The sequence below is a fragment of the Mercenaria mercenaria genome, chromosome 1 (genome assembly GCF_021730395.1).
Source record: "Mercenaria mercenaria strain notata chromosome 1, MADL_Memer_1, whole genome shotgun sequence".
Classification (NCBI taxonomy): domain Eukaryota; kingdom Metazoa; phylum Mollusca; class Bivalvia; order Venerida; family Veneridae; genus Mercenaria; species Mercenaria mercenaria.
In genome coordinates, this window is record NC_069361.1 from 43452405 (window position 1) to 43524493 (window position 72089).

At 36.2% G+C, this 72089-nt stretch overlaps 3 protein-coding genes across 7 annotated transcripts; all 3 read left to right on the plus strand.

Moving 5' to 3' along the window:
• Positions 1–332: 332 nt before the first annotated feature.
• LOC128557688 (CCA tRNA nucleotidyltransferase 1, mitochondrial-like) lies at positions 333–29315 on the plus strand. 5 transcript variants are annotated; one of them, XM_053545654.1, is made up of 10 exons: positions 4075–4098; positions 6085–6528; positions 7354–7483; positions 8291–8417; positions 9552–9637; positions 11425–11532; positions 11840–11952; positions 16195–16584; positions 23609–23732; positions 27320–27457. In XM_053545654.1, exons 1-9 carry the CDS (start codon positions 4090–4092, stop codon positions 23684–23686), a joined length of 1485 nt encoding a protein of 494 aa, XP_053401629.1. In that variant the 5' UTR covers positions 4075–4089; the 3' UTR covers positions 23687–23732; positions 27320–27457. The 5 variants fall into 5 exon arrangements, with proteins under 5 accessions (XP_053401627.1, XP_053401629.1, XP_053401623.1 ...); XM_053545652.1 differs by lacking the exons at positions 4075–4098; positions 23609–23732 and adding an exon at positions 333–402 and having other exon boundaries at positions 27320–29315; XM_053545648.1 differs by lacking the exon at positions 23609–23732 and having other exon boundaries at positions 27320–29315.
• Positions 29316–36427: 7112 nt separating this feature from the next.
• Positions 36428–42580, plus strand: LOC128555196 (uncharacterized). Its single transcript, XM_053536807.1, has 3 exons — positions 36428–36468; positions 36760–36806; positions 40071–42580. The coding sequence occupies exon 3, from the start codon at positions 40077–40079 to the stop codon at positions 42015–42017; it is 1941 nt and encodes a 646-aa protein (XP_053392782.1). The 5' UTR covers positions 36428–36468; positions 36760–36806; positions 40071–40076; the 3' UTR covers positions 42018–42580.
• A 20101-nt stretch (positions 42581–62681) lies between these two features.
• LOC128557694 (uncharacterized) lies at positions 62682–67453 on the plus strand. Its single transcript, XM_053545667.1, has 2 exons — positions 62682–63033; positions 65311–67453. Exon 2 carries the CDS (start codon positions 65660–65662, stop codon positions 67367–67369), a length of 1710 nt encoding a protein of 569 aa, XP_053401642.1. The 5' UTR covers positions 62682–63033; positions 65311–65659; the 3' UTR covers positions 67370–67453.
• The last annotated feature ends 4636 nt before the right edge of the window (positions 67454–72089 follow it).

Genomic DNA, 72089 nt, shown 5'->3' on the forward strand with positions numbered 1-72089 from the left:
ATGACCATAAATGTTGAAAGGTTCAGCAGTTTTCAGAAAATAATGTTGATTGTAGCTTATATAGAGGTTTAACTTGAAGTAAGGACATAAAATATACACCGTACAAGCAGGTAAGAAGTTTTGACAAACTAAAATGCATCATTTATGCATTTAAATAAGGACTTCAATTATTCTTTGCATCAGACATTAAACTTAATACTCATAAATTTTATTTACTCATGACATTAGTGTCAGGAAAACTTAAACAATTTGGGCCGAATAAGCCAAGTTAATTTGGTCCGAATCAGCCATGGTCCGAGTCAGCCTGTTGTTACGCGTACACTCGGCAAAGACGATAACAATAACCACTCGTGTAATTCGATTATAATGTAGCGTGTGATGCAAACTTGTGAAAAATAAAAGGTAAAAAGTCATATAAACGGAAACTTTTACATGTTTTTGGACATGTTTTTAAGATGTTATCCAATGGTTTTATAATAAGTATCTACTCAGTTCAGTAATTCAGTGATTATGTGGATTTGTAGATTTGTCATATGATTTCGCGACGCAATATCAGTCCGATGTATCGTTACTCAGGCTGGTAACATTGCCCGATCGGGCTTTCGACATAAAAACTAATATTTCTTGAAAAATGATGAAGATATTTCTTTCAAACTTGGTCCATTTATTAAGCATAACATATGATGCATATTATGATAGAAATAACTTTGTTGCCTTCAGTTTTGCTAGAATTACTTCCCCTTTTCAAATATCTATGATGCATAATTTTTGAAGTCCAAAAAAATTATGTTTTAATGCAATGTTTAAAACAAAAAAGGGTTCAACGGCTTTCTATTGTTCCAAACCTGTGCTCCAATACCTTTATTCTATATATTTAGCGTTAATACCTTGTTTATAGTGCAGATGTATGAACAATTTTTTTACATCTAATGCGTACTTTCCTATAATGTTGTAAGTGAAAGCACAGTAAAATGTATATGTGTACATTCATGTACTAGCGCAATAAATTAGAGCATTAGAAAGCCATTGGAACTTTTTTTGTTTTAAACTTAACATTAGAACATTTTTGTTTTGGACTTCAAAAATTATGCATCATAAAAATCTGAAAAGCGGAAATAATTCTACCAAAACTGAAGGCAACCAAGTTATTTATATTTTAATTTGTATCATATATAATGCTTAATAAATGGACCAAGTTTGAAAGAAATATCTTCTTTATTTTTCAAGAAATATTAGTTTTTATGTCGAAAGCCCGATCGGGCAATGTTACCAGTCTGTTTCTTTGAGAAACCGGACCAGTAATGTATAAACTCTGATCAAATCAAAGAACTAAAAATACACAGAATGGCAACTGGGGATAATCCCGTGTCATCTCGTGTTATGTTAGAGCGTTATCTTATTTCAAAGCGTTTGCCGACTTGATCAATCGTGATCAAATCAACAGACGCTTACTGAAGTATAAAATTGGCGGTACGCCCAGCGCGTAATAAACCAAATCGAGTCCTTTTTTCAAACGAAAACTGTTGATTTCTTAGACTTCCAATCATAAATTCATTCCTTCCCCGTGTAGGAAATACTAATAACATTAAAAAAGCACCATTATCATTATAAACAATCGATCCGAAAGTAACCTTATTTAAAAGCGTTTGCCGACTTGATCAATCGTGATCAGCAGACACTTACAACGAGATCTCATTCAGTTGTCACGGGATGTTGGCGAGATTTGCCCTATATGCCTTTCAAGTTGCCGATCTATTTATTTTTATAGCTCTTCGATCAAATTGAGCAATTTTTAATGACTTGTATAAATTGATTGTAAAGGATGACGTACTCACCTGTGTTGAAAAAATATGACCATACAGATAAAATCCAGTACTGTTTTCATCCTAATGAATCCAAAATGAAAGGAAGTGTCTAGGCATCAAGTAATCAGACGCCTAGGTACCGGACGCCTAGCTTGTGTTCTAGCCGTCCTGTTACCCGGTACCGACGTTTAGATGTCAGACGGGTAGGGCTGTCATCGATAGAAACGATATCGATGTATCAACGATATTTTTTTGTCGATCGATTATCGATTCCCATTTTCAAAAATCGATATTTTACAGAGAGAAAAAACTATCCAGATAAACAGTCAGACCCTCAAAAACAATTAAGCTTACAAAGTTGTAAATTTAGATAAATGCAAAAGAGAAGTGAAGGCAAAATAAAAATAAAAGATTTCATTAATTTTTATTTGTTTCTTCTATTTTCATAAATACAAATACAACACAATCAAACAGTAATATGAAAAGTAGGCAATAAAACTAAAAATAGCATTTACAGGAAGGTATATAGTATGCATATGAACAAATAGGTTGTTAATCTAACTTGATAATCGATATATCGATGTATCATCGATATTTGTCTTCTGATATATCGGTATCGTCGATATGCCTAAGACCCAATCAATGACAGCCCTACAGACGGGGCAATCTAATTCTAAACATCATAACTAAACTACGAAGCAGATGTTAGCGTTATGCACTCATGCTATTTTGTAGAGAGGGTCAGAGTCCCCAGCCAACATAGTGAACACTGGGACATTGCATCATGAATTCAATCATGTTTATGGCATGTTGTATACATAGAATAAAAGGAACAAATGTTCTAAATGATGTTAACGTTTAATAAAAAATTCCATTTTGGGGTAAGAACCTTGCTATTTTTCCCAATTTGAATAAAAACACCATTATAATTCCCAATTCAGCTGGTACCGGACTGGTACCGGACCTTTTCCCAAAATGGCAAAAAAATCGCTGATCAATAATGGAGGAACAAATAGAAGAGGATGATTGTGTCATTGTCATGTTGTTAGAGTGTTTAGTTACATGTACATATACTGGGGAGACAGTGCACAAAGTTCACAGACATCCAGGCCACACCACGAGGAGGTGCTCATGATGGCCCAACTTTTTTTAAATTAATTAAATTACACTGTCAAAATATTAACATGAAATATTTTGTAAGTAACTTTTTCAACTATAATGATTTCATTCCAAAGTTTGAAAATGAATTACTAGGTAAAAATCTTGTTTTTCACAATGGTTTCGTGGTTAAATTCATGTTCTTATTAAAAATCTGATTAGTACTAATGTTTGAAAATGGTTTCGAAAAATACCTTGTTATTTTCTTACTTTTATTCTTTAATTAATTTTGAATTCTTGATGATAATAATAATAACAATAAAAAGGTGTATATTAAAGCGGTATCAATTTGTTTTGTACACAAAAATAAATTATGGTATTACAAATACTGTATCATTACCATCATGTATCCATGACTTTGTGTTGTATGAAACATCACAGTGTTGATGTAAAGAATCTTTACTAGAAAACAATTTATCCTGTGTTCAAAGACATGTATAAATGTTATATTTTTCAATTTTTGTTATGCATTCAAATGCCCATCTAATGGATCGGCTACAGTGAAGTTTTGAGATGTGATGAGCATAAACTTACCAAGACTAGAGTTACATTGTTGCTAATCCATATGATTATCATAAGATGGTGTCCAAATTTCTTTCAGATACCATAGATTTATTTTTTCATTTATGTCTCAGACATGCACACATTATTAAAAAAAAAATATAATAACATTGGAATACAAGTTTTTGAATTATTATTTTGCATATGATGGATATGGGTTGCTTGATAAACCATCAAGTTTGTAGCACATATGTAACAAACGCTCTCAATGAACAAGATGACAACAACATAATTATCTCCTTCTGTTCCTTTCACCATTATTGATTTCAGCAAACTTTCTGTTTTATTGGCTAAAAAAAATGCAGTAATCAACTCGAGACTATCAAAAAATACTTTGGTATGTATTCACACAAAATTTTGTTTGCAGATAAGTATTGAATAATTGATATCTTAAGTAAATAATATGTAAAACTGTATTAAATCATTACTTATTCATTAAGAAATCGATTACCGGATGGCTAGAAAATCACCTGAGGTTTTGCTACACATTCGGTTATCGGATGACTAGAACGCAGGTTAGGCGTCCTGTTACCGGACGGCTAGACACTTCCAAAATGAAAAAAAAATGAACATGGTAACTTGAGGTTTTTGTTTCTAAACTATGTTAAAAATGCCAAATAAAGAAAAAAAAGCATGCAGTATTCGGGAATGGTAACCTGGGGCTGTCACAGCAGTAAAATTTTTTTTATTGCTATGAAACTTGAAACACTTGTTCACCATCAGTAGCTGACCCGGTACGGCAAGAAACATAACTCCATCCTGCTTTTTGCAAGAATTATGGACACTTTTGGCCGTAGAAAATATCAGATTTCTTGGTTAAGTTTTATGTTTAGGTAAATTTTTCTCCTAAACTATCAAAGCTATTGCTTTGAAACTTGCAGCACTTGTTCACCATCATAAGCTGAACTTGTACAGCAAGAAACATAACTCCATCCTGCTTTTTGCAAGAATTATGGCTCCTTTTGGACATAGAATGTCAGATTTCTTGGTTAAGTTTTGTGTTTAGGTCAGCCTTTCTCCTAAACTATCAAAGCTTATATTGCTTTAAAACTTGCAGCACTTGTTCACCATCCTAAACTGGCCCTGTACAGCAAGAAACAGAAATCTGTCCTGCTTTTTGCAAGAATTATGGTCCCTTTTGGACTTAGAAAATATCAGATTTATTGGCTAAGTTTTATGTTTAGCCTTTAGGGTAACTTTTCCCCTAAACTATCAAAGCTATTGCTTTGAAACTTGCAACAGTTGTTTACCATCATAAGCTGACTCTGTACAGCAAGAAACATAACTCCATCCTACTTTTTGCAAGAATTATGGCCCCTTTTGGACTTAGAAAATCATGGGTAGGACAATATTTCTGTTATACATTGACAAAAAAATCAGATGAGCATCTGTACCTGCAAGGCGGTGCTTTTGTTTTTAGCTCATCTGATTTTTTGAAAAAAAATGATGAGTTATTGTCATCACTTGAGCAGTTGTCGGCATCGGCGTCTGCGTCGGCATTGCCTGGTTAAGTTTTATGTTTAGGTCAGCTTTTCTCCTAAACTATCAAAGCTATTGCTTCGAAACTTGGAATACTTGTTCACCATCATAAGCTGACCCTGTATAGCAAGAAACATAACTCCATCTTGCTTTTTGCAAGATTTATGGCCCCTTTTGTACTTAGAAAATATCAGATTTCTTGGTTAAGTTTTATGTTTAGGTCAACTTTTCTCCTAAACTATCAAAGCTTTTGCTTTGAAACTTGGAATACTTGTTCACCATCATAAGCAGACCCTGTACATCAAGAAACATAACTCCATCTTGCTTTTTGAAAGAATTATTGCCCCTTTTGGACTTAGAAAATCAGTTTTCTTGGTTAAGTTTTATGTTTAGGTCAGCTTTTATCCTAAACTATCAAAGCTATTCCTTTAAAACTTGCAACACTTGTTCACCATCATAAGCTGACCCTGTACAGCAAGAAACATAACTCCATCCTGCTTTTTGCAAGATTTATGGCCCCTTTTGGACTTAGAAAATATCAGATTTCTTGGTTAAGTTTTATGTTTAGGTCAACTTTTTCTCTTAAACTATCAAAGCTATTGCTTTAAAACTTGCAACTCTTGTTCACCATCATAAGCTGACCCTGTACAGCAAGCAACATAACTCCATCCTGCTTTTTGCAATAATTATTGCCCCTTTTGGACTTAGAAAAATCATTTTCTTGGTTGAATATTATGTTTAAGTCAACTTTTCTCATAAACTATCAAAGCTATTGCTTTAAAACTTGCAACAGTTTTTCACCATCATAAGTGGACACTGTACATCAAGAAACATAACTCTATCCTGTTTTTTGCAAGAGTGATGGCCCTTTTTAGGCTTAGAAAATCATGGGTAGGACAATATTTCTATTATACAAAAAAAAATCAGATGAGCGTCAGCACCCGCAAGGCGGTGCTCTTGTTTTGTCATACGATCTGGAGGTCAGTGCCTTTAAGTTACAATTTCTTGACAATTAGTTGGATAGAATTAAGATACTGATTATGATTACTATGATTACCCCATGTCTGCTGTATTTTTCCAGGTAGTAAGAGAACAAATGCTCAGACCATTGGTCAAAAGATTTATCCAGAAATCTGTCCAACCAATATGCTCTAACAGATTAAACAAGAACATCGTTGTCATTAGAAAACCACTTCACAGATATATATCATCACGTAACATCCGATATCCAAAAATGACTGGTGGAAATCTGATCACAATGAAACTTGATTCGCCAGAATTTCAAGCGCTTTTCACCCCGGAGTTGAATCAGCTGATCACACTGTTTGAAAAAAATAACTTTGAAATTCGTATTGCGGGCGGTGCTGTGCGAGATCTGTTGATGGAAAAACAGTTACATGATGTGGATTTTGCTACAACTGCGACACCAGAGCAGATGAAGGAAATGTTTGAATTAGCAGGAATTAGAATGATCAATGCCAAAGGTGAAGGTCATGGTACGATTACAGCTAGGATCAATGATAAGGTAATTGATAGAAAAATGTATGTATTTCTGAAATTTTGTTTCATGAACATTTCTTCCTATAAATTGATTTAACATGTTTAAAGATGATGATCTGGAAAGGTTATTGCAAAATTAAAACATGGCTGTATGCTCATTGAAGGTTTCATGGTTTTGGAACAGGCCTTAAGCTAGGGCTTTTTACAAAAAATTTTAAAATATCCAGATTGTTGGGAAAAATATACATGATTGTAATCAAATGGTCAGAATTGGGAAAATGACAATTAATTTTAAACTTCTATGTAGTTTGAACTCGAAAAATTCAGGTGGGAGAGAAAAGCTATTAATATAAATTTTGCACCTAATTCACATAAGGAATAATTGATTGTTCTACAATAGTAATAAAAATCAGATAGCTGTCTTTGTTTGCTCTGGAAATGTTAACTTCTGATGTAAAAATTTTAGATTTCAATCAAATTGGGAATGTTTGGTGTCAAACTGAACAAAAATCTTTTGTTTTTTGCCATTAGGAAGGAATACTTTGTAATATAGTCAGACAAGTTGTAATAAAGAATGAAACTGTTTTAGAGATGTCATGGTACATGTACATGGATACTGTGATCATTTGCTTCTACTGCCAACTTGATTGGAGTCAGAGAATGATCATATAATACACCAGGGCCTAAACTGAGTTTGGAGACAAGAATATGATTGGTTAATGATGAGTGCTCAGTTTTGAAATTAACCAATAGCAGAGCTTTGTTTCGAGACTTGTACCCATGCCGTTTCAGTATCCTTCATGGAAGATAAATTGAAAGTTATATCCTGTCACCTATTTTAATTCAACAGGAGAACTTTGAGGTGACCACTCTGAGAATTGATATACGGACAGATGGAAGACATGCAGAGGTTGAATTTACAAAGGATTGGCAACTAGATGCAAACAGACGTGATCTCACCATCAATGCAATGTTTCTAGGTACAAATGTTCAGTTTTATAGATCGAAATTTTTGGTAACCATTTAGTCATTCAGCGACTCACATGTTTATTTTAAAGTTATGTTTCAGTTGGATGTTGATGTAGTTTCTGTTGTTTTTATCCAGGCACCTAAGTTTAGATTTCATTGGGGGCCAGATTGGTCAAGGTCACTGTCAGTAAAAATATAAAAAAAATCTTGAGTTTGCTCGATAGCCTGAGTTTGGATTGTCAAATGAATCTCAAATGGACTGGAAACTTGGTCTTAATAGACCATTGTTACTAAAATAGAAACGAGTGCCAGACTGTCGCAAAATACGCCCGTCATTGAACTTAGCCTTATTCAAGGGCCATAATCCAGGAGTGTCTGGGGCGATTTGGGTGGTTATTGAAGTTGGCTGAGATGTTATGCCCACAAACATTGTTAGCAAGTTTGATGAAGATCGGATGAAAATTGTTCGACTTAAAAGAGCAAACATGCTTTGGACACCGCCTGCCTGTCACAGCTACCGGTAGGTGTTCACATAATACGCCCCGCTCTTTCAGAGACGGGCATATAAAAAGTGTATTTTGAACCCTTACCCTGCTAAATTTCTATAATGAACTTGTCCATCTTCCAATTTGGACAGTGCCATTAACTGTTAAAAGGGGTGCTTACCAAAACTGCATTTGGCAAAGGCAGAATCAGTTGTGTCCAGCATGGTAAGGGTTAAATCTGCAGTACATTGTATATAATTTCTTTCTGATTTTAGGTAAAATAAAACATTTTGTGAAACTTTTACTGACAAAATAAATAATTGCTGTATACAGGTTTTGATGGAACAGTGTATGACTACTTTAATGGCATAGAAGATGTGAAGAACCAAAGGGTGAGGTTTGTTGGTAATCCAGAAGACAGAATCCAGGAGGATTATTTGAGGATTCTCAGATACTTCAGGTAATAAGTCTAGAATCAACAAAATAGTTTAGGGTAGTTGTTTAAATGACAGCAAAATCTAGACTGTTTACTGTCTTTACAAATGAATGATACAACTTACCCTGTTGAATATCTGTTGATTTTTAGGGAGTTATTCTACTCACCTTGTTGTCATGTCATCATTTGGTCACACTTGGTTAAAAGTTTTGTTTGCAAGTTCAATTCACGCAACCTGTTGCATGTGTTTGGATTGATCTGTAAAAAGGCTTCCTAGCAACAGATTCTTACTGAAAAAGTCATCAGATCTACTGAATATCAAGTTATAACTCTTGATTGAATTTAATTCAAATTATGGCCCTTTTTCTACTTGAAAAAAATGATTGAAATTTTGCTTTAAACTATGAAGCTGTGTCTCAGTAACAACAGATACTATAAGGTTGTATTAGATTCATACAAATCTTTCCAGTCATCAAATGTACTGAAATAATCAAGTTAGACAATTCTTGGCTGAAATAAGTTCAAATTATGGCCCCTTTTTGACTTAGTGAAATTGATTAAAGATTTGTTAGCAACTTACTTGCAAGCTGTATTTCATTATGTGAAGTATGTATTGGATTAGAACTTCACCTAATATTTCCCAATCATCCAACCTACTGCAACAATCAAGTTATATAACTTTTTGTTGGATTAGATATAAAAATTAGGGCCCTTTTTCTACTCTAAAGATTTGGTTCAAGCTTTGCATGTAACAACTAAGCTGTATCTCAGTAACAGCCACATAATCAGATTGCAATAACAAATGAAACTTCATACAAGACATCCTTTTCATTGAGCATATGAGCCGTGCCATGAGAAAACCCACATAGTGCGCTTGCGACCAGCATGGATCCAGACCAGCCTGCGCATCTGCGCAGTCTGGTCAGGATCCATGCTGTTCCCTAATGGTTTCTCTAATTGCTGTAGGCTTTGAAAGTAACAGCATGGATCCTGACTAGACTGTGCGGATGCGCAGGCTGGTCTGGATCCATGCTGGTCGCAAACGCACTATGTTGGTTTTCTCATGGCGCGGCTCATGTACTTTACTGCCTATACTTGTACATTTTCTTGATTTACTTAGCATTTGAGGTGTAATTACATAGTTTTTGAAATTTACAGATTCTATGGAAGGATTGCCAAGACACCCAATGATCATGATGATGGAACATTGAAGGCAATAAAGGAAAATGCAGAGGGATTGTCAGGTAAAGTGTTCAGTGCCTGCTGGAGAATACGTTTTTAAGGGACACTGTGTCCTCCAGATTTATTATGTCTCCCACACCATTGTGTGGTTGGAGACATATTGATTTACTCCTGTCTGTCTGTCTGTCTCTGTGTTGGTGTGTACATCTGTCACAAATCTTTTCCGCACTCTTTAAGTCGAAAAATCTCTCATCTGATCTTAACCAAACTTGAACAAAATATGTTTGCCATTAAGTCCACGGCCAAGTTCAATAACTAGTCAAATTGGCGCAGGCACTTTGGAATTTTGGCCCTTGAATTACCAAAAATTGCTCAGGTCTTGGGGACATAAAGGACCATATACTACTAATTAATGTGAATAGTAGTATATGGATGCTGTTAATCGTGTCAGGTGATTAGGGAGTTGAGGTCTTGGTGCATGGTTGACTCATATACTACTATTCAGATGATTAGGCAGTTGCGGGAGACATGCGCTTTTCTCAAAAGCAGCTCAAGTTTAAACCTGTTTTATGTAGAAAGACCATTTTCTGCTGTAAAATGTTATATGGTGAGTTGAGGAAGCCATCAAGCTGGCTTACGGAAGGTCAGTGGTTCTACCTACCTTGGCACCTGGGGTCTGCCTTCACCTTGAAAAACTTGAAAGTCACTATATGACCAATAATTGGGTCAGTGTGACATTAAACCCATCAAACAAACAAACTTGTAGAAAGTGCTATGAAATCATTAATATTCGTGGGGATTAATTTTTGTGAATTTTATGGTGCAGTCCGTGAAATTAAATCCTAATAAACTGCTAATGTTAACTTTTTCTTTACCTTATAATTTAAAAACCAGTTGAATTATATCCCAGTGAAATAGCCTATTTAACTGAAGCCAAGAAGTCTTAATAACAATAAATAACATATAGGATATTTTATGTACAAGTTTTTGTTGGATTTCTTAAAAAAATAATATTCTGAGGTTCATTATATTTTGGAAAACAGATTGTTTTTAATCTTTTTTTATTACACAATTTTAACAGCTACTGGACTAATACAGCATTTATCTACTAGCATGATACACCGCAAGCTGTATCATGCTGGTAGATTTACTTAGAATGTTTAAAATATTAGGTAAATGGTAGAAAAACTAAATACATGTACCTTTATAGTTGCAGTCTTTTCCTTCAATATAGTATATTTCTTTTAAAAATATCTCAAAAAAGTGTAAAATTTACACTACAGATGCATTTATAAATGAAAATAAACAAGAACTTTATATTGTTGTCAGCCTTTAAAACACCATGATGTCATTTCTGTAAATGGTCATAAATTTCCTGTCACATGTTTGAATTTGAGCTGCACCATGAGAAAACCAACATAGTGGCTTTGCATCCAGCATGGATCCAGACAGGCCTGCGCATCCGCGCAATCTGGTCAGGCTCCATGCTGTTCGCTAACGGTAGGCCTGCGCATCCGCGCAATCTGGTCAGGCTCCATGCTGTTGGCTAACGGTTTCTCTAATTGCAATAGGCTTTGAAAGCAAGAGCATGGATCCTGACCAGACTGCGTGAATGCTTTCCTCATTGTGCGGCTCATTTTATTGCCAAAAAGCTGAAATGAATGATATAAATGATTCACATGTGCAGTAATACTGAATAATGTAGAGTAGCTGGTAACATTTGGTTAGTAGACTTAAATCAAAAACGAACAAGGAAACAAACAAATTAAAAAATAATTTGTCTCTTAAGAGACATGCAATGAAAGCTATTACATAATGTTTATAACAGACATATTTAACATGTTTTCAGGGATATCTGGAGAGAGAATCTGGGTGGAACTTAAGAAAATAGTTGTAGGCAATTATGCTGGCAGTATTATGAAGAGTATGGTGGAAACGGGTATTTCTAAATATATAGGTACACTTTCTTATATTGTAATTAATCTGTAGTTAGTGTTGGGTGTTTCTTAGGCTAATTCGTCAGAAACATATGGTTAATGCATTAATAATTTTCAAAAAAAAAATGAAAGACAAAAAAGCCTTCTAAAATCTTCTAGATGTTGTTGGAAAGGAGGGGGCAGGGTATAGGGTAGATGGATGGGCAGCTTCAAGATTTTCATTTCTGTTACACCGTTATGAAATGTAGAATGTAAAATGTTTGAAAAATATCTGATGATCTGACATTAAGTTTTGTATGGTGATAGTATTTTTTGTTTTCATTCTAGGATTTGCTGAAGATGCAAATATAGAGGAATTTCAGAAGATTTGTGAGCAGACAGAAGGACAGAAACCAGAACCAATGACAAGGATAGCTGCTCTGCTTGAAAATTCAGAACAGGTATATGTCTGTTACTACTGTTTGTGTAACTCTCTCAGACATATGTCTGTTACTACTGTTTGTGTAACTCTCTCAGATCAGGTATATGTTTGTTACTACTGCTTGTGAAATTCTCTCAGATCAGGTATATGTTTGTTACTACTGCTTGTGTAACTCTCTTAGGTATATGTCTATTACTGTTGTTTGTGTAACTCTTTTAGATCAGGTTCAGACCAGGTATATGTGTGTAACTACTGTTTGTGTAACTCTTTCAGATCTGGTATTTGTCTGTTACTGCTGTTTGTGTAACTCCTTCAGATCAGGTATAATGTCTGTGTTACTCTCTCAGATTAGGTATATTGTCTGTAACTACTGTTCATATAACTCTTTCAGATCTGGTATTGTTTGTTACTGCGTTTGTGTAACTCGTTTAGATCAAGTATATTGTCTGTGTAACTCTCTCAGACCAGGTATATGTCTGTAACTACTGTTTGTGTAACTCTTTCAGATCTGGTATTTGTCTGTTACTGCTGTTTGTGTAACTCCTTCAGATCAGGTATAATGTCTGTGTTACTCTCTCAGATTAGGTATATTGTCTGTAACTACTGTTCATATAACTCTTTCAGATCTGGTATTGTTTGTTACTGCGTTTGTGTAACTCATTCAGATTAGGTATATGTCTGTTACTACTGCCTGTGTAACTCGTTTAAATCAAGTATATTGTCTGTGTAACTCTCTCAGATCAGGTATATTGTCTGCTACTGTTGTTTTTGTAACTATTTTAGATCAGGTATATGTCTGTTGCTACTGTTTGTGTAGCTGTTTCAGATCAGGTATAATGTCTGTGTAAATCTCTCAGATCAGGTCTAATGTATGTTACTACTGTTTGTGTAACTCTTGCAGATCAGATATATTGTATGTTACTGCTGTTACTGTTACTGTAACTGTAACGTTTTTAGTTCAGGTATATTGTGTTTACCTACTGTTTGTTTAACTTTATCGGATCAGGTATATTGTCTGTGTAAATCTCTCTGATCAGGTATATTGTTTGTTACTGCTGTTTTTGTAACTCTTTTGGATCAGGTATATGTCTGTGTAATTCTTTCAGATCAAGTGTGTTGTGATTACTACTGCTAATGTAACTCTCTCAGACCAGGTATATGTCTGTTACTACTGTTTGTGTAACTCGCTCAGATCAGGTATATTGTCTGTCATTACCGTTTGTGCAACTCTCCCAGATCAGGTATATTTAAGAAATGATTTATAGCAAAACCATGTTTTAACACTATTTATGCACAATGGGAGGTTATATCTTAGGCACAATGATTTCAAGAAAGCGCAGCCCGAGTGAAATTATTGCACAAGATGTATAACCGCCTGAGTGTATAAATAGTGTTCAAACACAGTTTCGCTATAAATGATTTAATAGTAGAACTGTTTATTGGCACATGCACCAACTGGTAGGTTGTCACACTCCTTTGTTAATACACACAAGGACAGGAAAGGGTGATATATCTTGCGAAATTGTTCTATTAGGGCGCAAATGATGACAAATTATTTTGCACAGCTAATATCCAACGTGTGTGTGTGTAAATTAATGAAGACAGTAATGTTGTGCTGGCCAGATCCCATCATGTGTTCCAGAGTTATGGGCCCTGAAAGGGCCAAAATTTGCTATTTTTGGCTTGTGAACACGATAGAGACCACATTTTGCAATCAACTTGAATCAAACTTGCACACAACTTGGACTGGCATAATATCTCAGTTCCTTTCGAAAACTGGCCAGATCTCATCATGGGTTCCAGAGTTATGGCCCCTTAAAGGGCCAAAATTTGCTATTTTTGGCTTGTGAACACGATAGAGACCACCTTTTGCACACAACTTGTATTGGCATAATATCTCAGTTCCTTTCGTAAACTGGCCAGATCCCATCATTGGTTGCAGAGTTATGGCCCCTTAAAGGGCCAAACTTTGCTATTTTGGCTTTTGCAGCCATATAGAGACTTCATTTATGGTTAGATTTGATACAAACTTGCAAAATCTTCAACAACAATGAATCTTGGATTCCATGATGAATCTGTCAGATCCAATCATATGTTCCGTAGTTATGGCCCCTGATTGACCCCTGAAAGAGCCAAGATTTGTTAATTTTTACCTTGTGAACATGATATAAGTGACATTTTATATTTGATTTTAACCACTCTTACATACAACTTAAGTCACAATAAGATCTCAGTTCCTTTCGAAAACTGGCTATATTCCATCATGGGTTCTGGAGATACTGCCCCTGAAAGGGGCAAAATTTTCTAGTTTGGTCCTTTCAGCCATATAAAGGTTTCATATATGCTTTGATTTTATACAAACTTGCACAGAATGATATTCTTGATGATTACTATGCTTGGATCAAAACTGGGTCATTTCGGGTCAAAAAGTAGGTCATCAGGCCAAATTAAAGGAAAAGCTTGTTTACACTCCTGAGGCCGCATTTATGACCCTACCTTCTTGAAACTTGGTCAGAATGTTTATCTTGATCATTCCTAGGCTAAGTTCGAAACTGGGTCATATGGGGTCAAAAACTAGGTCACCCGGTCAAATCAAAGGAAAAGCTATAGTTAACACTCTGCATGGAACTTGGTCAGAATGTTTGTGTGCATGAAATATCAGATGAATTTTTATCTTGGTCATATAGGGTCAAAAACTAGGTCACCAGGTCAAATCAAAGAATAAGCTTGTTCACACTCAAGAGGCCACGTTTTTATGATTATGCCCCACTTTTGGGGGGAGGGGATATAGATTTGCCCGTCCGTCCGTCCTTCCGAGAATGTTGTGTCGCGCCTAGCTCCAAAAGTATTTGATGTAGAGTCACAAAACTTTACAGGAATGTTGGTCAGCATGTGTAGTTGTGACCTGGGGTTTCGCATCCGGATTCATTCAGTCATGTAGGAGTTATGGCCCCTGACTTTGTAAAAATTGATCATTTTAGTGTTGTGTCGCGCCTAGCTCCAAAAGTATTTGACGTAGAGTCACAAAACTTTACAGGAATGTTGGTCAGCATGTGTAGTTGTGCACCTGGGGTTTCATGTCCGGATTCATCCAGTCCTATAGGAGTTATAGCCCCTGACTTAGTAAAAAAATGGTCATTTTAATGTTGTGTCACGCATAGCTTCAAAAGTATTTGACCTAGAGTCACCAAAGGTTACAGGAATGTTGGTCAGCATGTGCAGTTGTGCACCTGGGGTTTCGCGTCTGGATTCATTCAGTCGTGTAGGAGTTATCGCCTCTGACTTTGTTAAAGATTGGTCATTTTAATGTTGTGTTGCGCGTATCTCCAAAAGTATTTGACCTAGAGTCACCAAAGTTTACAGGAATGTTGGTCAGCATGTGCAGTTGTGCACCTGGGGTTTCACGTTCGGATTCATTCAGTATTGTAGGAGTTATGGCCCTTGACCTAGGAAAAAATTATCATTTTAATGTCATGTAGTGGGGGCATCTGTGTCCCATGGACACATTTCTAGTTTGGTCTAATTTTAATAAAATTTGATCAGAATATTTGTCTCCATGAAATCACTATGTAAAACATGTTTACACTGTTATTGCATGTTACTCAGGTAAGCGACTTAGGGCCTGTTTAAGTAAAGTATTTGATCAGATTTGAAAGGACTATTTCTTGATGTGTACATGGTGCTAAATATCACGTCATTGTGACATCAAAATAATATTGCTGTGATAATTAGAATTTCTGCTACTACTGTCTATGTAATTATTCCAGATCAGGTATATTGTCTGCTACTACTGTCTATGTAATTCTTCCAGATCAGGTATATTGTCTGCTACTACTGTCTATGTAATTCTTCCAGATCAGGTATACTGTCTGCTACTACTGTCTATGTAATTCTTCCAGGTCAGGTATATTGTCTGCTGCTACTGTCTATGTAATTCTTCCAGGTCAGGTATATTGTCTGCTGCTACTGTCTATGTAATTCTTCCAGGTCAGGTATATTGTCTGCTACTACTGTCTGTGTAATTCTTCCAGATCAGGTATATTGTCTGTTGCTATTGTTTGTGTAACTCTCTTAGATCAAGCATATAATTATCTGCAAGCTGATCATGGTCTGAACTTTGCAATGTTCAGTCAGTAAATTTTCAATGAACACCCCTTTGAATAATAGGTGGTACTGCCCAAATTGAATGATGGACCAGTCCATTTTAGAAATTTAGCAGGGTGAAGGGTAAGAATATTTTGTAATTTTTTTTTAATTTCAGGTCTATGAAATGAACAAAAGACTGAAAGTATCAAATGACGAACTTAAGACGTGTTTGTTTATTGTAATGTATCGGGATCAAGAAGAAGGGGATGACCTTATTAAGCATTATAAACATTTAATTGCAAGACTTTCTGGGAAAGAGAAAAAGGTTGTGAACCGAGTCCTTGAGTTGTTCAAGTATAAAGGTCTTCACGATATGATTTCCGAAATATCGGAATGGACCCCACCGAAGTATCCTATCACTGGACAAGATCTTATTGAAAAGGACATTAAACGGGGGCCAGTATTTGCGAAGACACTAGACGCATTAAGGCAAGTCTGGATAGACAGTGATTTTCAGTTGACCAGGGAGGAATTGTTGGAGAAAATTGATGAGGTGATCGCACATGTAAGGAATTAATAAACCTCAAAATGTACAGTTTTAATGTTGTTGAAGAATCAAATTAAAGTTTTTGTAATTAGTTTGGTTATTTTTTCAACTACAATTCACTTTGTGCTTGTTCTATTTATTGAACCAGTCTTATGCCAGACCTAAAAATTAATATTAAAGGTCCTTGCTACAGTTTTTTTCTGACGGGTCGATATTTACCCCAACACTGTGCCAATTTGGTTGTGTTTCTAATCGATGTAACTCACTACAGAGTTGGAGCGGTCTTCTGCGCATGCCCGAAAGTGATTATCTAATGTCGCAAACGGCAAAAATTCGCAAATTATTGTATATTCGCATGCATTTATTGTATAATATGTACAATATACTGACTAACGGTTGGGTAAGTATCAACATGGTTACAAAATATATACATTTGAAGTACTTTTTAGTTCAAATTGCTTCAATCCGACATATACAGGAGTTTGTAATTTATACCAGCGCTCCAACTCTGCATTGTGTCAAGCTGTTTCTAATCTCGTACCCTGCCCATACCGTACATCCGTATTCGTAAACTATAGGTTTTATTTGGAGAAAGGCGGAAACTTCCATCGTTCTATGACATCAAAATGCTTCAGAAACACCTTAAAATCCGCTTATTAAGAAATTTTCCGTTTGATAATTTGATATATCGCTAAATCATTTGTTCAAAAACTGAAAGAGTATTTCGTACCAACCTGCGTTGCATAAATGCCCGCCACACCCCACTTCATTGTAATTTGATTTAAGCAAAATCAAATATGGTGACCTATCAATTTTTTTGTTTGTTTTAGATTAGGTAGACATAACCAAAGGTTTTGCAGAGTTTGATTAAATTCTATGATGTGAAACTCGATAAAATAGCAGAAGTACCAACTTAAAATTGACAAAAATATGCAAAAATAGCCCTTTGGTCTGCTGGAAAAATATTCCTTTCTTTACAAAATCTTTTTCTTTTGATTTCATTGAGCATGTTTCAAATAGATACATTGTTTTCCGTTATAAAAATGCTTAGATATCAGATTTATGCTGATTATTGTACTTTACTGAAATATATTTTAGGATTATAGAAATTTTGAAAAATGTTAAAAATAGCACTATATCTAGGGGCAAATTAAATTGAAACAAAGCTGGTGACTTACCGGTAGTATTTTTATGCCCCCGAAGGGAGGCATATAGTTTTTGAACCGTCTGTCGGTCTGTCTGTCCGCAATTTTCGTGTCCGGTCCATATCTTTGTCATCGATGGATAGATTTTCAAATAACTTGGCATGAATGTGTACCACAGTAAGACGACGTGTCGCGCTCAAGACCCAGGTCCGTAGCTCAAAGGTCAAGGTCACACTTAGACGTTAAAGGATAGTGCATTGATGGGCGTGTCCGGTCCATATCTTTGTCATCCATGGATGGATTTTCAAATAACTTGGCATGAATGTGTACCACAGTAAGACGACGTGTCGCGCGCAAGACCCAGGTCCGTAGCTCAAAGGTCAAGGTCACACTTAGACGTTAAAGAATAGTGCATTGATGGGCGTGTCCGGTCCATACCTTTGTCATCCATGGATGGATTTTCAAATAACTTGGCATGAATGTGTACTACAGTAAGACGACATGTCGCGCGCAAGACCCAAGTCTGTAGCTCAAAGGTCAAGGTCACACTTAGACATTAAAGGATAGTGCATTGATGGGCTTGTCCGGTCCATATCTTTGTCATCCATGGATGGATTTTCAAATAACTTGGCATGAATGTGTACCACAGTAAGACGACGTGTCGCGCGCAAGACCCAGGTCCGTAGGTCAAAGGTCCTAAGCTATAACATCGGCCATAACTATTCATTCAAAGTGCCATCGGGGGCATGTGTCATCCTATGGAGACAGCTCTTGTTATTTCATTTTTCAGTACATCATAACATGATCTTTTAATACAAAACATTTCATCAAAATCTATTATTGAGGAAAATATTACGAAACTAGCGAGCGTCCTTAATTCCTTTAGAGTGTACAACATGTACATAACCACCACACTAGGAAAATTGTTATATAGAGATGGACCTATTTACAGCTTCATAGAAAAAGTAGGAATTCCAAAATAACAGATAGAGTAGGCTATGAAGTTCAGTCTTAAGTATTAAGGAACCATGGTCAGTTGGTACGGTCTCTTTCCTTTTGGTTTCTTGATGACCTGTAATGGCATCCAACAATATCTATGTGATTTCTTATTCTCGTCTGTCATTCCCGCATTCTTTGGCCGTAAATGAAACTTATGCAAGTAATAGTATTAGTGACAACTTGAAAATGCCGAAATAACATTTATACAGAGAAAACATAATTGAACAGAAATTACCAATGGTCATTACTGGTCCATTAACCTGAATTCTGAAGGTTAGAAGAATCTTACACTGGTCGAAGGTGCGGATGAAAGTATCTGACTTAGTTACTGTTGAGGTGGTAACGAGGCTCTTCAGAGGTACTGCAAAACAGTTACCTAAGAGCCAGGTATTTCCATCCGCATCTTCAGCTAGTGATAGATTCTTTTTCTTGCCTGTTGTATTTTTTGATAGATAAAAGAAATGTAAAATGAATGCTTTTCTTTTGTGATTTATTTTATTAAAGTAGCATTTGAATTTACACATTCATTCATAAATTGCAGTGAGTCATATTACACCCCAGCACGAGTTTTTCTAGCACTGGCAAACACATGGGAAAATCCTGTCTGGCATGCAAGAATTAACTATATAGCATTGCATATTTTCATTGTACTAGTTGATATAAATGCTGCACCAACTGATGAAATAAGTTACCTATGATGATTGCACATTCCAGGCACCTTCTACTGTCTGAAGCAAGCACATCAAACACGGAGCTGCAGGCGAATGTGTTTAGTACCCATGTTAATACCTTGTGCCAACAAACTCTCAGTATGAGACTTGAAATAACATGACAGACGAGTAATTGAAATGAATAAATGAGTTACTGAAATGTGTTGTTAGTATAAGATATTGAAATGAAAAAAAAAATGGCAAGAAATTGAAATGAATGAGTAATTTAATTGTGTAATAAGTGTTTCTAACTGAAATGAGTAATTGAATGAACAAAAGACTTATTAAATTAAGTAAATGAGTAATTGAAATGAATAAAAGAGATACTAAATTGAGAAAATAAAAGATCTTACATGCTTGACTTCTGGTATGGAATACAGGATCACTGTTAAATGCTGTTTCAACACATCAAATAAAGATACGGTGACAGTGTACCAATCATTGATAGACAACTGTTCCAAACTTGTTATTCATTGGGAGATAATGCTTACATCAGTCTGCTTTTTACCATGGCATGGAATTTATTTCAAACTTTTTTAGCTCACCTGAGCAAGAAGTGCTCAAAGGTGAGCTTTTGTGATCGCTCTGTGTCCGTTGTCGTCAACAGTTTGACTGTTAACACTCAAGAGGTTACAATTTTGGACAAATCTTAATGAAACTTGGTCAGAATGTTACCCGTAATAAAAACTTGAACGAGTTCGATATTGGGTCATCTGGAGTCAAAAACTAGGTCACCAGGTCAAATCGAAGGAAAAGTTGGTTAACACTCTAGAGGTTACAATTTTGGCCCAATCTTAATGAATCTTGGTGAGAATGTTACCCTAAATAAAAACTTGGACGACTACGATATTGGAGTCAAAAACTAAGTCACCAGGTCAAATCAAAGGAAAAGTTTGTTAACACTCTAGAGGTCACATTTTTAGCCCAATCTTAATGAAATTTAGTCAGAATGTTGCCCTCAATAAAATCTTGGACGAGTTCTTAATTGGGTCATCTTGGGTCTAAAACTAGGTCACCAGGTCAAATCAAAGGAAAAGCTAGTTAACACTGTAGAGGCCACATTTATGACCTTATCTTAATGATACATGGTCAGAATGTTAATCTTGATGATCTGTAGGTCAAGTTCAACTCTGGGGCAGGTGTATGGGCGGCGGTTACCGCCAAAATTAGTAAATATACAATCCATTCATAAACAAGGCAGTCAGTGCAGTGCGTTTCAACGCCGTCTACTCTAAAACTCCATTCCGTTCACTATATTTGCATTCAAGGCATTGTATTTTGAAACCATTTAATATAAAACTTCATTCCATCCATTTAAACATGGAACGATGCATTGAAAAACTTGTTGCGATGCACCGTAATATGAATCATCCAACAAAACATGATACCATGCAGCTCAATGTGAAGCCGTTTAACACAACATGAGTACGTGCAGTGTAAAATGAAATGATTTTTTACAACTTGACGCCGTCTAATGCATATTGAAACCGCTTTATGTAATTAAGAGCGGTGTATAAAAACTTGATGCCATGCAGTCCACTACGAAGACGTTTAACGCAACATGAGTTCGTGCAGTGTAAAATGAAACGGATTTTAATGTTTGGCTATTGTCTTAATTTCATACTGAAGTCGTTTACGAGCTACTTTGACAAGTACGTATCAAAGATGCTCACGAAAATAATGTACGTTTAATATCGATAAACCAGGAGCATTTAAAATTAAAAAGAATCTTCCAAATGTCGTTTTAAAACAATTTACTATCAGTTTAATATTAAACTATCCAAAATATATTTAACATGTCAAAAACGAAAATAGTCAATTTTAACCATTTAAATCAAACTATGTTTCGTTATAACGAATAAAAGGCCTGCATATTTTGATAACCTCTCGATTCTAACAATGCGTTTCAGAATAAGGCTTCTGAACATATTAACGACAAACTCATGACAAAATTCACAATAGACTAACAAATTTGGTTAACTTTTAATATACAAAACATGTTAAATGTTATGATTTAAGGTAAGTATGTAAAATTACATTCACTGTACACTGCATTTTTTTTGTGTATGGCGTGCACATGTGAGTGTGGATCGGGGGAGACTTTCATTTTTATACAACAGTTTTTCAATTGGCATCGTTCCTGTTTATACGATTGAGGGATTTGGTTCAAAACCGATGCGAGCAATATAGATACGTGTGGAGTTTAGATAGATACTTGTAAAATCCAGACACTGACTGCAAATTAATGAATACTGTTTTAAAAATGGCAAAATCTCCGCCGCCCAACAGTGTCGAAAAAGTAATCAAATCAAAGGAAAATTGAAACAATCAACCACATTAGACTATCTTAAAACTAGAAGAACGAACTGATACAATTACAGTTGAATGAGTTATTTTAACTATACAGTTTCAAAAAGTGTAACATTTATGGTTTGAATATCTTAATGAAATGTCATGCTAATCTTGTATCTAGTATAGGTCATTGACTATAGGTTATGATCTCTGTTTAATATCAGAATAATGTGGCTATAAAATGTAAATTAAAAATCTAATAATACTCTATTGAATTGGACATACATGTAATAAATAACATAAAAGTCTGATAACATGTATTTTAATACTAATAACACGAGGAAATTTTGTATAGAGTTTAAAATTTGTAATTTTCATATATTTTATACAACTCATCTGTTTCCTAGTTAAATCTGACAAGCATATCATTAAACATAAAAATGGACACGTATATAGTCCCTTTTAAATTCAAGAATCGTGGAACCATTATTAAAATTAATTGACATCTTTATTCCCAGGTTGGTTTTGGGACAAATTTGTTAAAAGAATTTGAACAACTGCATACCCTGAATCTAAGGATAATAGGGTCAAACTTGATGACTGATATCTGTATTACCTTTACAATGCAAGCACATCGTGTTTCGTTATAAACGGCTCACATTTGGCTGCATGGCATCAAATTTTGATACGACGCTCCAAGTCACACAACACGGTTTCAGTTTGCATTAGACGGCGCCAAGCTTTAATGAATCGTTTCCTTTTACACTGCACGAACTCATGTTGCGTTAAACGTCTTCACACTGGACTGCATGACATCAAGTTTTTATACACCGCTTTTAATTACATAAAGCGGTTTAAATGTGCATTAGACGGCGTCAAGTTGTAATAAACCATTTCATTTAACACTGCACGTACTCATGTTGTGTTAAACGGCTTTACATTGAGCTGCATGGTATCATGTTTTGTTGGATGATTTCATATTACGGTGCATCACAACATGTTTTTCAATGCATCGTTCCATGTTTATACGGATGGAATGAAGTTTTGTATTAAATGGTTTCAAAATACAATGCGTTGAATGGAAATATATTGGACGGGATGGAGTTTTAGACTAGACGACGTTGAAATGCACTGCACTGACTGACTTTTTTATGAATGGATTGTATATTTACTAATTTTGGCGGTTACCGCCGCCCATACAGGTGGGGTCGAAAACTAGGTCACTCAAATCAAAGGAAAAGTTGTTAACATTCTAGAGGCCACATTTATGACTGTATCTTTATGAAACTTAGTAAGAGTGTTAATCTTGATGATCTTTAGGTCAGGTTTGAATCTGGGTTATGTCTGGTCAAAAACTAGGTCACCAGGTAAAATCAAAGGAAAGGCTAGTTAACACTTTAGAGGCCACATTTCTGACCATATCTTAATGAAACATGGTCAGAATGCTAATCTTGTTGATCTTTAGGTCAGTAGGTCAGGTGAGCGATATAGGGCCTTCATGATCGTCTTGTCTTCAATATACAGCGAATAATGTGCAGAGCTATAAAAATAGATTTAAAAATGTATTTATACTGCTTTGAATAATGGGGCATATCTTATTATCAAGTAGTAAATAAATAGAGCATATAAAGCATCTGATACATGTATTTAATACTACAAACACAAGAGAAAGAAATTTTTGTATTAGAGGTTTAAAAATTGCAAGGTAATTTTCACCAATTTTTCATACAACATCTCGTGTATAGTCCCTATGTTAACTACGTACATGGGCATATCATGTAAAGTCCCTAGGTAAACTAAATGGACATCTCGTGTATAGTCCCTTGGTAAACTACAAGGACATCTAGTGTATAGCCATTATGTTAACTTCATCGACATCTTTTGTATTGTCCCTAGGTGGTTCTGGGACGATCTGTGTATGAAAAGAATTTGGAACCACTGCCTTACCCTTGCATGATCGTAAGAGGCGACTAATAGGGTCTTAACACTTGATTTTGCTGTAACTCTGTGATTCCAGCAGGTATGCAAATTTTGATTTCATACCTCATGTTTTTATGCCCCCGACATCTACTGATGACGGAGGCATATAGTGATTGTCCTGTCCGTCCGTATGAGGTTAACCAAATGGGACCGTTTCGTCTGGCATCAATACTCCTAACTAGAATGACTTGATACTAATGCAGATGTAACCTGTGACCATTCCTCGTCTTCAAACATCACCTGACCTCAGTTTGACCTTGACCGCGTTTTGGACTTGGGATGCTTTTATGGGCCATTTCTTGGTTAACCAAATGGGACCGTTTCGTCTAGCCTCAATACACCTTACTAGAATGACTTGATACTATTAATGCAGATGTAGCCTGTGACCATTCCTCATCTTCAAGCATCACCAGACCTCAGTTTGACCTTGACCTCGTTTTGGACTTAGGTTGCTTTGTATGGGCCATCTCTTGGTTAATCAAATGGGACCATTTCCTGTAGCATCAATACCCCTTACTAGAATGACTTGATACTAATGCAGATGTAACCTGTGACCATTCCTTATCTTCTAACATCACCTGACCTCAGTTTGACCTTTACCTCGTTTTGGACTTAGGTTGCTTTGTATCGACAAGGATGCCCCGTGGGAATCAAGCGTTTATTGAACGCAGCTTCTTGTTATTTCGATGTAAATGAGATATGAAACCGAAATTTGTAGTCTGTTTGGGGCCATATAACCTATACTGTGTTAGTGCCCCGTAAAACCCAAATAGATAAGTAAAGTCCCTTAGTAAACTACAAGGACATCTAGTGTATAGTCCCTTAGTAAATTACAAGGACATCTAGTGTAAAGCCATTATTTTAACTTCATCGACATCTTTTGTATTGTCCCTAGGTAAACAAACTTGACATCTCGTGTATAGTCCCTTGGTAAACTATATTGGCATCTCCAGTATAGTGCTTAGGTAAACTACATGGACATCTGGTGTATAGTCCCTGGGTAAACTAGATGGACATGTGTATAGTCCCTAGGTAAACTACATGAACATCTAATGTATAGTCCCTGGGTAACCTACATGGACATCTATATAGTGCTTAGGTAAACTAGATGGACATCTTGTGTATAGTCCCTGAGTAGACTTCATGGACATCTTGTGTATAGTCCCTGGGTAAACTACATGGACATCTAGTGTACAGTCCCTAGGTAAACTACATGGACATCTGGTGTATAGTCCCTAAGTAAACTACATGGACATCTGGTGTAATGTCCCTAGGTAAACTACATGGACATCTGGTGTATAGTCCCAAGGTAAACTACATGGTTATCTGGTGTACAGTCCCTGGGTAAACTACATGGACATCTGGTGTATAGTCCCTAGGTAAACTAGATGGACATCTCGTGTATAGTCCCTGGGTAAACTACATGGACATCTGGTGTAAAGTCCCTAGGTAAACTACATGGACATCTGGTGTATAGTCCCAAGGTAAACTACATGGACATCTGGTGTACAGTCCCTAGGTAGATTACATGGACATCTGGTATATAGTCCCTAGGTAAACTAGATGGACATCTGGTGTATAATCCCTGGGTAATCTGCATAGACTTCTGGTGTATAGTCCCTGGGTAGACTACATGGACATCTTGTGTATAGTCTCTAGGTAAACTACATGGACAGCTGGTGTATAGTCCATAGATAAACTACATAGACATCTGGTGTATAGTCCCTGGGTAAACTACATGGACATCTGGTGTATAGTCCCTGGGTAAACTACATGGACATCTCGTGTATAGTCCCTGGGTTAACTACATGGACATCTCGTGTATAGTTCCAGGGTAAACTACATGGACATCTCGTGTTTAGTCCCTAAGTTAAGTACTTAGACATCTCGTGTTTAGTCCCTAGGTTAACTACATGGACATCTCGTGTTCAGTCCCTAAGTTAAGTACTTAGACATCTCGTGTTTAGTCCCTAGGTTAACTACATGGACATCTCGTGTTCAGTCCCTAAGTTAAGTACTTAGACATCTCGTGTTTAGTCCCTAGGTTAACTAAATGGACATCTCGTGTTCAGTCCCTAAGTTAAGTACTTAGACATCTCGTGTTTAGTCCCTAGGTTAACTACATGGACATCTCGTGTTCAGTCCCTAAGTTAAGTACTTAGACATCTCGTGTTTAGTCCCTAGGTTAACTACATGGACATCTCGTGTTCAGTCCCTAAGTTAAGTACTTAGACATCTCGTGTTTAGTCCCTAGGTTAACTAAATGGACATCTCGTGTTCAGTCCCTAGGTTAACTAAATGGACATCTCGTGTTCAGTCCCTAGGTTAACTAAATGGACATCTCGTGTTCAGTCCCTAGGTTAACTAAATGGACATCTCGTGTTCAGTCCCTAGGTTAACTAAATGGACATCTCGTGTTCAGTCCCTAAGTAAAGTACATGGATATCTTGTGTATAGTCCCTAGATAAAACTACATGGACATCTCATGTTTAGTCCCTAGGTAACCCGCCAGCTTAGCTCAGTAGGTAGAGCGTTGATCAACGGATCCGGGGGACGTGAGTTCAGTCCTCGGGCGGGACATATGTTCTCCGTGACTTTTTGATAAACGACATAGTGTCTGAAATCAGTAGTCCTCCACCTCTGATTCATGTGGGGAAGTTGGCAGTTACTTGCGGAGAACAAGTTTGGACTGGTACAGAATCCAGGAACACTGGTTAGGTTAACTTCCCGCCGTTACATGACTGAAATACTGTTGAAAAACAGCGTTAAACTCAAAACAAAACGAACTAAGTAAACTACATGGACATCTCGTGTATAGTCCCTGGGTAAACTACATGGACATCTCGGTATAGTCCCTAGGTAAACTACATGGACATCTGGTGTATAGTCCCTAGGTAAACTACATGGGCATCTGGTGTATAGTCCCTAGGTAAACAACACGGCCATCTGGTGTATAGTCCCTAGGTAAACTACATGGACATCTGTATGGTGCTTAGGTAAACTACATGGACATCAGGTGTATAGTCCCTGGGTCAACTACATGGACATCTTGTGTATATACGGGGCGTTGAATTCTTCATGTGAGGAAGCCATCCAGCTGGCTTACGGAAGGCCGGTGATTCTACCCAGGTGCCCGCTCGTGATGAAATAATGCACGGAGGGGCATCTGGGGTCTTCCTCCACCGTTAAAGCTGGAAAGTCGCCATATGACCTATCATGTGTCGGTGCGACGTTAAATGAAAAAAAATCTTGTGTATAGTCCCTAGGTAAAGTACATGGACATCTCGTGTATAGTTCCTAGGTAAACTACAGCACACTGTGGTCACGAAAACTTACTGTTACAAACACGATGTTTTCTATCGGCATGTATTTAAATCGGCTAGAAAGATCAAATATAATTTGCAGTTGTGGAAAACAAACCTTTTGTTGACAAATGAGAACATCATATATGATTCTTAATAGCTTAATAAATTTGTAATAGCTGCTATTTATATAACGTATTATGTATTTAAAAAGAATTATGAAATAAAACAGTCCATGTAGTTTTTTTGTGGTAATGAAATGTTGTTTAGTTAATTGTGTTGTAAAACCATTCAGATGTGAAATTTATTAACTGTTTTTTTCCAGCGGATGAACATGAAAGAAAGATGTGGAGCCGGGCCTCATGTTAATACACCGCTTACAACACAAGAAATGGAAAGAGATACATTTTCTTTAGAAGGTGTTAATGATAAAGTTTCATATGGACTTGATAATGACGGCAACTACCATGAAAGTGGCACAGAACATCAGCATGAAGCAAAACAGCCTGATAAACTGGAGGAGTACTTTGAATATATCTATGAGACAGAATGCAAGTTTCACGTGGAACAGAACAAAACTCAATTTATTGAGAATGCCATTGAAACTTTCGTTAGGTTAAATATGGATTCATATTACAGGTACATGAATTATTTCGATGATAGTACATGTAACATAACCCATTGTTACCCTGAATTATTAAAAGTTGGAAGCTTTTATGAACACACAAAAAACAAATTTCCAAAGGAATTTGACTATTTATTAGTGATAGGCAATGTAACAGAAATGCCGCATAAATGTTATAAGAGTCATTCTTTTTTGACCCATGGTGAAACGTTTGTATATGTGAAAAATGAATCGACGTTCATAAAGGGTCCTGAAATAGTTAATATTAATGGCCCAGCTCACACCAGTACGTTTTCATATCAGAAAGGTGACAAAGATTACAAAATTACTGTAGACATTTCAATTGCACTACGCTGTGCACCAGACAATTTAAGCAATTTGTTGAAGGAGAGTACTGTTTACTGTGAACAATTTTATCCCGAGATTCTAAATACTGGTAGTTTTCTGTTCATAAAACACGATATTGCATTTCGTAGTCCGGGTCAGTGGAAGTTTGCAGTGACAGAAACGGAATGTCTATTCATGAAGGAAACTTTGTCAGAAACGCACAAGAAAGCATACATGATATTGAAGTTTCTCATAAATGGCAATGTTGGAAATGATGTCTTGAAATACATTCATAAAAAGTTCAGCTTCTGTATTTCTTCATACAATATAAAAACAGCTATGATATATCATCACTACAAGTGTAAAAGGGAAGGTTTAAATGTAGCAGACTGTATACTAGATGTTCTTAAACATTTCCAGAAGAAAATAGAGATTGAAGTTGATCGAGTCAAAACCTTGCCCCCAGGTTTAAAAGTTAAAAAGCTTCTCCGCATTGAACCTGATTTATTGATTGAGAACACGTATTCCATGAAGAAACACGTGGAAGATAGAGAGTATGAAAGTACAAAGGAAACGCAGGAGATTTTTCAGTTAAGTAAAATACCACATTCCGTAAGGAGAGTTCACCGGGCGTTGGTTCAAGCCTATATAGATGATGTTGAACGTATAGTTGAATGTTTCGATGTCTTCATCCGAAGACTAAATATTTTAAAAGAGGATAACAATTTTTCAGAATGTGACCATGGCTGTAATAACACAATTCTTGAAATGCTTTTAGAAGTTCCAGCTTTTGCACATTATTTTCGAAATTCAGAAAGAGTTCAAGATCTACTGGCATGTCAGAAAAAGCTAAGAAATGAACATTTTGGAAAGGTGATGCATGGTATTTCATGTTGCCGGTGGTGCAAGTTTCAATAAAGTTTACATACAATGATTGCAAGGCTCAGATGTGGCATTTTGGCCTGTTTTGCTGACCATTAGAACCAAATATATTATCCTCTTTGAATTGAATTATTGTTGTCATTACTATTGTTTTCTATTTGTTTAAAACTACTAAGCTTAAGTGATGTGTGGAGGTTGTAAATGCTGTGTTTCTGTTTTTTTTTAAGGTTTATCTATAACAGAATTTCACTTCGGCTGGTTTCTGTGGGCATGAGGGATTTTTAACGTTCCATTGCCTCTCATGAACATGTTCAGTCAAGTCCGAGTCTGCTATTACTACTTTGCTTGGTTGTGTTCTGTTTCACAGATTTTATTTCACATATATCTAATATTGTTGCCTGTTGCAAAAAGGGGATAATTTTTTTTTCAGATGTAGAGTTATCTCTGATGTATTTAATAAATTTCTAAGTAAACTTAATTTATAGTTTTTGCATTCATTGTTTGTTTTTTTACACTATTGTTTTTCAGTTATAATATCTTGATATCCCAATTAACTATATCGGTTTAGAGACATGTATTACATGTCTTTGTACAAGGCTGCCTGGGCCAGAAAAAGTGGAAACATACTAACAAGGAAGGAACTTGGGGTACGGATCCGTACCTAAAGCCAAAAGATGGATTTCATCAGTTGTTTTCGAAAAGTAGGCAGTCTTCTGCAACTTCTTAGTTAAATTACTCCTGCAGATCGGGCTGACAACATAAGTGAATGTTGAATTAAGAATTAATACATACACATCAAATTCCTTTAGTGTTCCTTTCAAACAACAAGTACTTGTTGAAATTCCTGCAATATCTACAGTCTGATTGTTAGCAAGAGTAATTTTATTATCGTCAATTTTACATAAATTGCTTTTGCGTTTGGATGGTAATGAATTAAATAAAGAAAGTGACATTAAGTTTATTGCACTACCTGAATCTATCAATGCTATCACGTCTCTGTGTTCAAAGTCCATTTTTAAATACATCTGCTGAATCACAATAAGTCTGGCTATGTGAAATAATGTCATTCCTAACGTTTTAACTTTTCAATATTGTTGATGAAACGTCACTAAACTTCTGCGCAAATCATTTGACAATGCGTTGTAGGCACGAGCAACATTTTGACTTTCTTCTAACATATTTTTGGTTATTTTGGCTAAACTTTTGTAGTCGGTGCCACATGACTTGCCATATCAGAGAAGCATTCGGTTCGGGTCTGAATTAGGAGTGTATTTACGGTAGTACCTGGTCCCTATAAAGCTTTGTGCGATTTATAGTTTAGATTTACGCCATTTTTTCGTTTTAAGTGTTTAGCCCCATGAAGTCGGGCCAAAAAAAAAACGATAGTTTTTATTTGAAGACGAGCATGATTATCTATCAGTAAGAATAATTCATCTGAATATGCACCAGCTTATTCACGTCTCTACCTTCTGGAAATGCATTTAGTACATGGGACGCTGAGATATGATGCCTTGTATGAAAGAATTTATGTCAGTGGAGTGTAGTTTCATAAAACGAAACCGTCTTCCGCACCAGAGCTGGTTTTGTGCCACAGGCGCCGAAATGAATTGCATATGGTATTGTTACTTATCACCAGTATTGTCAGAAAGACCTGGATCGACGACCTCGACACCTGATTTTATTTCGCTGTTGTCCCTGGTTATAGCAACATCGCACGTATGCTCGCGGGCATGAGTAGATCTATCCGCATGTTGGTGCATACCAAATGACTGAAGTACACTGGTGAATCTGGTCAACAACAACTCGATCTGATGGAATATCAAGATGGAAATTACTCCCACTATGATGATGTCTTTATCTGGCTTAAGGTGAGCAGGCTATTCTTCCACTAGAAACATACTAGTCTTAAAACCGTTTTGTTTTGTTGGTGGTGGTCTATATTTCACTGTCACTTGTGCAGAAAATATATTGATACTCAAATTATAATTTATGTATTGTCTAAAGTCTATGTCACCACTAGATGTAATAACACGAAGAGTAAATGCAGATAGCCAGAGCTCTTCCACGGATGCTGCTGCTGCACCGTGCAACATTACCATCTGGTACAAGTTGACCAGTGTACGTTCTATTCAGGGTAGTTCCGAGCCAAGTGTCGCTGAGTGCTTCTAAAAATCATTTGAAACTATATAATCACACAGAGAAATTGTCTTATTCTTGACAGATCTTGGATTGCAACTACATGCACGGGTTTTCTTCTCACCTCTTCATATCATAATGGATTCATATTTAATTTTGAAAGCATTCTTCAGTTATGCAGCCGAATTTTAAGATATTTGGATTGTTTTTAAAAATTCATTGCGTGATCGAACTATTATGGATAGATTCAAAACTGTCAATCATTAATGTTTAATAAAACAGACAGTCGAATATTGTCCGTAAGTATTGACCTGGCACTCGTGAATATTCCGTATATTTCCTTTAATCAATTTTCGGTGTCCGATACCGGTATAATTAAAGATACTACTGAAAATTTGATAAGGACCACTGTTTTCTCCGATGATAGCGTCATCAATAAGATGTGCATGGACATAAATTTTAGCCAAAATAAATTTTATAGTGTTGGCCTTATTGCCTTATAACGGAATTGTATGGCGACATTTGAAATAGGGGATCTCGTAACCGCGAAAATCCAGATTTTGATGACATGTATACTGTGTATATATGTCTGAATTTCTGTGTTCTTGTTAAAACATTGCATCAGCGTTTGTGTGGGCATTCAATATAATGAATCAAAACCTAAAGGCGGCTTTCGCCTGACGAGATGAATAGGGAGGTTCGGTTTGTTGCAGGCAGGCGTGTACCAGAGGCAAGTTGCTTGCACATTGAATTTGTTCCACAGCGTTGTGCAACGCATGTGGAATCGTTTCCAAATCGAAAGAAATGTAGCGCATTTACATGGTGGTGGCCGATCTAGGTGTACAACACATGCACAAGGCCGATATACAGTATTGTTGTTCAGGCCTGTTAAAAGCAGAAAAGATAGTTAATTGCTCATGGTGTAATTACGCATCATCGTCATTAATAGATTTAACACTGGAAGCGACTAAGACGCAAACTGATCTTTATTCACTAGACCCTGGGAATCCCGACTCGTTCAGGATTCTGACTCCCGGCTTCATATTTTTGGCGATTTGTCAGAAGCTTCATAATTAGAAAGTTGTTAGAATAGATAAATTACAGCAACAAAACTATTATCAATAGAAATATTGGTGATGGTGATCAATGTAAACAATGTAAAATAACGGGACCACTTCTCTCATAGATAATTATGAAAGCTTTTTTGTTCTCTCGCCAGATTGATCCGTTATATCCTCACAGTTGTGTTAGGTTCTGTGGCACATTACGTTTGTTGTAAGCCTTTAGATATCTTTTATTTATATAAATTTTACTACTATATATACATAACATAATTTTTATTATGTATTGTTGATATTGTAAAGAATAAGCAATAAAACATCAACAGTACGTAGCAGAATAATTTGTATTTTTTTGTGAATTGAGCACGAGAGTCAGAAGCAAAATTCTTTACAGTCTGACATTGCTATGAATGTAGTTGAATTAATGTTAATAATAATAATAATAATAAGAGTTGAATTGTGGATATTACTCCAGTATCACGCATTATACTAGTACTGTATACAACAATTGAACATTCTCATCCATCGGAGTTTCGTCAAAATCCCGAGACGTTCAGCTAGGGAACCATGTTTGACCTCTAGTATGCGAGAATGTAGTAATAGTAATCTTACCATTTGTTAGAGAATGTGCTCGTTGCAAATTACGATGTAAGAATATAGACCGATTAGAAACGACCTCTATCACAGCCTACTTCTATAGATAACACAGGAGTGCTAAGATATAATTAGGTAAAAGATGCCTAGGAGATCGTTCAGAGCGGACATAGTGGTCCTGTGGCAACACAGTCCGACTACGAAACAAACAGTGGGTCGTGATTTCGAGACCCCGCTCCTCTGACTGAAAATTACGACTATTGGAATAAAAGTCCCGTGTATGGGTACTTTACACCTTGCAAAGTAAAGAACCAGAGAAGCTTCTGGATTTGGAGTATGTTCTGTATATTGCACTATCCTCCCGCTAACATAACCAACAGTCATCTGGAGGAGTCGCCAATATAGGTTACCAGTGGCCACTATAAATAAGCTTACGAACTAGTCTGTCAGGGCGGATACATTATTCAAAAGAAAACGTTCGAGCTTCAAAGACTGCAGGAAAATTGCAATATCGTAACTAGAACAGGAGTTGCACATCGGAAAGCTGAGACCCCATTGGAAATAAGTGATTAATTTTACTTTGATGGGTCATCCCTGGTATTAAGATCATATTTTTATTCTATTTAATAAATCATAAAGTATACTTGACGTAATCTTTCATGTATTAATTAGCATATCTATTTTAAGATGTTTATGATATTCTAACCAACGCATTTTAATCTATATTAGCTATTGTATACATGTTTTTATTGCATTAGTTTTATATAATGTTTTATGATCTTATGCCTGAGTAAATTTGAATTGAATTGAGGCAAAAATAAAAAGTTCCAGCATATTGTGGTGAACAATTTGGGCAGTAGGATTTTTTTAGCTTATAGACGAGGTTCAGCGTTAAGTATAGCCAAGGCATCAAGGTTGAAGCATGCTATATATGTTAGCATATATATTAGCTGAGCACCATACATGTATATTGATTTGTAAACAGCTTTAATTACGAAGACGTAGGATAAACTTTTTGTATATTGCTGATTCAAAGACATCGTCTGGCGGGAACTTCAGTAAGAAGACCAGTCAAGTACAGTAGTTCCAGCCTCTGAACATTCACGGCCGGACATACTGATATGAGTTTAAAATGTGCCTCTGACGGACCCTCGGGCACACTGTACTTCATCAACAAAGGTGTTGACAAGTCACCATCAACGAACATGGTTTGATAGCGGTCGCTGAGACATGACGACATCCATGCAAGTGTTTTGTCTTTGACTCCGAAATGATTTTCGCGTCTGCGTAACAGTGTTTGGTGGTCAATCTTGTCGAAAGCTACAGACAGATCGAGTTGCACGAGACCTGTTACAGAATTTGGTCAAGAGCTATGAAGGTGTCACTCTGTACCTTTAATAAAGCTGACTCAGTTGAATAAAACTTTATTCAACGCAAACTGTCGTTCCTCATGTAGCTTATTTTCACTCAAGTGCCGCACAAGACGCGCATTAATTACCGTTTCCAAGATTTTTGAGATGAAAAGGAGATTAAAAATAGGCCTATAGTTTTTGAGAATATTTGGCTCGAGTCCTTGTTTCTTAAGGTCTCATCCTCGCAATCTTGAACTCTTTTAGCATATTATTTAATTTCATGATGTTTGGTAATATCAACAGCAAAAGCTCATTAATACATTTTTTTTCAAATCCATGATGATTAGGGTCTAGTTTATAGAATTTTTTGAGACTTTTTTTATGATTTGTTTTACCTCTTCTGTTGCATGAGCCGCCAAATCAACAAAAAAGATGCTCTGAACAATTCAGGTCTGCTGAATCATAATCAGTCTGGCTATGCGAAATAATGTCATTTCTAATATTTTCAATATTATCGATGAAAAAGTCATTAAACTTCTTCGCAAGTTCATTGAGGATGCTTTGGAGGTACTGACAGCAACTTGACTGTCTCCTATCAGAATTTTGTGACCAGTGTCACATGACTTTACCTTTTTACCTTATCAGAGAAACAGTCGGTTCGGAGTTTATTTACGGTAGCACAGTCATGGGATGCTGAGATGCCTTGTATGAAAGAATATATATACGTCAATAGAGCGTTGTTCCATAAAAAGAAACTGTCTTCCGCATCGGAGCTGGTTTTTGCACAGACACTGAAATGAATTGCATAATGGTCTTGTGGCATATTACCAGTATTGTCAGAAAGACCTAGTATGCTGCCGAATTTCAAGATACAGTTTGAAATGTTTGTAAAAATTTCATTTCGTGGTCGAACTATAATTGTGATGATTTCAGGCAGTACTTGTAAATTATTCAATTGGACTCACTCCATTGACTTAACTATAAGCTATTTACCCCCCCCCCTCTTGTACTGTATGTTGAAATATCTACCTGTTTTATTGTAAATAAATGCAAGTATGCGAGCGTAGCAATGCGAGCGTACAATAGCCAAGAAAAAAAAAAGAATGGATATTCAAAATGAAAAAGTGCCGAAAAGTGGGATGCGCCCATCGCACCCCAACGGGTTAAGTGGCAGGGGCCAGTTTCGCATTTGGCCCGGGTACGTTTTTTAAATAAAATAGACATGTACTTTACAGGCATATATATTCAACTGGTTATTTATGATGTTTATAGAACTAAGGATTCCTGCGTACGAGTGATTATTGTGTAAAATAAATATGTGCTTGTATCGATTTTCCTAGCTCCATGTAGACGGCCGGGTCTAAAACTTTACCTGAGGTAACGGAAGTCAGACGAATTGGAAACGGTCATCCATCCATCCAGCTTCAGCTCAAATTTGCGGAAAAAGTAAACGGTTATGAGATCAGTTTCTTCCCACCATTATTTTCGTCTGGCCACATGCTTTAAAAATATGTGTGCGTTACAGGTCAGTCATTTGCAGATAATACGGTACAGGCCGCGCAAGGTGTGCATTTTGGGCCATTTTTGTCTCAAAATTTAGTGTCCTGAAACCTGCGTTTTTCTCGTTTCCATCACAGAATCAACAAAATCGGCAGGCTGAAAATGTCAAATAATGAAGTGCTATGTCTATGTCTATGCAAGACATTCGCTCAAAAATTGCCTTGAATTTGTCAAAATTGGATTTTTAATGATTTTTTTCGCACTGGTATCAGCGCAGAGTTGTGGAATTTTCAAATTTACCATGATCAACAATTAGGTAAAATTTGTCGTCTTATCGGTAAAATTATCCCCCTTGAAATCAACTGGCAGTGCGATATCGATTTTTATCTGGTTGATATTTTCCAATAGAAACAAAGAAGGAAAAAAAGTTCGAACAAATATTGTTTTAATTAGAATGAACACACAATATTTATTATCCTATTGAAGTGTTCGTCATTCATTTCTCTTTACAAAGATATAAAAATTATTTATCTAAAATGAAGAATTAATGCTTCCCTTGGCGATTAAAAAACATCACTATCAGTCTCTGTTTACGGCATATAGTTACTGAATAAAATAAGCAAAAACCTGTGATACGTATCTTATTCTTTTCCCTGTAGCCACTTTATTCAAATATTGAGAATATTTATTATCCTATTGACAGTGTCCCTTGCCCCCATAACGTCTTTGTGTGGGCGTCCCTTGTAGGAAGAAAAAACTGATCCAAACATGAAACTAGAGCTACGTTGAAAAGTGTAGATCTATAAAAAAAAAGATAGTTGACCACATTTGCTTAAATTACATCATAGTCTTTGCACTTAATACCTTATATTTAACCGTCATGCATGTATCATTTAATTTCGGGATTCCCAATTCTATTTTTATCAATTGCGGAAGATTTTCACTACTACTGTTGAAAAGGCGCCATTATTGAATTTGAAAAACTGTCTTTAATCAGGTAAGAATTTCAATAGCTGATTGGTGATGCTAAATCATTTTAGTTTTTATCATTTATGAGCGACAAGTATATTTCTATGTTTAATACCTACTGATGTAGTCCTGTTCTTGCCTGAACAGTCCAGGACGCTCAAAAATTATATCGAAAGTTGCAGACCTTGTGTTTAACATTGACAAACGGATTTCGCGACTGGTTGAACTGGATCTCGGACGTTTAGTTTTTGATGGCAGACGCTGAGATAAGAGACATATTGTTGTAACAATAAAATGTTATGCATTTTATTTATTTCAGAAGTGTGGTTAACGATTTGCAACTGTGAGACTTTGAATGTCACTGAGGTGAGTATTTTAATAATTATAATGGTGAAAGTGCTTGCTTTAAAGATAATCCAATATATAGATATATAGCAGGCCCGGATCCATTTGTCTGAGAAGTGGCCTATACACATCAAAGTTGCACCAAACTAGATTTCTGTTCTGGCAAAGAAATAATATTTTCTCAACATTTAGACCACCCAAAACGCACCAGAGGCAAACATTTCATACCTATATTTCAAAATTTTCCAAGGGGAGAGCATCTTAATTGACCCCACTAAAATGAGGTGAATACCCCTCCAGTACCTCAAAATTTAGATAAAAATGCACCAGAGTCCACCATTTCGTACCTGTATTTCAAAATTTCCCAGGGGGAGAGCCCACTGACCCCCACCCCCTAAAAAAGACAGATATCCCATCCCAAACATTAAAATTTATAACAAAAATACACAAGAGGCCTCCATTTCACACCTGTATTTCAAAATGTTCCCAGGGGGGGGACCCCTGACACCCCCCCCCCCCCTAAAATGATAGGGATATCCCCTCACACATAATAAACAGATTTAGAACCAAAAAAAGTCACTAGATCCCTGCATTTCATACCTGTGTTTCAAATTTTCTAGGAGGAGAGCCCCCTAAAATGAGGGGACTACCCCTCCAGTACTTCAAAAATTGCTCCACAGGCCAACATTTCATACATGTACATAAAAAACTTCCCCCCAAATACGAACAGAGGCCCCTCTCTCGGCGCTATGCACCCCACCGATGACGCCTTTGTGCTAAACTGGTGCCATCCCCCAATAAAATATTTCTGGACCCGGGCCTACATAGTACTAGATATCAATCAATAACACATAATATACATCTTTCCTGCATTTACCTGTACACCTGTATGATGCAACATTATATGAAGAATGAAGTAACTGTATGGTAAAAATCTTAGAGATAAGTCATTTCACTGCAATGTCAAATGTCAAAGTAGATACTGAAGAGATTAAATGAAGACTTAATTAAGTATATTTGGTCTTAAATTTTATATTTAAGCAACCAAAGTTAATTTGTTTATTGTTTTTCATAATTTCAAATTTTAGGTACTATCTCAACAATATATTCCTCGCCATAACTGTACCATACCAGGTATTGAAATAACCATAAAGAAAATTTAAAAGGACATGACAAAACAGATAATGCATTGAATTTGAGTAATACTTTGAAATTATATATATCGGATTTTGATTGTCTTGCTGGAGAGGCCTAATTATTTGTGAATAAGTATTGATGATGTTCAAACTGTCGGCCTATTAATACAATGGAATGGAAGAATGAAGTAGTCTGAGTCGTTGGCAGAAAATTATGGGATGCTTTGATGAAGATGGGATCTTTAGATTTAGTTCATATGGTACATTTTCTTCTTTTGCTCAGAACAGAAATTCACAACTTGTTGAAGTGTTTGATGTAATTCATTTCCTTTATCTATGAAGGAAATTGCATAAAGTCTGTTCCTTTTAAGAAGGGTGTTCTATAAAACTGTATCACAGATTTTTAATAAATAAATAATTCTTGAATCATATCATCATTTGGGAAAAGAAAAAGATTCCCACAAATAAATGATTTGTCTGTAACTCTTTTTTTTCTGGCAATTGAGGGAAAATTTGTGATACACTTCGGTAGGTTTTGGGACTCGTACTTCGCACAATAGCTTAGCTCATTTGAAGTACTGATCAATGAGAGAGTTGAATCTGTTTGAAGATAACAATACAGTTTTACATATTTTAATATCTTATGATGCATTATACAATTATCGACTTTTTTATTCATAGGTTGATATCAAGTTTATCAACCCGAAAAGAGTTATATTCACCGAGCCGAAGGCGAGGTGAATATAACCTTTTGAGGGTTGATATTGGTTTTCCAAGCACCTACTTCGATCTATTTTTATTTTCATACTATTTATAACCGAAGATAAATTGATATGATATGTACTCATTACTTTTCGAACCGTTTTCAGCCAATCAGAGGAACAATAGAATTCAGTCATGTAATAAAAAATGTTATTAAAATAGTACCATGGTATAGTTCCAAGTTTCACTTTCATTTTGGTATGTTACACATCATGTTGTTTTTTTTTCAAAAATGTGGAGAAAAATGTTAAGGCAGGTCACCCCTCCACCCCTTTTTGTCCTAAAGCGAAACGTGTTTATATACATAAATAAATTAATGATAAAAGGAAGCAAAACTTACAAATCAGAAACATTTAACGTGGAGCTTTTTACATGAAAAAATGAAAGGAAAACCATGCAGTATTCCTAGAGCAAAAAGTGAAACTTGGTGACACGACTAACATAACCTTTTAATAGAAAAGAAAAAGGTTGTAAGGATGTAACGATATACCAACAAATGGTACCTGCTAAGAAGGTAGAAGTGCCCCACTAACAAGCAACATAAGAGTTAAATGTACCTGAAATATTATATATTAAAACGGCAATAAAATTAAAAAAAGACTTAATGCCCTAAGGGTATTGATGTCGAGCCAGTTATTTGTTGACGATGATCTGATAAACAAACACAACATATGATTTTAAAGAAGTGCATATGTTTCAATCACCGTGCCATTGAAGCAAATATTTGTGGTTATTCCAAGACTGATTGACCATTTTGGAAGTTGCTGTCCAGTCAGGATTAGATATGACCGTTGAACCCCAGGTGTGAGTGTTATCTAAGAGGTTATGTTTGAATGTTGGTTTTCAACGCGTCAAAATGTATATACTTACCTCCTTGGCACTTTGCACCATAGGGCTGTAATATGATTTTGATAGATGTATTTTAATTTCAATTACAAACAATAGGTTTTAATTGTAGTTTATGATTTATTGAGCATCGAATTAAATTGTTACCTGGAAAAGACCCTGAAGTCTTACTCTAAATTACACCGACTCAAACATCTCAACATGCCATCTTATTGAGGCAAACATAACTGCCGACTACACAAATATTGCTCCATGCATACATCAGAGTTACAGAAAATAAAGCAGTCACATTGAGTGGCACTTGCCTTTAAAGTGTGACATTGCTTTTTAAAGGTAGAGAACTGTGTTTGTGTGCATCTCATGAAGACAAACAATTTGGACAGCAAGATATTTCTTCAGATTGTATCCAAATTTTCAAAATTTAAAGCTTTGCATTTATAGTAATCCAGCAACAATGAAGCTGAACTAGTTTTAGCTGTATAAACTACATGTATTTACATGCAGTTAAAATCTAAAATGTACATTTTTTTCGTGTTTTAAGTTTGAGATGGACAAAACCCAAGCCACAGATGATTCGCTCATAAAAGATAAACATTGTGACACGAAAAATAGTGTTTTCTGCAAGAAGAGGCCAAACGATGCTATCACAAAATCAGACGATGCAGATTTTGATCGCCGGTGCAAGAGAAATCCAATTCAACAGATCGGAAAAAACACAGTTTCGGAGAATGGTAACACTGAACCATCAAATGTTACTCTAGGTGAAGAAGATAGAGTGATGAAACGATATGAGAAACACCTTTCCAATGACGACCGGAATGGTAAACATGAACAAAATTCAAAAAGTAGTCATATTTCTTGCGATGATAAAGATGTATCCAACCCGGAATATACAGGTAACAGAAATTCGGACCAAGATAACTTTGCTTCACTAAGTGCTACTTTTGGCAAAGATTACAAAATAAAAGAAAGAGATGAGAAACAAATATCCAATGCCGACGATAATGACAAACTTGAAGACTATTTAGAAAATATATACATAAGGGAATGTAAATTTTCTTGTGATGATGAAGATGTGCTGTTTATAGAGTCTGGTGTCAAAGAGTTTGTAGATAGAATTGTACGCATGAGGTTTTCAAAACTAAAATGCCGACGGACATATTGCAATGTAAAGCACAACGATCCTGAATTATTAACGGTTGGAAGTTATTACGAGCACACAAAAAATAAATTTCCAAATGAATTTGATTATATCTATGTTTATGGAACGGTAGAAGACTTGCCAGAAGCTAGTGTGTTTGATCATACGTTTTGCGATGATTTAGTAGACATGGACACCACACAAATAGAAAACGGATCACTATCACTATCATTTCATGGTTTTCTAGGATGTCAAGGTCCAGCAGAAACGTACAGGTTTTGCTTTAAGAAAGGTGATGTTGAAGAGACAATAACTGTGGACATTTCGACTGCTTTGCGCTACATTTATACAACTGAAATACATGAACATCAAAATATTGTACAAGAAAGTAAAGTGTTCCGTCCAGAGTTTTACAAAGCCATTTTAGATACAAAGAGTTTCCTTCTGTTGGACTTTGGGAACGAAAGGAGTATTAATAGCCATAAAACTTTGCCATTGAAAGTTTGTGTAACAGAAACTGAGCTAACATTTTTCAAACATAATTTATCTGAGAAACACAAGAAGGTGTACAAGATACTAAAATATCTGATAAATGGTAACTTTGGTAGTAACCTACTCCGAGGCATTAATACTTTTTTCAGCATTTGTATATCCTCTTATAGCATAAAAACAGCGGTGCTTTATCACCACTTTAAATGTAAAAATGAAAGTTCAACAGTTTCAGACTGTGTGCTGGAGATACTGAAAGACCTTCATTACACAATAAGCACAAGTCGGGTTGACTGTTTTGGAATGTCCCCAGCTTTAATTGGCGCAATGCCTGAAACATTGATCCAGTTTTCTGTTTCACGCGTTGAAACTATTTTATTAGTTTTTGTCGATTTTCCAGGAGTATGTTCAGAAAATCGTGTGAGGTATACTACCAGAACAAATACGACACCTCTTGTCAGCGCTTCTGAAAGAGACATTACAAGTATCAGTAACGTGTTTTGTCTATTTATCGAAAGATTAAAAGCCTTAAAATGTCCATTAAACTTCAGAAAATGTAATCATGTGGAAAACGATTCATTTCTTGAAATGCTACTGAAATGTCCGGCAATATATAACTTGGCAGAGCCCTCGTTTACTAAGATCTCCGATTATGTGGAAGAGTGTATAAAAAATAAAAAGCCTATTGTGGAAAATAAGTATTTATATAAATGGTTGAAAACGAAAAAGATAGATAACTGTTCTTGGTGTAATTACTCATCTTCGTCATTAAATGGTTTATGTCTGGAAGCATTAGTAGGCAACAATTCGGTTCGGGTAATAAATGCAGAAGCTGTCGTGTGTACGGACCCTCCTTAAGGATTTTTTATCTACCCAATATACAAAACGTTTTCACCTATTTAAAACACAGTAATCGCGGAAACTCAAAAACGTTCCATTGTCATATTTCAAAAGGTAGAAGTGTTATTTTCTTTAAGTTATGACTACCTATTGTTTGCAGTGATTATATTCTAAATGTTTCACTAAATTTCTTTATTGTCGTCAGCGCGTGCATTTTAGTAATTAGCACGTGCTTTCATTTGTGAACTAATTATGGTTGAGTTTGTCTGGAAAATGTTTTATAATACGCAAGCAATTAAAATTGTACATGCCATATTGGTTATTAATTCCCTTCCTTTTTCAATCTATATGGACAATCAAGTCGGCTTGTAATATATAAAGCATATAATAAAAAAATGTTAGTTAAATAAATTAATAGAAAAAATGTGGATGGATTAAGTTTGTCGCTGACACTGAATTTTGTTAGTTGTCAGTATTGTATAGATACGTATTGTACAGATACACTCAACATATAATGCATGCATTAGATGTTGATTTTTTTTGTTAAAATTTTTACTGTTTACGAAATAAAGTATTTTAGAATTTAATTACGTTGTGTTTATGTTTGTTCAGATTTAGCGTCTTTTCAACAATTTTTTATAGTGCTGCCTCACTGGAATATCATGCTGTAGACACGTGCCATGATGCCCATCCAGTCATATTATACTGACAACTAGACTGGTCACATTCCTCAAATTTGCCAATCAATGTCTCTTCTCTTATTTTATGTTAAATTACTTCCCTTCATAGTTATAATATGGTTACCTTTTCCTGCTGCCGAATGATAATACAGCAAGATGAGCAATCTATAATTGAAAGATCTCCGACTTGGAAATAAAAGTATATAAAAAAACTCATTTAGAGACTAGTAGCTACTCTAAACAGGAAACAATCTATAATTAAAAGATCTCTAATTAGGAAATACAAGTATATAAAAAACTTAATATCAGACTAGTAAGCTAGTCTAACTGAAACCGGACTGACCAGTCCTAGCACTATCCTCTTCATGCTTGCACCATTTTAACGTCTTCGGTATGACGCGGTCAGGGATCGAACCCACGACCTCCCGTACTCGAGGCGGACGCTCTTCTACTTGGCTACCGGGATGGTCTTAATGACGTTGTATATAAGTGGACTTTTCTCCATAATTCAGCGGTACCATAATGGTAGTAAAGAGTCCCAGTCCGCATAGAGTTGTTCTATCAAAGTGGTGCTAATATTTACACTCAGTTCCAAAAGAAAGTGTGCACTTAGTTTTCTGTTATTTTTTCTCGATTATTTTCATGAAAACATAATGTTTGGTACCAAAATTTAAATCAGTTCGTAAACAAATTGGTGTGCATTTTAGATTTTGAGTTATACCAGAGAGTTAGTGTATGCAAAAATGAAACAAAAACGTCGGGGAACTTGTTGAAATATTTAAACTTAAAAAGTGCTCACTTTCTTTTAGAACTGAGTATATATAAGTTTGTCTATAGAAGGCCAGTGCGCCTTGCTAATTGCCAATTGCTAATACCAAATATTAATGCCAAATGCCAAAAACCTTATGCAAAATGTCTTGAAAACGAAATGACCGACACATGTTACATAACTAATTGCCAGATCTAAACAACAACTATTTTATTGATAAATGCCAATTACTTAATGCAAAAATGCCAAGTACTTAATACTAAATGCTATGGACGACCGGTGTGTCATGCTTTTTGCCAAATGCTTTATGCTTAACTACGCTGTTGCGTGTTTGAAAGGAATTTCTTTTTATCTAGACGGTAAAAAACAGTCACTGTATGCCGACTTTTTGATCTGAACTCGTATAAGATTTATGTCCGTAAAGGGCGTAGATGAAATAAAAATACATACCGAAGTGTCTTTATCGATCAGTCTTCATGTATATAATGTCATTTAATGTCGAACCCCTCGTGTCATGCATGTATAAATCCATTGGGATTGGGGTGGTGACCTGTGACTTCCTAATTATATACAGTGCAACCTCTGTAGAGCAATCTCTTTTGGGAGATACAAATACTGACTGTTATGTAGAGGTTGTTGTTCTGGAGAGGTAAATTTGATAGTATATTTCAGCTTAGGGAAATTCTGATGATGTTATAGCGAGGTTTTTGAGCAGAGAGTGCTGCTCTACAGCGATTGAACTGTAATGCATATTGAATGCTTCAGAATTGTTTACATGTAAGTAATCCGTGTTGGTTTTACAGACATACTCTCATAAAATACATAGTTAGAAACCGAAAGTATACACAGGGCCCCTAGTATGTCACGCACCATATTAACTTCAGTCGATTCCCTATGGACTTTTCCTGAGGACTTCAAAAAGTCGACAATGTTAGACAGGAGAGGACTATAGGTTTACCTTTGTCCATCTGTCCGTGTGTCTGTCTGTCTGTCTGTTCATCCGCCAAATCTTCCAATACCCGCTTTTCTTTTCATATTTTGACAGCTTGTTAATTGTAGTTTGCGATGATATATCCGTTTCAATGGGTTCATGTTTGTACATGTACATTTTTATGCAATGTTCCCTTCATGGTATTTTCACAAGTATCTTTTTATGTTTTTATGTCGTTTTTTTTTAATTTCTCATTTTAAATACATGTTTATGTTACTTTTATTCACAGTTCATTTCACTACATTATAAATTTCATACATATAAATTACAACTAGCTAAATTCATCATTCAGTTTCGTTCGCGGTGTCGGTACTGCTGTCATCGGAGTCATATAAATCTTATAAACAATTAAAGATGAAAAATAAAAATGTTCTCCCTAATGGACTCGAACCAGCGATTTCCGGCATTTGAGTCATGTGCTGTAACCACTGGGCCACAGATACGAACGACGAGTACGTGTTTCACTTTCAATACTCTTAACCAAAATTTCTTTCCGTAAAACATACGGATTGCACCGAAGTTGGGCCAAATATTATAATATCGAATGCACAGAGCGTGTAATGTATGCATATTTGACAGGTTAAAAAAATAGCACAATACATATAGACATTTTCTTCGTAACCTTATGCAGAAAATGATACTAACAAACCATATGTATTTATCCCAGGTTTATTAAATCATTCAGGTAGTAATTTGCACGAGATTATCGTGCATATAAGGTTTATATACTCCAAATATTGGTTTTCTATTCATTCGAAGTCTTCGTATTGTGTTAAACGTTACGTACATATAGATAAATGGCTGAATCGGAGGAATTATTAGAAGAAAGAGCACGTGGTCGGACATTTTCAAATAATACTAACACTGTGAATTCTGATGGCTCTAGAGATGATAGAGATATTGAACAATTTCAGTTTATGAGATCTTATTTCGACCAGCAGTTTAAATCATTGAAACGTGAGTTACGAGAAGAAGTACTCCCAACTTCGTCGTCCACGCTCAAAAGATTCAAGGACGTTACTTATTCGAAGGAATTTCGTTACTCTGGCAACAAAAAGCTATTTAACTTTAATTTAGAAGTCATTGAAGGACTTGACGAAATAAAGGACTTAGTCAGTCGTGGAGAACAGTTGAAATCCTTAGAAGTCGTGAGTTCTGTTAGCAAGAAAGTTGCCCATAGGAATAAATTGATTAGAATTGCCGACAAGTCCGCCGGAGGGTGGGACACTGTAAACGAATACGAATCGGACGACCTGGCAAGTGACAGCGACGATGATAAACGACTCAAACGAGCGGAGAGTAGAGCACTCGCCAAACAGAAAACTCGCCGACAGGGCAGAAAACCGGTTTCTACGGCGAGTCCTACTCCCGCCGGCTTTAGCGGGAATTACTCTCCTGTTGTTCCTTTCGGTACACAAGCTTCAGACCCGAACAACGCTTTGCCCTTTTTTCGTGGCTTCAAGAGATCCAACAATAAAATCGTTCAATGCTTCGCCTGCGGCGGATGGAGACACACTAGACCAGAATGTCCACTTCAATACACAGGCCCAGGAACTGCCTTTAATTCCGTTTCCGGAGTCTCCGGCAACCAGTGGCACAGACAGCAACAGCTATTGCAGCAACAATCCCTACAGCAGCAACCGCCCCAGTTTGTGTCATTCAAGACAGATAATGAACAGAAGTCTGCCTCAAAATAATGAGTTTAAAGATTGGTATTTGAGCCGTGCCATGACAAAACCAACATAGTGGCTTTGCGACCAGCATGGATCCAGACCAGCCTGCGCATCCGCGCAGTCTGGTCAGGCTCCATGCTGTTCGCTTTTAAAGCCTATTGGAATTGGAGAAACTGTTAGCGAACAACATGGAGCCTGACCAGACTGCGCGGATGCGCAGGCTGGTCTGGATCCATGCTGGTCGCAAAGCCACTATGTTGGTTTTCTCTTGGCACGGCTCATTTGTTTATTGACTTATTTTGCACAGATACGGAGATTAATTTAGAAAACATTTTATTTCAGAGTAGATACTTTGAATACCAGAAAATACGTTTTCATGATGCTCATTCTGTAAGCAATTCTACTTTTGTTAAAGGTTGTTAACATGATCACGCTGAATTTTGGGAAAAAACACTAAAGGTGCCCAGTTATGTTTTAGACGTTATAAAGAATGGGTATAAAATTCCATTCCTTCAGATTCCGAATAGTTATTTCATGAAAAACAATAAATCGGCAATGTGTCATTCTGATTTTGTCACTGAGGCTATAAAAGATTTAGTCACTTCCGGTGCGGTATTGGAAGTTCCATTTGTACCTTACATTGTAAGTCCTTTGTCAGTAGCAGTTAACAGTGTTGGAAAAAAAAGACTTATTTTAGACTTAAATACTTTGAATAGATATATTTGGAAAGATCATTTCAAATGTGAGGACTGGAAAGTTGCTCAAGAACTTTTGATTGAGAAAGGGTTTATGTTTAAGTTTGATATTACTTCAGCATATCATCACATTGACATTTCGCCCTCTCAGTATAGTTTTCTGGGTTTTTCATGGATTGAAAATAATGTTCAAAAATACTATGTTTTCACAGTCCTCCCGTTCGGTTTATCAACTTCCCCTTTTATTTTTACAAAATGCCTTAGGTGCCTTGTAAAATACATTAGGGAAAATGGTGTCAGGCTTGTGCTGTTTTTAGATGATGGATGGGGTGTTAACAAAACGCACGACCTTGCGTTCAGGGATGCAGAGTTTGTAAAGTCAGTTCTGGTACAGGCAGGTTTTCTAATAAATATTAAAAAGTCAGTGCTTGTACCTACTCAAATACTTGAATAGCTGGGTTTAATCTGGAATTTATTAGAAAGTTTTCTCAGTATTCCAGAGAGACGCTTACACAGCGCCTTTGATTTATTAAAGTCTTACAAAGTCAAATTGCCTTTTTTGTCCGCCAGGGAAATTGCTAGCTTTACAGGAAAGGTAGTTTCCATGATGCCAGTTCTTAGAAACATTTGCAGATTAATGACTAAGAATTTACATAGGGCTATTGAGTATAGGAAAAATTGGGATGCTGCGATAGATATTTCAAAAATTGCAGGCTGTTATGAAGAATTACTGTTCTGGGAAAACCACCTTTGTAAGAATCCTGTAAAACATTGATTTTGTTTAAAACTAACCCGGAGGTTCTCACTATATTTTCTGATGCTAGCAACTTTGCCTGTGGCGCCTTCATTGAAAGCCATAAGGATCAAGTTTTGCATAAAAATTGGTCTTTCGCAGAACAAAAAGAGAGTTCTACTTGGAGAGAACTGACTTGTATATATTTTGCTCTGCAGAGTTTTCTGCCCTTGTTAAGGGGGAAACTTGTACATTGGTGTACGGACAACCAGAATTATGTACGTATTGTAGAAGGGGGGGGGGGGGAGTGTTAAGTCTAGTTTACATAAAACCGCCCTTCAGATTTTCAGTTTATGTGTTAAAGAAAATATTTCTTCAGACATTGAGTGGGTTCCAAGAAAACAAAACGAGATTGCAGATTCTATCAGCAAATGTTTTGATATAGATGATTGGGGTGTTTCAGATGAATTTTTCTCATTTATGGATTCTCTCTGGGAACTCTACACAGTGGATAGGTTCGCTAAGCACTACAATAACAAGATAGCTATGTTCAATTCTAGATTCTGGGTTCCAAATAGTGGAAAAGTAGACGCTTTTTCCTGTTCTTTGAAGGGAGAAAATGATTGGTTAGTGCCACCTGTTAGTCTAGTTCCACGTGTAATCAACCACTTGGTGAAGTGCGAAGCTAAAGGCACTTTAATCGTTCCAAACTGGCCGTCGGCACCTTTCTGGCCTATGATATTTGGAGAAAGTAGCATCCAAAAGTCTTTTATTTTGGATATTCTGCTTTTCTCAGCAGGGCTGAACATTTTTATTCAGCATTCCAACAAGAGAACGATTTTTGGGCGAGATTTTTGTAGTAAGGTTTTGGGTATTAGATTTGACTGTGAAAGTTAAATTTGTAGTAAAGGGGGGGGGGGGGGGGGTCGCAGTTAGGTGTCTGCGCAAAATGTTTTTTGATTTTCTCTATATTTTATGACAATATACCTACATGTATTAAGTTTCATTCAAAAGTGTTACTGTTATCAGTTTTGACTTACTTTTATAGAAATTCACATTTAAAGTGGGTGGGGTAATTTGACATGTAACCAGCCAGGAACACAATCTCCGCCGCGTTTTTAAAAATGGTTTAAACTTTTTATCTGGAACTTTCGTGATGAAATAAGTATGCAATGGACATTAACACAACATGTGGCGTTTTAAATTGTCTTGAATACTTTTTTCAACACGGAGCCACAAAGTGGCCTAATCAAATTTACTGATTTTCAATGGACGAACTTCACCAAAAATCTAAAACATTTTTTATTAGTTGAGATATTTAGGTGTTATTTTTAGCCGATATTGTAAGCTAAATAAACATTAAAATGACAATATATCAGTACACTCTGATTAATACTGGAAGAGTGGTACACTCTCAAACTAGGGAAAAGTGGGTGGGGTAAATAAACATGCGAAGCTAAACATTCGAAGCAACACAACTATAGGAATAATAATTTTGCAGTTCAAGAAATGGCCTCAGATTATCTACTTCTATCTAAATTATGCCCGTATGAGTGGTTGGGGCATATAGATTTGGTCTTGTCCGTGCATCCGTGTGTCTGAGCGTCCGTCCGTCGCCCGAAGTTCTTGACGCATCTAGCTCAAAAAGTATTTGATATAAATTGATGAAAAATTGCATGAGTTTTTATCGTGATATGTACTTGCGTATTAGTACCTTTTATTTTTTGTCTGGCTCCGCCCCTTCTTTCCAGAATTATGGCCCCTGACATAGTCAAAAACACATATTTTCACCTTGTGACACGCCTAGTTCAGAAAGTATTTGATAAAGAATGTGTCTGTAGGACACATGGTGTGCCCCCACTGGTACATTTGTCACAAATAAGGGGCAGTAATTCAATGATTCATGTTTGCAGTTTTAAGGGGATATACCCTCAACAAACATTTTATACAAAGGATTCATCATTCTAGGCCATATACCTCTTGAACTATGAGCATCACAAACAAAACATCCACTATTTTGGATATTTTAAGGGCAATAACTCTGTAATAAGCGCTAAGGTTCTCAAGAAGAGTGCCAAGTGTGCAAGGTCACATCATAATCAAGACTCATGCAGTGCTTCATGAATTTACACCAAACTTTCTGAGCTAGGCACGTCATTAGGTAAAATGTGCATTTTGAACCATTTCAGAGGCCATAACTCTGGAAATAGGAGCCAGACGACAAATAGGAGGTTCACAAGTTCATATCATGATAAAGACTCATGCATGGTTTCATCAATTTATATGTAATACTTTCTGAGCTAGGCGCACAACAAGGTGAAAATGTGCATTTTTGACTATTTCAGGGGCCATAACTCTAGAAATAGGAGGCGGAGTCAGGCGAAAAATAGGAGATGCTCAAGTTCATATCACAATAATGATTCATGCAAGGTTTCATCAATTTATGTGAAATACTTTTAGCGCTATCCACATCACAACGTGAAAATGTGCATTTTTGACTATTTCAGGGGCCAAAACTGTGGAAAAAGAATGTAGAGACCGTAGAAAAATAAAAGGTGTGCAAGTTCATATCATGGTTAAGATTCATGCAAGGTTTCATTAATCTATATCAAATACTATCTGAGCTAGGCGTGTCACAATGTGAAAATATGTGTTTTTGACTATGTCAGGGGCCATAATTCTGGAAAGAAGGGGCGGAGCCAGACAAAAAATAAAAGGTACGCAAGTACATATCACGATAAAAACTCATGCAATTTTTCATCAATTTATATCAAATACTTTTTGAGCTAGGTGCGTCAAGAACTTCGGGCGACGGACGGACGCTCAGACACACGGATGCACGGACAAGACCAAATCTATATGCCCCGCCACTCATACGGGCATAATTAAGATAGAAGTAGATAATCTGAGGCCATTTCTTGAACTGCAAAATTATTATTCCTATAGTTGTGTTGCTTCGAATGTTTAGCTTCGCATGTTTATTTACCCCACCCACTTTTCCCTAGTTTGAGAGTGTACCACTCTTCCAATATTAATCAAAGTGTACTGATATATTGTCATTTTAATGTTTATTAAGCTTACAATATCTGCTGAAGATAACACCTAAATATCTCAACTAATAAAAAATGTTTTAGATTTTTGGTGAAGTTCGTCCATTGAAAATCAGTAAATTTGATTAGGCCACTTTGTGGCTCTGTGTTGAAAAAAGTATTCAAGACAATTTTAAACGAAACATGTTGTGTAAATGTCCATTGCATACTTATTTTATCACGAAAGTTCCAGGTAAAAAGTTTGAACCATTTTTAAAAACGCGGCGGAGATTGTGTTCCTGGCTGGTTACATGTCAAATTACCCCACCCACTTTAAATGTGAATTTCTATAAAAGTAAGTCAAAACTGATAACAGTAACACTTGTGGATGAAACTTAATACATGTAGGTATATTGTCATAAAATATAGAGAAAATCAAAAAACATTTTGCGCAGACACCTAACTGCGACCCCCCCTTTAAAGTTCTGATACAGTAGAGCAATTAAGCTATCAAAAGTCTCTTGTCGGAAGTGTATTCATTTTTTTTCCGCCCGGCTGATTTACATCTGGTCATTTACAAACGTCACGTGATTTTTACTACGAGTTCATTTTATCAATGGATTGTATTTCAGTTGATAATGTATCATAATGCTAGACACGGGGAATAATCATTTTATGATTGATTATTGATATACATCATTATTTTGAATACTATTATAGATTTTTCTCGCTATGTTTTTCCTTACTAAAATGCCTCTATTTAATGAAAAGGTGAATGACGCAAGATGTTTTATGTATTAGGTATTATGAATACATTCCATTTTGATTATTTAAAGAAGTTTAACTGTAAAAGTTCTATTAAAGTTTTAGTTGATTTGCTAGTTTGCTATAGAACAACTTTCTTTATTAGCCGAATAGTAAGGTTTTGCTTAAACCGAATGCCAAGTTTTTTGTTATGATCTGAATGGCAAGTTACGCTTGAGCGGAATGGCAAGTTCTTTTTTTGTGCTGATTGGACTTTTTGTATGCGATGAATGACACAGTTCTATTTAAGTTCAATAGCAAGTTCTTTCTTAGCCGAATGACAAGTGTTTTGTCTGAGGTGAATGGAAATCTTGTTTTAAACGAATGGCAAGTTTTTTGTTTTGAGCCAAATGGCCAGTTACACTTGGTTGGAAAGATAAGTTCTTGAGCTGATTGGCATTAAGTTTTGATCTGAATGACAAGTTCTCAGTCTGACGAATCGAAAAGTTTAAGCCAGATGGCAATACTTGGTGTTTTTGTTTTGAGCCGTATGGCAAGTTTTGTTAAAGCCGAATGGCAATCTGGTTAAAACTGAATGATAAATTTTGTTAAGTGCTGAATGGTAAATTACGTTTGAGCAGAATGACAAGTTTTTTCTTTTTTATTTGACCTGATTTGTAGTCTGTTATGAGCCGAATGGCAATTTCTGTTTATGCCGAATGGCAAGTTTTATGTGAGTCGAATGGCAAGTTTTATGTGAGCCGAATGGCAAGTTTTTTGTTTTATGCCGAATGGCATGATTTGTATGAGCCGAATGGCTAGTTTATTATTTCCTAATTGTTGAAAACCCGAATACATTTTTCTTTTTATTTTACGTTTTGCAGATCTGGTTGATTCAACGTTACATACAAGCAAATACCAGAATTCGGAGTTGTCTTCCCTGGCTGCCACAGTTTCTGATATAGTGCTACAGTCGAAACCCACGAACACTAAGAAAAAATATGAAAGAGCCTTCCTTGTTTGGAGACGTTGGGCGTCAAAGTATGGTATTTCGCCACTTCCGGCATCAGAATCTGATCTTTCGATTTACCAAGTTTCTTTAATTCAAAAGTGTAACTCAATTTCAAGTGTGGACGAAGCATTTTATGGCATTAAATGGGCCCATGATCTAGCTGGTTTTTCTAAAAACAATCCTTGTACGTCGTTCTTCGTTCAGTCAGTCAGGGAGGCAGCTCGCAGGATACTAGGTCATTCTGTTTCTAAAAAGGAACCGATTACTCCAGAAATACTGAAACAACTAGTCTCTATTCATGGATTTGAGAATGCAGATTGTTATAAATTAAGAAGTATATCAATGTGTTTATTGGCTTATGCGGGTTTTCTTCGCTTTTCTGAGTTGGTTAATATAAGAAGATCTGATATCTTTTTTAATGCAGATCATATTGCTGTTTTCATTGCTAAGAATAAGACTGATGTTTACCGGGATGGTAACTGGTGTTTGATTGCTAAGACGGGGTGCGAGTCTTGTCCAGTAAAAAATGTTAGAAAGATATCTGAACAGCGCAAACATCAAGCCAGGTTCAGAAGAATTTGTTTTTCGTTCATTGTCATACTGTAATCGCACTAAAAGTTATAAGCTAAGAGGTTCAAGCTCTTTATCGTATACCCGTGCTAGGGAACTTTTACGTGAATTGCTTGAATCTATTGGTCTAAACAAGAAGCATTTTGGTCTTCATAGTTTACGCGCGGGAGGGGCTTCGGCAGCGGCAAATATAGGAGTACCAGATAGGTTGTTTAAAAGGCATGGTAGGTGGAGGAGCGAAAAGGCCAAAGATGGTTACGTGAAAGATGATATTTGCAAAAGATTATTAGTTTCTAAGTCTTTGGGAATTTAAGTATAACTTAATGACTTTCTCTTGAATGAAAGTTTTCACTTTAATGTTGTCAATTTCTCACAAAGCGTGCGTTATTTGTTATATTTGAAATGTTTTTAGAATTAATATTTTCGAAAAGTTAAAGTAGTAAAGTAAATTATTTTTTTTAGTTCAGTATTGATTTAATTATTAGCGTTCTTAATTGGTTATGCCTTAGTATACAGCCCGTTCTTTATTGGTCGATATAATACACAATACGAGACTGTTCCTATTTAACCACAGTGTTTTGTTGTTATTTCTCCAAATGATTTGTTAAATAGGGGATAAATGATTTATTTCCGTTTGAGAGAATCGAATTAGGAAATAAACTGTTATTACACCATGTCCTTCTAATATGTTTTGGTTTAAACAGTATTTATTTAGAAAACTGCACATATAACAATATACATGAATTTTTACATGAATGGATTAGAAAACAAGTTTACAAAAACTTATATGAATTCTTCTCCATTAAGAAATATTTACAAAGTACAAAGATGCGTTAGCAACATGGCCGTGTAACATATACAGATGAAGTACTAAAGAGAAACATCTGATGGTAGGATTTGAAAAAGATGAAATACTACGACAATATATGCCTATTATTAGGTAGCAAAAAGTGAGGTTTTTTTTCGATAAATAGGCATTAAAAATTTTGAAAAAGAAATCAACAAGAGTGCACGGCTAAAAAACAAACATTGACACAGTTAATTCAGCATACGGTTACAAGCGATGGTCACTGGGCAGGTCGTCGATGACAACAAAGACTGATTAAAATTACATACCAAAGCGCTTTGTTGATAAGATGAATTTTTGTACTTTGACGAAGAGAAGAGTGTTTTCGTTAAGTGATAGGTGCTCGTTCCCGAACAAGAGGTTATTAAGAGTCCGCGGGCATGGGATATCTGAAAGAAACTGTTGGCGTAATTGTATATAATTACTGCAGGTAAGTAAATAATGTAAACAGTTTCGACCGATCCACAGGTGCACAACGGGGACTCTACAATCGACCTGTACAAATCATGATTTAAAGAACTGCATCCTAGTCGCAGGCGAGCGTGGAGGATTTGTCCAAGACGGGTACCAGAGTTGTAGTATTTGGGGTTCGCCGGGAGGTACGGTTGAGAGATGCCTTAAATGCTTCTATTGTCGTGCTTGTGCGGACGTCTTCAGATAATGAGTTCCATTCCTGGATAGTTCTTGGAAGAAATGAACTAGAGTATAGGGTTGTGCGAGGGCGGAGAGGTGTTATGTCATTGGTATGCCTTAGGTTGTATTGGGGCTGTTGGCTTGCAGGCAGGAGGTTACAGAGATGATCAGGACAAAGATTATTTTTCATTTTGAAAAGGAGGATGAGTCTATGTTTTTTCCGTCTAGATTCAAGAGTTTCCCAACCGAGGTCATGGATTAGTTTTTGAAGATTACATAATTTAGTTGCCCCGGCAACGATCCTGGCTGCTTCATTTTAAACGGACTCAACTTCCTTGCTTAGATCGTTCGAGCATTTGTCCCAGACAACGTCAGCGTACTCTAGAAGAGGAAAGATAAAAGAGATATACATACGCTCCAGACATGATCGGTTCAGAAAGTATTTCAGCGACCGAAGCATGCCAATCCTTGACCACGCTTTGTCGAGTGTCGCTGAAATGTGAGCGTTCCAACGTGCATCGTGAGCCAGAGTAATTCCTAGATGTTTGTGTGCTTGAACTTCGGGGATCAAGGTGTTATTAAAAAGCAAGTCTTGATGATTGGGTTTTGCCGTCTTTCTTGAAAAGATCATGGATTCCGTTTTGTCAGGATTAATAATATGTTTTAATGTCAAGGATATGAATTAGTATACGTTTTCAAAGAAAGCGTGTTTTCAGATCCGTTACATTTAATTATTTTGATTGGAAATGTTATTTTATATAAGTGATTTATGTACATGATTATGTTAATAAATACTGTGTAAACCTACTATATGAAAAAAGTATCAGAAAAGCCGTTAAGTCAAAACTCACAGAATTTCACAAGGTGAAATATGTTGAAAAGGCTACTATTAGAAAGAGAACATTCTCAACTACCCATACATATGCGTCAAAGTATGTGAAAAATATTTAGAAATATGAGAAAATCGTAGAAATCAGTTTCAAGACTGTTAGATGCATAACTCTGTAATCATACATGGCATTTATCATAGATAATTTACTTTTCCTTTGCACTGATATAACATGGACAGGATTAGGATTAACAAACGGTGTTCACTCAACAATTTCACTATATAAACGGATTGTTTCCCTTGTGTAAAGAAGGCTTAGGGTAAATCTCTATCAGTAATGCAGTAATACAATGGCTATGTTTTTCCAATAAAATAACTGATTATTAATTTATTTTTGTGGAAAATGTACTATGTTATAGTAAGTATAGACACGCGATTTACGTCCTATTTTACTGTTTTAATACAGTAAGCGCTATTACAAGTAAAATGATCTTAGTCTGCAAGTGATCATTTTACAGCATTCATCAAAATAAACAGCGTCTACGGTGAAATAACAGCTATTTTGGACGGCAATACACTATGCTGTAATAAACAGTTACGACTGCTTGATTTAAGGTGGAGTGCGACCTTTACTTTTTTTTTTTTTTTAGATAGATCTATGAAAACTTAACGGAAGAAAATTGAGGATATTTCTGATTTATTTCACTTTTCCGTTTGGCTCTTATTTAAGCCACATTTGTTTGGTGCGCTGTCAAATTTGCCACTAACGGCACTTTTTGGGCGTCATTTCATAAGGTCATTTTCATTGTTTCTGTAAGGTTTTCAGCATATCCCTGTTTTAGCTGGAAGCTGAGCCGAATGAAGTTTATATATTCTTAAAAGATTTAAAATTTCCTTTCCTGTGATATAAATTTCGTGAATGATCTATGACGTACCTTAAGATTATGACGCATTAAAGCGTCAGACTTACACAAAGCGTAACGTAGAGTTTACCTGGAAAATTGTCCGTTTTTCGAGTATAACATTTTTTCGGATCGAGGAATTTTGTTTAAATTTCAATCATAAATGCGCAAATATATTTACTTGCGTTTGATTAACAAAAAATTGTATGTCACCGAATTCGTTTTTTCAGTACCACCGATTTTGTTTCCCCATCCCCGAGCTGAAATGCGACGTTATTTGGTGGTATTCTTAAAATTGCGCTAAAATTTCAGACGATTTCGGAAAATTTGTACTATGGAACTTGTTGTCGACATTCTATCGTAGAAATATACGTTCAATGAATGCATATTCTGAAATATGAGAAATAAGACAAATACAGTAAATCGAATATTAGTAGAAAAAGTAGTCCCGGCTAGTTTTGAGCTGCGAACTTTTGGTTTTTACTTCAATTATGATAAACTTTATTTGCATTCGATTTTGATACGTACTTTTAATGGAAATACTTCTATATAAAACATCATTAAAAGTTTGTATTATCTCCATTATTGGTATTTGATGTGAATAGGTGTTATAATGGACTCATGCATGTTACCGTTTCAAAATATTTGTAAAGGACAACGAGACCGTACATCCATGGACGATATCAATATATAAAATATCATAACTGTGCGCCTTAGATGTCGGATTGTTGCTATAGCCTATGTATGAGAGGTAAAGAATTACCTACACGTTGAATTTTTACTGTTAAGTTTACTTATTCTTTTTTAGTTTAAAGAAATACTCTTTATTTTTCATCACTGATTTTCTGTTTGTAACTCGAGCTCGATTGCTGACTTGATATACGTTTCTTCCATTGCATATTAGAAAGAAAAAAATTGAAAGAGAAAATTATTAAACAGTACCGACTTTGTTGTACTCGAGTTCTTGCAGGAGACATAACATGCCCACTGTGATGTCGAAGATGCATATGCACTCTTTAAAGTGTATCAAGCGGCAAGGTATCATCGAAAAGCAACACTCAACTATTCAGTTACAGTAGAAGATGTGTTTAAGTTCACAAATAATGTCGCAGAGAATCGCGATTGACACTCAGTTGGAAATTTGCAGCTCACTTGATATGTAATATCAAACAATCAACCAAACAAAAAATAATGGCGAATTGTGAGAGTGCGATAGTGATGTACTGCAGTACTGCTTCGTCATCGTACTGTCGTGTTTCACCGGCTTACTGTTGCGCTTTGCCATCGAAGTGTCACCACCGCACTGTCACGCTTAACCATTTTAGTGTCACCATCGCACTGTCACGCTTAACCAATGTAGTGTCACCATTACACTGTCGCGCTTCGCCATCGCACTGTTGCGTTTCACTATCTTACTATCATACTTCGCCATAGCTCTGTCACGCTTCTCCATCGTAGTGTCACCATCCTACTGACACGCGTCGCCATCGCTCTGTCACGCTTCTCCATCGCAGTTTCATCATCGAGTTGTCGAGCTTTGCAATCGCACTGTCGCGCTTCACCCTCCTTTTTCTGTTTATATACCTTATTTGCATTGTACTGTTCAAGAATAGTCTCCGTTGGTCTATTGTTTTCATGAGGTTTGAAAAATAAATATCAGCCGGTAGGGTGTAATTCAAACGAATACCACCCGACCAAATGTTATTTCTAAACAATATTGTATTCAAAATTAACCTCTCAGCTAGAAAATGAATAATAATACATGTAATTATTATTTTTTTTTGTAAGAAAATATTTTAAATCAGCTCTTATTGCAAGCCATGGAACGTTACAAATATTTGTTGTCAGGTTAGCATCATAAAAAATACACTTGCGACAGTGCGTTGGCGAAACGCGGCAGTACAATATGGTAAACCGCAACACTAGGATGGTATTAGGCATTTCTAGCCTATCACGATGCTGACTTGAATGTCGTATGCCGATTAAATATTGGGGGTTTTCTCAAATGCATTCAAGTATATACGCATGTAAAGAAACAGGGCTGTAGCAAGCGGTTATTTTTTTCGAGGATCATTATACATTGTTTCAGAAAATGAGTCAGATAGATTTGTTACTATATCTAATCAAAATATAGCATTATTTTACTTCTTTTAATCGTTCGCGTCTGCAAACAGTTAAAAGACACACGTAAGTTCACTGTTTGTAGGGTGCCTCGATGCATGTTTTAAGTTCGGTGCTTTCCAATACTTTTGTACATATACTGCATGCGTTCATATATATATAAGAACAACTGTATGTTTAAATGACTTCAGTTGTTGGTATTATTATCGACATTTAAGGATTTATATATTTATCAATCGACAAAATGACCTGAAATGAAATATGGTGGCTGATTTGTGGTATTTCGTTATTTCGATCGATCGCAGCGATACAACGATAAACGTCGTGCCGAAGGTCGCCAAACATAATGTAGCCCTGCCGAAAGTCATTAGGGCGCCCCAACGAACGTCGCCCCGCAAAACGTCGCTCCGCCGAACGTCGTGATGTAGCCCTGCCAAACGTCACCCCATCGAATGTCGGCCCTACAAAAAGGCCCTACAAATGTCACCCCACCCCGACAAACGTCGGTATGGCACTCCGCCAAACGTCGGCCCGCCAAGTGTTGTCCAGTCGTTTCCACCTTCCGGAATAAATTGGAAATAAAAGATTGTAAGATTTTAAATTTGATGGCTTATTTATATGTCCTTTATGAAGTGTTACCAAAGAATATTGCTTAATCTCACCACCATTCCCCTGCGCAAACTTTCTCATCCCACGATCTTAAATTACACGATTTTTCTTGGAATAAAGTTAGAGGGAAATTTGCGCGCGTGCGTGCGTCCGTCCGACCGTCTTATCTTTATCCAGATTATAAAAGTGTCTAACATTGGAAATGCACCTTACTCTTACCTCAGCCAGATAAATTGTCGTACGAGCACCAGGCCCCTCTCCGAAAGGTCAATGCTACATTGAGTGAGTGTGTTTGGCAAAGATTATGGCAAGTATTATCCGAGCAGTAACTTTAATACTGAAATCTGTATTACTTCCTAAATGATACGGCTAGTGCTATGCAAAACAAAGGCCCTGAAGTCAGGCGGGGCGACGTTTAGTAGGGCGATTTTCGGCAGTGGGACATTTGGCGGGGTGAAAGTCGACGGGGCGCTATAACGAGGTTTGGCGGGGTGACGTTAGGCGGGGCGACGTTTGGTGGTGCAACATTCAGCGGGGCACATTTGGCGGGACGAGACGTTCGGAGAGGTGACATTTTACTGGGTGCCATAACAATGTTCTGCGGGGTTATGTTTGGCATGGCGCCATAATGACGTTTTGTTGTTATGTTGCTGCGATAGAGCAAACACCATACAAAAAGAATGGTAGCAGAAAATACAGTGATATACCGTGATACAGTGATTCCACTTTCCTTATGTGCGAATACGGAAATAATATAGGTCGGCGCGTGATACGAAATAGTTAACATGGGTTGGAGCTTTATAACTTGCGAATGTCGCTCGATCGGCCTGTCCATGTGACTTCCAAAAATGAAAATACAGACTGTCGGTCGATCAGCCATATGGCTTTCAAATAAATACTACGACCAAAGTATCGTGCGGTCACCATATGGCTACGTAAGTGGCATTTTGCGTGGACAGTGCGAAATCTGGAAATGGAACTTGCAATTCCTGTTATCGCAATCCAGTTTTATCATAGAATTGTTAAGACGAAATCCTGTGATACTAAGTCGAAATTTTGATATTAGATATTTAGAAAATCCAATTTTTCCAACTTGTTGGGTTTTTTTTTTTTTTCAAATAAAGTTTTGGTGCATTTTCACTCAGTCTTTGTTATTACTAAATGGATTTGATTCAGTCTAAAAAAATAATTTACATCATCACCAACATCATAAAACTCAAGGTCCAGAACTCATGCACCAATATTTCATGAATTTTGCACTCTTTTACTGTCAAGCTGCCAAGTATTTTAGCTGAATTATGGACGTTTTTGGGCTTGACATTGGTTTGTTTTTGTTATTTAATTCGAAATGTCGATGTAGTAAAACTAAATTTCAAGTAAGGTATATGAAACTGTTCAAAATATAGGGCTAGAAAGGTACGTAACTCGAAATTAAGAGTAACATATTTTATTAAATAACACGTAGCTGGCATTAATGCTCTTTCGTATAATGCAGCCTTTTCAGTACACCTAAAATTCTATAGCTTATATATCTATTCTACGTTTATCCATTATATTACATTTATGTTTGATTTTTTTTTTACATTTATCTTCATTGAAAACATGGTTGTCTGAATTCAAAACGACTTCCTGTCGGGAAACTCATATACGTGTACAACTTCACTTTAAAACGTTTAAAAAAACCCCTAAGCAATGGCATTTCCAGAATAAGATATTAACCACCAGATTGGTATGAAATAAATAAATAAAGTCGTGGCATTAATGCTACTATTACACCACGTTATATCACTTGAATATTTTGAGATGTCCCCTTAGACAGGTAAACAGGTAAATACGTCCTTAATCGGGTATACATCTTGTCATCGGGATAGATTAAAAATGCCTAATACTACGATGGTGAATCGCGGACCGTGACACTACGATGGTGAAGCACGACAGTTGACTCCGAAGAGTAGTTCAACCGACTGTCACCATCGTACTGTCGTTGTTTTCACAATCGTACTGTCGCGATTAGCCATCATACCGTCGTACCTTCGGGCTTCCCATTTACAGGGAGTAGGCGCTAGCCCTAACGGAACAACGTAAATCCCACGATTAAATCGAATTCTTATAAAATTGAAAATCATTTTTTCATGCGCTTTCTGACAGGAGTAATTCAATCATAATCACACATTAAACCCGAATGCTAACTAAGTTAATTATAATAATACCCCCCCCCCCCCACACCCCCCATCGAAATTCACAGCTCATAACTAAACTTCATTTTTCTATTATAATTCGAAATAGAGGCCTGTGTGTTATTTTCTGACATTAACCGTATAACTTAACGAAATATTGTCGACAATAAGCTCCATAGTACAAATTTTTCGGAATCGTCCGAAACTATCAGCGTAACTTTAAAATACCACCAAATAACATCGCGTTTACTTCATTTTTCATTTATAATTCGATTTACTTTATATGTGATGCTTTTTATATTTCAGTATATGCCTTCATTGGACATATATTTTTACGATAGAATTTCGAAAATTGGTTCCATAGTACAAGTTTTCCGAAATTGTCCAAAACTGTAGCGTAACTTTAAAAATACCACCAAATAACGTCGCATTTCAGCTCGGGGGTGGGGAAACAAAATCGGTGGTACTGAATAAACGAATTCGGTGACATACAATTTTTTGTTAATCAAACGCAAGTAAATATATTTGCGGATTTATGATTGAAATTTAAACAAAATTCCTCGACCCGAAAAAAATGTTATACACGAAAAATGGACAATTTTCCAGGTAAACTCTACGTTACGCTTTGTATAAGTCTGATGCTTTAATGCGTCAAAATCTTAAGGTACGTCATAGATTATTCACGAAATTTATATCACAGGAAAGGAAATTTTAAATCTTTTAAGAATATATAAATTTCATTCGGCTCCGCTTCCAGCTAAAACAGGGATATGCTGGAAACCTTACAGAAACAATGAAAATGACCTTATGAAATGACGCCCAAAAAGTGCCGTTAGTGGCCAATTTTGACAGCGCACCAAACAAATGTGGCTTAAATAAGAGCCAAACGGAAAACTGGAATAAATCAGAAATATGGTCAATTTTCTTTCGTTAATTTTTCATAAATCTATCTAAAATTTTTTTTAAGGCCGCACTCCGTCTTAACGTCACACCAACACAACGATATGTCATATGGCGACTGTCTGGCTTGCTTGGTGGAAGAAGACCCACCAAGCATTATTTCAGGCATGGACGCTGGGCCGAACATCCGTTAGCCAGTTGGGTGGCATTCTCATACATGTATAACAGAGTTCTATATCACATGCGAGATTTCGAACCCACAGAGGTGAGGGGCAAGTGATTCCAAGTCAGCGACAACCACTCGGAAACGGAGGACCCTCGAATATGTAAACAGGCAGGATCTAAGTAAGGAAGTTTTGTATCTAAGACCCATTCTACACGTTTTAACCTTAAAGATAGGAGGTCGAATAGATAGCTTAAATGATTTCATTCAATTCTTCAGAATCGAACACGTGCATAGTTTTGTCCATATTGTACTGATACCGCTCTTTATCTTGTCTCCTACAATATTCTTGCATTTCTATTGGTCAACAGACGTCACGTGGAGACAGGATATATTCCATATCCTGCTAGTACATTTCAGATATGAATTTTGATTAAAAGCATCGCTAGCGTAATTGAATCAAGTCAGATTATAAGCTCCAGCTATAGATATCGTTTCCGAGATAAAAAAATTAGTGTTTTTTTTTTTGCCGGTCTATTTTATTCCTATCTAAATTAGGTTTGTGAAGTTAGTGGTAATAGAAGAACAGTAACTCTGTATGGGACGGCCATGATTGCTAGGTTGAAATGTTGTTTTAGTTAAGTCATCGTAAAGCAAAGGAATTAACATATTTGTAAGACAGTAGTTTGCTGTAGGATCATTTAATCTACCTGCAAGATAAAGGAATTAACAGGAAACGGGACGAAAGCCGAAGTTTTAAGACATTTCTGACAATGTGTAATCTGATGATTTTTCGAAAGGATGGAACATAAAAGTTTTTCAAAAGCTTCTGTGTTTTGTGATTCAGTCAAAATACAGTTCATTTTACATTTTATGGCTGGTATTAATCAACTCATTCAACTATAATCAAGCATGATGACCAGAGAAGATTGCAGGATTCCAGTCTGCACTGAAACTGTAAGTAGTTTTATTAACATAAAAATTATGTTAATTACAGCGAGGATGTAAAAGGTATCGGCAAGATAAAATCGTTACACTGATTGTTGGTGACAGGATACGGGATACAAGCAGTGTAACGAATTATACACACGATTATTTTGCTATACCTGTCCATTATTAAACAGTAACTGTCCATTCTTAAAATAATGGTTAATAATTTACGTATATTGACAATTTCAGAAACTAGATCTAGATGAATGTCAGTTAAGCACGTATCAGGCTATGTGTTACGGGTAATTTTCCTGTAATTTCGGGATAAGAACGATTCTTTTGTAATAACGATATTACTTATTGCAATAACGAATTATTTTGTCGTAAAAACGGGATATGCACATGTAGTCGTCATAACGAGTAAATATCTAAATGTTATAATGATAGAATATCTCGTGATTACGGGATAAGGAGGTCATTTTTGCAAATAAACTCTTCGATTTTTGTAGTTTGAAGATTGCTGTCAAATTTCCATTTTCTGTTTTGTAAACACCAGATGCATTTAAAATTGCGATTTTTGTTATATTTGATGTTGGGAGTTTGTTATACCAGCGATATAAGTGAATGTAGAAGTAAAACGTGTACAATGTTTTTGTATAACTTAATTTTGCAATTTTCTAAAAGTACATTTGCTTATGATAATATTATGAATGAAAATGTTTTTAGAATTTAAGAACTTCCCTCTTTTACCAACGAACACTTTCAGAACGGTGCATATTCTTGTTTGGTTCTTGGAAAAGAAAGAAGAAAAATCATAAATCTTGTTGTAGATTTTTTAAAATAAGGGGTCGAGGTTTTCTCCTTAACTTATTAAAACAGAATTTCAAAAGCAGAAAATAATTTGAATTAAATTATATTTTCATCACTTTATACATTTTGAGAAACAAAAAAGCAAGTCTGTTTCACTGTTTGATAATAAATGCTGAGTAATATTTAACAATATATGCATACAATTTAGAATGTCTTCACCTGGACTCGTAACTGTTTTACAAAAATATGTAAACTCAGTACGAACAAAGCATGGACAAATATAAATGCATATATGAGCCATGCCATGAGAAAACCAACACAGTAGCTTTGCGACCAGCATGGATCCAGACCAGCCTGCGCTTACGGGCAGTCTGGTCAGGATCCATGCTGTTCGCTTTAGGCCAAGTTGAATTTTAGTTTTGTAAAGGTACTTAATAAAATCTAAATATAATAAAACGAGATCTATTTTAACATTTCTAAGAAGCAACACTGAATATCATTAATGTTTAAGAAACTTTGAAAATGCAAGAAATCTTTTTATTTAATTTTGTCTCCGCTTGACTTGCTTTTAGTACAGAGACGTCTTGCAAAATTTCGTAAAACTGGCACTTACTACCTTATTAGAGGGGCAACGATTAATATTTAACACGTTATTCCGTCAAGTAATAAGCAATTTGCCTACGTGTTTTTTACTTGCATTTTTGTACCTTCAGTAAGGTCATGTTTACTAGAAATTAGGAAATTGATAATCTTTACTGTTTACAAAATGTTCCACCGTTTATCCTCCGCTCATAACCAATGAAAATGGCGTATGCCCGCTCCGGCAAGCAGACCAGCCGCAAACGTTTCACTGCTCAGGTTGTCAAACGAAGCTTCAGCAATAGGGACATTTTTGGCTAGAAGTCTATTGGTCGATTTTTAAAAAAATAAAATTAGTGGATGTTTTGTATAGTCAGTTATGTTTAATTGGTTATTTTTTTATATTATATATGTGTAGGGTTTTTAATGAAAGAGCAGTTTCTATGGAAGAAATCATTGAATGCGTGATTCAAATGTCCTGGTATCTAAGAGACGACATAATGGGAGCCCCCAACAAGTTGCAATTTGCAAAACATATTAAGATAAATTGCCTTTAGACACGTATTACCATTTCTTACGTCTAACACCATGATACAAAGATTTAGTGCAACATCAAGCAAACTATTTGAGTTAATATTGAAAAAGTTTCAGCTTTAATTTCACTTAGATTTAGTGTCCTTAAACCGAGAGTCATCGCATGACACGATAAAAGTATCAGATATCCGCCCCCATTATATATTTTAATTGACTTTTCTCGCTGACTTTGTTGAATTTGCTTTTGTTTTATCAGCTGCTACCATTTATCAAACTTGTTTCCGTTTGCATTAGAAACCAAATGCGCGGTAAATTAGCTCAATTATTTTGAAAATTATTATTTATCAAGTAAGCAGTTTTTTTTAATCATTTCCATTTAAGGTGTTACCACGCGCTATGATGCAATATGCAGTACTACTCATGTAGTATGCAGTACTACAGCTGCGCGAAAAGATAAATTTGCAATCGACATTAACGTGACACGGACACAGATGTAGGTTATCTACTATGTCAAGGCAAGGATTTATGAATGTAAAATCGGGTTGGAGAATGAATAAAACGATATGTTAATGCAGTTTATTCGGTGTATATTAAGTTTGATAGCGAACTGGACGAATTGAGTGTGTGTACAGGGTAATCATGGAAATATAAAGAAGTTGCAGTAGTGACGTCTAATTCAAATTAAAATTAACAGCAAATTAAGATTAAAGAAAGCGGAGAAGATTGTATTATGGAATTAAATGGTAAATTAGTGGCAAAAAATAATTCAAAACAATCTGCCAGTTTGAAAGCAGAAGCGGAAATTAACGTGGGAACCGAAGCAACGGATGCAATCATCAAAAAGACAGAAGATATAAGACTCATCTATGACAAAACTCAAGAACTTGATGGCATTCTTGAACAATCAGACACCAGTTTCTGTGAAGAACCTAAAGTAAATGAGAAGCAGAATGATGGAAAATTGTTGAGTAATACAAAAGAAAACGACCAGTTAGAAGAATATTTAAATAACATTTTTGAGAATGAGTGCAGATTTTCAGTAGAGGAAAACGAATTAGAATTCATACAGACAGGCATAGAAAAGTATTTACTAAAGCATATTGATGACTTCTATCATGTTTATGCAAATGGAGAATGTAAATTACGGGGATGTGATATAAAGCACTGCACACCTGAACTACTGAAGGTCGGTAGTTTTTATGAGGGGACAAGAAATAAGTTTCCTGATGAGTTTGACTTTATTGTTGTAATTGGAACGGTTGATGAACTGCCAATAAAAACAGTGACCGACCATAGTAAATGCCCATGTCGTGAAAAGCGCTCTTTCCGATATGAATCTGACCAAGATGCCTCAACTGTCATAGAGTTTGTTAAAATGTCTTCTCATGGCCCAGCAGCAAAAATTATCCTCTGTTACAAAGAAGGTAGTAAGGAACAATTAATCTCTGTGGACATTGCAACTGCTATTCGTTTCGTGTATACACGTGATATACACAATGTCAGAAATATAACAAAAGAAGATGATGTTTTTCATTCTGAATTTCATAAAGAAATTTTGAAAACAGGTAGTTTTCTGCTTTTGGACAGTCAATTTTGCCTCTCCTATCCAGGAGGAGACTGTATTGGTCCATTCGGTACAAGCATTACAGAAACCGAGGTGTATTTCATGCAAAATATAGTGTCTGCAAAACATAGGCGAGTTTACAGGTTACTAAAATATTTGATAAATGGCAACTTTAGCGATAAGTTATTAAAATTGTCTAAATCCAAATGCCATTTATCTATAGCCTCGTACAACATAAAGACTGCTTTAATCTATCACCACTATCAGTGTCAAGATGGAAGTATGGCTGTGTCTGACTGTGTGTTAGACATACTTAACTACTTCTGCAATAAAATAAGTCCTAACAAAACCACAGAGGATACACCTATTTTACCAGATTCAAAATATGAAGTTTTCCCTGACAGGTTATGTACATTTGACTTGACACGTAAAGAGCCTTCGGAATATGATGCTAGCTCATATAGACGGTTTTCTACAACAATGCTCTTCTTCCAAGGCCCTTTAATCCGTGGTCCAGGAGATTTCATCGAAACTGTCATCCACATTTTCTCTGCCTTCATACAACGACTGGTTTGCCTGAGAAAGACATCTGCTTTCAAAAAGTGTGCTCACACTTTTAACGATTCTCTGCTAGAAAGTTTACTCCAAACACCGTGGATTTTTGAATTAGCTGAAAAGGAAATGATATCTCAAAAAAGTATTCGAAATGAATCTGATTGGAGGCAATTGTCTGAAATAAAAACTGCCGAAAAGAACTATGACTGTTCATGGTGCAATTATTCATACGGAGGACATTCACTTATCTACAGTACAACTGCGCAAAGTACAGTGATCTACAGTAGAATCCCACTAACGGGACAACCAACGACTTTTTAAAATTATGGAAATTTGTGTAAACATTTTGATCCAGCTTCTCACTTCATGTAGAAATACAATGTAAATAAATTAATTTTAAATGTTTCTAGAAACTTTTTTTGTTTCTGCCAAGAACGTTATTTACGAATAAGATTTTTTAAAAACCATATTGACCTGAAACTCTTTACACGAAGTACCTTTTAAGATCCTTTCCCTAATTTCTGTAAACAGATGAAAGGAGATTGTTGATTTTAAAAATACTGTACAATATGTCTTAAACTGCATTGGAAATAATATGAAATTGTATACGTTTAATAAATTTCAAATATCTTCAAAACCTTTATAAACCAAAGAAAAAAAGAAACAAGAGGACATAGAATTGGCTGCGTTTGTCCGTTCGACCATCTGTCAGCTGCTCGTCATACTTCATCATCAATAACTTTGCCATCCATCGCGGGATTTTGAAATTACTTGGCACAAATGTTCCCCATAATGAGATGACATGTCACAGACAAGTCCCAGACATCTAGCTCCAAGATCAATGCCGCATTTAGAGATCAAAGTTTTGCAGGATCTGTTTCGTGTCCGGTCTATAACTTCTATCAGAAAAATGTAACCTCTAGCTAAAACTTCAATGTCACCATACACAGCATAAAGACTTAACGTGTCATGAAATTTTACATTCATTTATCAAGCAGTTTTATTTTCCTCACTTATCCTAGATTTTATCTGTAAGTATTTATGTACGAATAATAAACTCATAATGTTGTATATGAAACAAGATGGTAATTGAATCACCTTCTATTACATATTACATGTTCTGAAGATTGTGAAGGATATATTTCTGTTGTCACTAAAAATAAAGATAAAGGAAGAATCCAGTTTAAAGATAAAGTTAAAGGCTTCGGAAGTTGATGCTTGAACTCTTTATTAAACAAGTGTTTAGATTTTCTTATCAGTAAAATTTGGCTAAAAGTGGATCACCGGTATTCAAGTATGAGACGACATTTTTACAATTCAGCGGTTGCAGTGTCAGATGTAGCGTTAGTTTAAATGAGCCGCGCCATGAGAAAACCAACATAGTGGCTTTGCGACCAGCATGGATCCAGACCAGCCTGCGCATCCGCGCAGTCTGGTCAGGATCAATGCTGTTCGCTAACAGCTTCTTTCATTCCAATAGGCTTTGAAAGCGAATAGTACGGATCCTGACCAGACTGCGCGGATGCGCAGGCTGGCTTAGATCCATGCTGGTCGCACAGCCACTATGTTGGTTTTCTCATGGCGCGGCTCAAATAATGTAAATAAGCGAGGTAGATAATGTAACGCGGAGAAAGGATGTCGACGCAGTGTTCATCAGCCTAACACATTTTCAAGTCTCACACAATGACATGAATATTTTGAGTTTCCATTACATCCAATCAGTTCAAGAATTTCATTCCGGTACCCGACCCCATCACACCTTCGCGATAAAAAGGTTGCTACAATTAGGCATGTAACAGCATGTGTCAATGTATCCGAATCAGTAAGGATTTCAACGATTCTGCACACAAGAAAATGCATTAACGTTTTAACAACGACAACTTGTTTGCAGCACAAACGTCACAAGTCACGCCTCTAGATGATATTCATTATTTTCTTCATTATTTCCTCCATTTAGTATAGCACATTATGTTCACAGACAATGTGTGTGTGTGTATTCGGGTTTAACGTCTTTTTCAACAATTTTTCAGTTATATAAACGACGGTGTCTACTTGTAGCAGTGAGCACAATGCCCAACTTTATAGTGCTACCTCACTGGAATATCACGCCGTAGACACGTGGCATGATACCCCACCCAGTCACATTATACTTACACCGGGCTGACCAGTCCTAGCACTATCCCCTTAATGCTGAGCGCCAAGCGAGGAAGCTGCTTGTACCATTTTTTACGTCTTTGGTATGACGCGGTAAGCTACTATTATTATTATAACTAGATTCTTCTCCCACATCATGGGTTATTTTACTAGCTACACTAAATTTTGCTTATCAGCCCTGGGGTGACTTTATTTTATGAGTATTTCATGGAAATCATATTATCATTGGGGACTAGTGTGCTTTGGTAGTAGTACAGACCTAAATTGAAAATTAATTATCAGGCTATAGGATTTAAAAGGAATTAATATATTTTATATTAAGAATGAAAATGTGGCAGCCACATTTTAAATAAAGGTATAATGAGCTTTAAAATAACTGTAGAAAAAGTTACAATTTCACTTTAGACTTACTTATTTTTTTTTATTTTTTTTTTCATTTTATAGGGGGAATCTTTTGAATAAAGATAAGATATATCCTTAGTAGGGCTCTAATTGTTTACAATATACAGGATTGTGTCACAGGCATCAGGGAGTAAATTCTTGATGATGATCAATTAAGATCCAATTTTGGTTTTTATGGTGTCATGTTTATTACCACCTATTGAGTGTGATTTTGTGGTCTTCTGTGGACACCTGCAGTTTGTAGGGTTGTTTTATGGCATGTTGGTGGCACCTCATTAAGTCACTAATTACAATTGTGTTGTTTTAATATATTAAGCCAATAAGAAAGGTTTTGATGCATCTCATCACCCTGTATATTGCAGATGAAAGTAACAATAGATAGTGGCATTGAGTTTATGGTAGCTTTCAAAAAAATACTTTTGTAAAGAGGAAAATGACCTTTCTGTCAGTGGTATGAAATTATTGAAATATGCACTACAAGTAGAGTGGGAACTGAGAATTTGCTTTTTATGGGGGGCAAATAGATTTGCCCTTGTCCTTCCGTCCGTCTGTCCGTCCTTCCGAGAATGTTGTGTCGCGCCTAGCTCCAAAAGTATTTGACTTAGAGTCACAAAACTTTACAGGCATGTTGGTCAGCATGTGTAGTTGTGCACCTGTGGTTTCGCGTCCGGATTCATCCAGTCATGTAGGAGTTATGGCCCCTGACTTAGTAAAAAATTGGTCATTTTAATGTTGTGTCGCGCATAGCTCCAAAAGTATTTGACCTAGAGTCACCAAAGTTTACAGGAATGTTGGTCAGCATGTGCAGTTGTGCACCTGGGGTTTCGCGTCCGGATTCATTCAGTATTGTAGGAGTTATGGCCCCTGACCTGGGAAAAACTTACCATTTTAATGTCATGTAGTGGGGGCATCTGTGTCCCATGGACACATTTCTAGTGTTCAATAATATGTAATGTAATGTGTTTCTCAGATTCAAAGATTTGGGCAGTCAAGGTCATGTATAGAGTGATGAAAAGCTAGTTTTATTGTTCTTAGAATTTCAATTAAAATACACATCAAAGTGTATTTGTTGAGATGGAATTTTGGACTTGTATGCGCAAATACTATTAAAGAAATATCAGTTTCAGTCGAAAGTGAAATTCATTTATCTAATTTACTCTGCTGAAGATTCCCACTCATTTTAACAATTCAGTAATGTCAAAATGTCACAACATTAGGTAATTTACTGATTTAATACATTTTAAGCTCACCTGAGCACAAAGTGCTCGGGGTGAGCTGTTGTGATCGCTCACCGTCCGTCCGTCGTCCGTCCGGCCACACTTTCCTTTAAACAACATCTCCTCCTAAACCAACAGGCCAATTTTGATGAAACTTCACAGAGATGTTCCTTATATGGTCTTCTTCAAAAACTGTTCAAAGAATTGAATTCCGTGCAGAACTCTGGTTGGCATGGCAACCGAAAGGAAAAACTTTAAAAATCTTCTTCTCAAAAACTAGAAGCCCTAGAGCTTAGATATTTGGTGTGAAGCATTGCCTAGTGGACCTCTACCAAGTTTGTTCAAATCATGACCCCGGGGTCAAAATTGACCCCGCCCAAAGGGTCACTTGATTTTACATAGAAAAATCTTAAAAAATCTTCTTCTCAAAAACCAGAAGCCCTAGACCTTAGATATTTGACATGTAGCATTGCCTAATGGACCTCTACTAAAGTTGTTCAAATCATGACCCCAGGGTCAAAATTGACCCCGCCCCAGGGGTCACTTGATTTTACATAGGAAAATCTTCAAAAAATTTCTAAAAATAAAGCAGAAGGCCTAGGTCTTAGGTATTTCACATGTAGCATTGCCTAGTGGACCTCTACAAAATTTGTTCAAATCAGACCCCCGGGGTCAAAATTGACCCCGCCCCAGGGGTCACTTGATTTTACATAGGAAAACCTTAAAAAATCTTCTTCTCAAAAAGCAGAAGCCCAGGAGCTTAGATATTTGACATGTAGCATTGCCTAGTGGACCTCTACTAAAGTTGTTCAAATCATGACCCCCGGGGTCAAAATTGACCGGCCCTAGGGGTCGCTTGATTTTACATATGAAAATCTTCAAAAATTTTCTTAAAATAAACCAGAAGGCCTAGAGCTTAGATATTTCACATGAAGCATTGCCTAGTGGACCTCTACAACATTTATTCAAATCATGACCCCAGGGTCAAAATTGACCCAGCCTCAGGGGTCACTTTATTTTACATAGGAAAATCTTCAAAAAATTTCTACAAATAAACCAGAAGGCCTAGGTCTTAGATATTTGACATGTAGCATTGCCTAGTAGACCTCTACAAAATTTCTTCAAATCATGACCCCCGGGGTCAAATTGGCCCTGCCCCATGGGGTTACTTGATTGTACATAGAAAAATCTTCAATATTTTCTGAAAATAAACCAGAAGGCCTAGAGCTTAGATATTCGACATGTAGCATTGCCTAGTGGACCTCTAC

Bases quoted from the DNA above. Each gene is read 5' to 3' on its own strand.
- LOC128557688 (XM_053545648.1), top strand. The intron at 11,953-16,194 runs GTATATGTCTGT...TTTTAATTTCAG, and splicing joins TGCTTGAAAATTCAGAACAG to GTCTATGAAATGAACAAAAG. The intron at 16,585-27,319 runs GTAAGGAATTAA...GTTTTTTTCCAG, and splicing joins TTGATGAGGTGATCGCACAT to CGGATGAACATGAAAGAAAG.
- LOC128555196 (XM_053536807.1), top strand. From the start codon at position 40,077: ATGGACAAAACCCAAGCCACAGATGATTCGCTCATAAAAGATAAACAT.
- LOC128557694 (XM_053545667.1), top strand. From the start codon at position 65,660: ATGGAATTAAATGGTAAATTAGTGGCAAAAAATAATTCAAAACAATCT.